The following is a 72,089-nucleotide window of genomic DNA, read 5'->3' on the forward strand; positions in this document are numbered from 1 at the left end:
GCACACGGGCATGTGAGACTTTCACATGATCGTGTCTGCCCTACACCTTAATTTTAGCCAAATTAGACAGAGAGTTACACGGGTCTATCACACGACCATTTTTCTGGGTCACATGGGCGTATGCCTCCTTTCACACGGGCGTGTGCCTCCTTTACATGAGCGTGTTGACCCCCACACAGCCTAGGCACTTCCACACTATCAAGGCACACGGTCGTGTGGCCCTATTTCACCATTTTTCATTCTGTGTCGATTTTTTACACAATTGAGTTTCTGTGTGTACTGACTCTAAGTTATGCCTTAGTAAAGTTGATAGAGACTTTGATTGGCTCAGATTTGTATGTCTGCATGTAATTAGAGCGTGAATTTATCAGATAGTTTATGTGATGTTATTGGCAAAACAACAATGAACATTCTTGATTTCGAATCTGGTCGAATGAATAAATGCACCTTTAATTCTGTTTGACTGATGTATGTCTATCTGTAAGTTTATTACATTATCTCTATAAGTCTGTTAGTGATCTATTTGCATACATGCATTTGCATGAAATTCTGGATTTGGTTGCAAAGAGAAGGAAGTCTGATCTATTTTGGCAATTTCAACTGCAATACGTTTGTATAACAGCTTACCACATAGTACAACATATATGTGCTCTACTGCATATTAACATTTGAGTGGTTTGGTCCATATACGTGGTGTGTAGGGTTGGATGGGTCTTTTGAGGTCCTATGTGGTGTGCATGGTTGGATAGGCTTGCATAGCTCATATGTGGTGTGCATGGTGGTCGGAGAGGCGTTTCGTTGGATGGGTGGGTTTTTAATACTTGTTGCATTCATACACATCTAATTAGTTGACTGAACATTTATTTATATACATCTGATTATACGAGTACTGAGATATTTAAAAATAGGTGTCTGCTTCTATGGTTGTGTATGCTATTTACTTACTTGTGATTTGAAGTTTGAGCCGTGTCACTTTGATTTTTGTCTTTCAGTTGTGTTTCAGACTTACACTGAGCTTGTGTAGCTCACCCCTTAGTTTTCCCTTTTCAGGTATTTCCATTTTCTGTAGCTAGACTCGGTGATCGGAGACCTCAGACGAATGACATTTGATTTGGATAAATAAAGTATTTCGTATCAAATTTTTAGTTTCAACTTGTGTTGGACTGAACGTATTATAAAAGGATCGTGGTAAAATTCTATTGTGGATTTCCGTAAATTGCTTTTGGACTGATTTCTAGAAACCACAAAATTTTAATTCCGAATGATTATGACGTAACTTAAATTTTCTATTTTGAATCTTAAAAGGTTAAACAATTTAGTTCAAAATTAGCAAACTGCGTTTAGAACGAGGTTTTGACAAATTGTTTTGTAAAATTGTTTTCAATCCATTTCGGTGATCAAAGTGACCTCCGAGATTCGGTCTAAACTTCTAGGCTAGGTTGTGGGGCGTTACAGAAAAATTAATTTATCGGGTTTTTTCTTCATGTTCTTCTTTGTCAAGGCTAATGGCAAACTCTAATTCCAGATCAGGCATGTCTTAGAGTTGTGAAAATCATATTATTCTAAATATCCAATGTCACAACCCATGTAACGACCTGATAGTCAGGGGTGTCGAAAAGTGCATTCTCGGAATTCCATCTTCCAAAATTGGACTCATAAATATTTAATAAAAATATTTACGAAGTTAGTTGTGTAGGTAATTAGATTTTGGTTAAGTGAATTTGCATAATTTATAAGTTGTTAAGGTGAAGGGATCAAATTGCATAAGTATTAGAAGTAGAATTATAGATTCAAATAAATTAAAGAGACTAAAGAAGCAATTATGCCTTTATTTCATTAAGTGGACGGCATTAATGATGATTATATATTTATATATGTTAACTTATTATATATATGTTATAATATATAATAAGAAATATATATGTTATAATATTAATAAAATAAAAGTAAAATAAAACAAAATAATTAAGAAATAAAAGTGGATGCATGCAAAATTCATCAAAGAAAAGAAAGAAAAAGAAAGAGAGAAAAACCAAAGGAGAACGCACGGCTATTGGGGTTTTGAAGTTCAAATTCAAATTGGTTAGTGCAATTTAGTCTTTATACTTGAAATTTTTATGTTTTTGGAATCCTGGTACTTAGGGCTAGCCGACCCGTTTTGTAATTTTTGGTATTTCTTAGAATTTTGGATGTTATTGTTGTTAAATAGCTTGATTATTAGGGGCTAAATTGATAGATTTTTTAGTTAGAAATAGAAAAGGACTAAATTGTAAAATTTATTGTTAATTTTGAGTAATAGGGACTGAAGTTTGAAAATTCAAAATTTAAGGGTTTAATTAAAATTAGTGAGCTAAATTTAGCTAAAAGTGAAATTGGTATAAAAATATAGGATTAAATTTAGAAGTTAAAAATTAGTCTCGGTTTATGGACTAAATTGAAATTTAAGTAAATGTTGTGTAAAAATTGAAAAATTCAAGGTGGAATTGAATTGTGTAGTATTGATGTGTTTTAATTGTTTTAATTCTGTAGCTAACGTTGTACCGGAATCCTCGACTAAAAAGAGGAAGGATAAAATCGACATCGAATAGCTCGGAATCCATGATTTGTGTTTCTATAATCCAAACTAAGTTGTAAATTATTACATTTTGAATTATTGCATATGGTAAGCATTGGAGGTGAGAACTATTGTGCTTTAAAATTGAATTGAATTCATAGTTGATTGAATTGGATTAATTTAGTATATGTTATGAATGTATTGAGTATTTGGAAATTGAAATGAATATATGTTTATATGTGATAATGTGCAAATATGAGAATTGGATATTGGTTGTATTTGAAAAGTGAAATGGAACCCTATTAACTATATCAAGCTGAGTAGAATATAGATGGCACGCCAGAAGATAGGAAGAGTTCGGGGATTTCTTTGACCTTGAGTCGATGAGGCACTGGGTGCCAATTCACTTTGGTTTAATCGATGAGACACTAGGTGTCAATTTATATAGCGCTGGGCGCAGTTATTACTTCAGATTTATTCGATGAGGCATTGTGTGCCAAACTGGTGTGCTGGTTGGATTCGTGTACCCGTCCGAGTTCGAGTCGTGTTAATAGGGGTAAATAAATAATAAAGTTTTCTGATTGATATTTAATTGGCATGGTATGTGAAATGGAAATGAGATAGTGGATTGAAAATGAAATGTAAAATATGTTGTGAACAAATGAAATATATAAGTTATGTACTCATGAATTGATTATGGAATGGGTATGTCATTGTATAAATGAAATGTGGATTTATATGTGAAAAGCTATTTATATAGCAAGTGATGTTAATTGAGATATTTGTCAAACAAATTAAATATGACAGCATGTGAAAATTGAGTATAGTGCGAAATGATGTGGTAATATGCATGAATTTGAAATGATGGTATATGGTAATTGTAAGCTTAGACAATAGTATTTTCGTATAATTCAAATTATGTATTCTTGTATCATTATGTTCTTAATTTTTGAATTATAGGAATATCACTAAATTTTACTCAGCGTACGGTTTTATTTTCCGTGCGCAGGTTAGGTACTTCTCTTTTGATCATCGACTTAGCATACAACAACGATCCCGACCTCAAATGTGGTGATATTTACCTTTTTGTGATGGCATGTACCTAGGATGTCTTAGTTGATAGTTATTTTGTGAATGGATTGTAAATGGAGTTATAAGTATAATGTTGGTTTTAGTATATAAATATATGTTTGTGTTTGAAGCCATAATTGACATGTTATTTTGGAAACAATGCTTGTTAGGTGTATGTGAACTTAAGATTAATGTTTTAGGTAGTTATAATTTAGGTTAATTTGAATGAATTGGTATGCTTAAAATCTTGATTTGAATGATGCATTGATGATATGCTTTGATGAAATAAATTGTGGTACCAATGAGGGTACATTTTAGGCACCTAAGGTGATTGTTTTGGCATGTTTTGAGTATATTTGATCGTATTTTGAATAGATTAAATGATTGGTTTTTGAGTTGTTTAATGCCCAAGTAAGTAGGAATTGGTAAACTTGTTGTTTAAGGTACATTTTAGGTCCACACGGCCAGACACATGGGCATGAGACTTGGCCATGTGAGACACACGGCTAGGCGACACGGCCGCATGTTCTCTGTTGAGTGCTTAGGAAACAAGTCAACAAGCATACGGCCTAGCACACGGGCATGTGGCTACGCCGTGTGACCCAAGTCAGAGAGTTTCACGGGCACGGATATAGGGTGGGACACAATCGTGAGTCCCTATCTCGAATGTTACACAGCTTGAGATAAAGGCGTGTGTCTCAGTCGTGTAAGTCACACAACTGTGTGACCCCTGCAGTTTGAATTTTCTTACTTTTTCCTTAATGTTTCAAATGTTCCTGATTTAGTCCCAAATCGTTTCTAAAATTATTCTAAGGCCTCGAGGGCTCGAATAAGAGACAATATGCATGTATAATAATGGATTATGTTATTTTTATTGAAATGTTTAGAAATAAATGATTTAGGTTACATTTATTCAGTAATGCTCTGAAACTTTATTTCGACGACAAATATAGGTTAGGGGTGTTACATTTAATGGTATCAGAGCTTACAGGTTTAGCCGATTCTTGGACTAAATTGAGCTCAAAATCAAGACTAGAGGTACATGCCATAGTTGAGTCGAATTGATTTGGAATTTGGATGCTGATTATATTTGTTTTTTTTTCTCGTTGAAAATGTCGGATGACTATAATAATGATGTTAATCAAGAGATGTATACCAGAGATAATGTCTCCAATGAGTTAGACGGAACCGAATTAGTAACACCGGGTGTTAATCCAGTTAGTGCTCAACAACCTAATGTTGAGCGATGTAATGCTGAGGGGGGAGGTGACTTACAATTACTTCGAGCTATCGTTGATGTTCTTCAGCGTGTTGCGGGAACTACATCCGCTACAACATCTGCATCTACTGTTCTTAGGGCTCCGATAAAAGAGTTACGTAGATACAATGCGATCAAATTCTTAGGGTTGAAAGGTGTTGGTCCTTCCGCAACTGAAGTTTGGATTGAATCCACTAAATGCGTCTTGTAACAACTTGAATGCAACCCACGTGAAAGTGTAATTTATGTTGTTTCTCTACTGCAAGGAGAAGCATATACCCAGTGGTAGTTAGTGACACGCCACGTATCCGCAGATCAGGCTAATTGGGAATTCTTTCAAAAGGAAATTCAAAAGAAATATGTTGGCGAATTGTATTTTGAAGATAGAAGACAATAGTTTTTTATGCTGAAACAAAGTGGGATGTCTGTGACTGATTATGAACGGGAATTTACACAACTTAGTAGGTACGCCATTGAATTTTTGCCGACTGAAATTGAAAGTTGCAAGCAATTTTTACGTGGTTTACATGATGAACTTCGGATACAGTTGGTATCTCATAAAATTACTAAGTTTGCTGATTTAGTTGAACGGGCAAGAATGGTAGAATAAGCTCTAGGTCTTGATAAAAAGACTAAGACTACTTGTACTGCTGGAAAACGTCCTGGAGCTACTAGCTCAAATCCACAATCAAAATGAACTAAAGAATTTCGTGGTAGCTAGAGGTCGACTTTTAAGTCTGATAGGCCTGATAGAGCTCATGATCTACAACCGACAATGTCTACAGGTAATGTGCGAGGTCTGCCTAGGGATACTAATATTTTGAATTGTGAGCACTGTGGGAACAAGCACCAGTGGTGAACGTTGGAAGCTAATTTGAGCTTGTTTTCGCTACTCATCAATCGAAGGCCAGAGCGCCGACTCGAGCTTATGTTATACAGACTCGTGTGACAAGTATCTTTTTACTACATTTAGAACCTATTTATGCTTTAATAGATCCAGGATCTTCGCATTTGTATGTTAATACTGAATTAGTTAGATTGAGAAGTTTAAAATCTGAGACATCTAGAGTATCAATAGTTGTGTCAAGTCCGTTGAGACAATTGATATTAGTGGATCAGGTGTGTAAGAAATGTCCATTAGTGATACAGAATATAACCTTTCTTGTTGATTTGTTGATAATGTCGTTCAACGAATTTGATCTGATTTTGGGTATGGATTGGCTTACGGAACACGGAGTGATTTTGGATTACCGTAAAAAGAAGTTTGTAGTTCAGAGTGAAGACAGTGCTATGATTGAGGTGAATGTGTTCAAATGAGTGGTTCAACTTATATCATTTTAGCAATTCGAGCTGATAAACTTCTCAATCAAGGCTGTGAAGCTTTTCTAGCCTATGTTATCAATTCGAGTTCTGGTGATCGTCAGAGCAGTAAAATCCAAACTATTTGCAAATTCCTTGATGTATTTCCTGAATAATTACTAGGACTACCACCTGATCAGAGGCTTGAGTTCGCAATTGAAGTATTTCCTGGTATAGCTCCAGTGTCAATGTCACCTTATCATATGGCACCCATAGAATTAAAAGAATTGAATGTGCAATTGCAAGATTTACTGGATCATAGCTTTATGCGCCCTAGTATATCGCCTTGGTGAGCTCTAGTGCTTTTTGTCAAAAAGAAAGATGTCTCGATGCGACTCTGTATTGACTATCAGCAATTGAATAAATTGAAGATTAAGAATCGATACCCTCTACCTCGTATTGAAAACTGATTTGATCAACTAAAAGGAGCTTCTATCTTTTCAAAGATCAATTTGAGATCGGGTTACTGTCAATTGAAAGTGAAAGATAGTGATGTACCGAAGACGACATTTCGTACGTGTTATGGCCATTATGAATTCTTAGTGATGTCTTTTGGGATGATGAATGCTCCGGCGGCATTCATGGATCTCATGAACCGTATTTTCCAACCGTATTTGGATCAATTTATGGTAGTTTTTATTGATGACATCTTGATCTATTCAAAATCTGAATTTGAGCATGAGCAACACCTCATAATTGTTTTGCAAGTGTTACGAGAGAAACGATTATATGGAAAGTTTAGTAAGTGTGAATTCTGGTTACCATAGGTTGTGTTCTTGGGGCATTTTATATTGACAGAAGGGATTAGAGTTGATCCAAAAAAGATCGAGGCCGTTGTTCAATGGAAAGCACTTAGAAATGTGTCAGAGGTTTGCAGTTTTCTTAGCCTAGCTGGTTATTACCAAAGATTTGCAAATGGATTTTCGAAAATAGCTTTGCCGATGACCAAGCTGTTGCATAAGAATGTTCAATTCGTCTAAGACGATCAATGCCAAGAAAGTTTTGAGAAATTGAAACAAATGTTAACTGAAGCGCCGATTTTGACTTTACTAGAATCGAGAAAGGATTTTGTATTCTTTAGTGATGCTTCTTTGAGCAGTATCAGTTGTGTTTTAATGCAAGACGGGAAATTGATTGCTTATGCGTCTCGTCAGCTAAAAATGGCTGTGGTTTTTGCTTTAAAGATCTGGAGACACTACTTGTACAGTGAAAAGTGTCACATCTATACTGATCATAAGAGTCTCAAATACCTCTTATCTCAAAAGGATTTGAATTTGAGACAACATCATTGGGTCGAGATTCTGAAAGATTTTGATTGCGTTATTGATTACCATCCTGATAAAGCTAACGTTGTAGTTGATGCGTTGAGTAGAAAAACAACAGTTCAATTGCGAGCAATGTTTGCTCAGCTTAGTATCAATGACGATGGAAGCTTGTTAGCTAAATTAAAGATCAAACTGGTGATGTTTAATCGGATCAAGGCAGTGCAGTTAGATGATATCAAGTTGGTGAAGAAAAGAGAAATGGTTCAGAATGACATATTAGAAAATTTTAGCAATGATGATTGTTATTGCTGAGGTTTCATAACCGAATCTGTGTTCTGAATGTTTCATAACTAAAAGTGTTAATACTTCGCGAAGCTCATGATAGTCCTTTTGCTTTGCATCCTAGAGGAATGAAAATGTATCATGATCTATGAGAATCCTATTGGTGGCCAGGAATGAAAAGAAATATGGTCGAATATGTAGCTAAATGCTTAACTTGTATGTAGCTAAATGCTTAACTTGTCAGTGAGTTAAGGCAGAACATCAGGTTCCCACAAGATTACTTCAGCCTATTTCTATTCCTGAGTGGAAATGGGACTGTATCACGATAGATTCTGTAACGGGGTTACCTTTATCGTTAAGTAAGAAAAATGCTAAGTGGGTGATTTTTGATCAACTTTCGAAATCGGCTCATTTTATTGCAGTCAGGACTGATTGGTCACTCCAAAAGTTTGCTAAAGTTTATATTCAGGAAATTGTGAGTTCAAATAGTAAGTATTCGCCAGTGAGTAGTTTCTGTGAATGTCCATTTTGGAAAATGTCTGTATGAAGAGTAAATCCATATGAAGAAGGCTTGATAGAAATATTCTTTTAATAAGTATCTTTGTTGTTCAATGAGAAAGAATATAATAATATATTATCTAGTGATATCTAAAAGCAGCCAAGTAGTGAAAAGGAAAGTTGATATATTAAGCATGGTAGTTGGAGTATACGTGCAAGACTAATGTTATGGAAGTGTTTGCCCTAAAACATAAATGACAGGTTAAGTATGGAAATTGGCGTACGACATACATCCGAAAATATAAAAGTAACCGCCAAGGTTTTCTATATTAAAGCTCACTATGTTCTCTCGAACTTACGTGCGTTTATTCTTGCTTCAAGTGTTGATGAGTGCGCTAGGAGGGACAAGCCAGGAATACGCCAAGAAAGAGGCAATCTGGATTATTATGCATACAATGAACTATTTGAAAAAGTGGTATATAGTAGGATTACACCTTAAAGAGTCTATCTTTAGTAAAATTTTGTGTTGTAATATGTCATGAAAAGTCTGATGTATTATTTTTTTTTTCAAATACTTTTTTTTATTCCTTTAATAATGAGACCTTAGATAAAATAATAAGAAAAATATTTCAAGTCAAGTGAACGACTGTTTTGAAATTTTGTCTAAGTGTATTTTGTTGGTAATACTCAAGATCCGGACCCGGTGATTCGAGTTGGGTTGAAGTTATTACAAAATTAATGTTTATGCAATATTAGATATTCGATTTGCTTAATATTTAGATCTTAAAGATTTTACAATCCAAACATGAGAAAATATAATCTTTTCCAACAAGTCAATCCATTTTTCAAAAATTATTTTTCGAAAATTGTTTTCCATGAAACAAAAGCAATTCATTTTTATCTTCAAACTTACTTTTTCAAATCAAATAATAAAAAAAAGTTGGATTTAAGTGATTTTTACATTAAGGAAGCTAATTTTGATGTAAAATTATAAAATCATCCTCATTTATACTTGGTATACAACTATATTGAGTACACAAATCACTTTCAAATATTAAATATATGTATTTTCTGTAATAGCTATGTTGGATATATAATTATTTTATTATATATCATTATATATTTGAAGGGTAGACTACATTAATTGTCCTTAAATTTTGTTTAAAAATATATTTCATCCACCTAACTTTCAAAAGTTACATAATAGTCATTAACTTTATCAAATTGTTACATTTTTGTCACTTAGCTGTTAACTTCTGTTAAAAAAAATAATGTTGCACCTTAATTCAAAGGGTTAATAATTAATTTGGTCCCTGGGCTATAGAAAACAATAATTTGATATTTTTAAAATTTTCTTAAAAATAATTTTAAAAAGACAAAAATAAATATTAAAAATAAATAAAATTTTCATGTAAAAAATCAATTGCAACAAGCAAAATCCAAGAATTTTGTAATTAATTTTTTCATATACAATCTCATAAAAAATCAATCTTTGGGCTTTCACAAAAAAACATAAATAAATACTCATTCACTTTGATCCCACTCGTTTTTTCATTTGCTTTGTTGCTCTCTTTATTATCATTTTTCTTTGTCTTTTTTTTTTCTCTTTTTTCTTGCAAATTGGCATAGGCTCCACTCTTCCCCAATCATTAAAAATAAAATATATATTTTTTATTTATAGTTGAAAGCAAAATTTTGACTTGAAATTTGAGAGAAGAAAATTGTGGGTTTGGAGAAAAAGAAGAGCAGTTTGTATTATAAATTTTAAAAATAAAAAATTTCAAAACTGAAAGTTACACAAAAACCCAATTAATCTAGTAACTAGAGTTACAAAAAAAATGATGCGTTTAGAAAGGAAGTAGGGTATTTTGTATTATAAATTAAAAGGAAAAAATCTCAAATTTCAAAAAATTAAAACTTACCAAAAAAAACCCTAGACAATATAATAGAACATTTTGCATTTCTCTCTCTTCTTCTTTCTTAATTTTTTCTTTTTCTTTTTTCCCATAATGATCAAGAAAATCTTGCAAATAGGCCATTGATGGTAGAAGTTTTTACGATTCCCAAAAATGAAAGCAATGTTGTAAGCCTAGATTTTGTTTCTTGAAACCTCGAGCAACAACAATCAGTTTAATAGTGGAATCTGAGTCTTGTATTAAGATGTATTTTGCTAAGGCTTTTAGGGATTTGAGAAAAAAATAAAATAAAATAAATTTTATAAAGTAATTTTTGGGTAAAACAACATGAAGTTGTTGATGTGAATGAAGATGTTGATCAACGATGGAAAACAAATGAAATTTAGTTTGAAAATTTTAAGATTTTTCATATAATTAAAATTCGCAAGAAATGTTAGTTTAAAAAAATTAGTTTTAATTTTAAGAATTATTTAAATTTATACATTTTTATATATTTTTAAAATTATTATTTTTTAAAATTATTTTTATAGATTTTCTAATAATTTTTAGTCTATGATTATTTTTCTTTACCATTATTGTTAGGTGGCATTTGAGAATTAGAATTTGGATTTCAAAATTTTAGCTTTGAAATTTATTATTTATGATTTCATTATTTCCAAATCCTTTGTTTGGGAATTAATATTTGAAATTTAAGATTTTGAATTAATTCAAATTCATTGTCTGTATAATTAAAATTTAGATTTGGATTTCAACTAATTCTAAGTCTTAAAAATAATATTTTTAATTTAATTATTTAGGAGAATTTTGAACATTGTTGTTTGAACCAGACTAGACAGGTCAGTTGTACAGGGAACTTATTTGGAGAAAGGCATTAGATCGGTTGATTGGGTGGTTGAACCATTTTTTATGATTTTTAATAATTTATTTAATAGATCTGGACAGAACGATCAAACCAATTATACCAATCAAACTATTTGAATTGATTGGACCAACCAACCAATGGCCTAATCAATCGGCCAGCAGTTCGGTTCTGAAACCCAGATCAGACCAGTTAGTTAGACCAATTGCACTGGTCATAAGCAGACTTGCTTAGGTATAAATTAAAAATCAAGGGTTTAAATTTAAAATTGTGGAAATTATAATATAAATGAAATTTTTGAATATTTATATTGCATTATATTAAATGCATAAAGCGTTGTCATTGTTTTCAAACCAATTCGATCGTGAATCGACCAGGGTACTAGTCCGGAATAAAGGGTCGAATTGGTTGACTTGTTAAATGGTTCAACCAATCAAGCCAATTGAATCGACGGTCGAACTGGTAGAATCGATTTTATCTATTTTCAATTTTTTTTGTTTTGAAAAATTTATTCAATCAAACCGGTTGGATCAATCGAACTAAGAATCGGTGGTCTAATTGGTTCGCCTATCAGTCCAATTCTAAAAACCTTAAGCTTTTTTGATGATATAAGTAAAATTAATTATTTATTGTTTGGGTTTTGAAGGAAGTGTGAAAGAAGAGAGAACAAAAAAAGTTCTCATGTTTTTTAATCAATCATGTTTTTTAATCAATCTTGGATTTTGAAATTTTCAAATTTTAAAATGAATTTTGGAATCCAAAATTTAAGTCTTATGAAATTGGACTTGGGTTTGCCCAATTTCGAATCGAACTTTTTATTTATTTTCCAAATAAAGACGTTGGTTTTTCAAATCCAAATCCAAATCCAATTTTTTTTACCCAAATCATTGTTTCCAAATAGGTCATTAAGAAAATTTTAAAAATATCAAAATGATTTTTTAACCATAACTCAAGGATCAAATTAGCTATTAATCCTTTGAATTAAGGTGCAATTTCACTTTTTTAATAGAAGTTAATATTCGAATGATACAAATGTAACAATTTGATAATGTTAGTGATTATTACATAACTGTTAAAAGTTAAAATACTGAAATGTAATTTTAAACCAAAATAGAGAGAGTATAATTTATCCAAATATATAGTTAAAAATTACTACATATAAATTTTTTATAATTAAAAATTCAAAGTTATAAGTAATTAAACCGTTTGATTGCCGGTAAAATGTTTTCCGTAAAATAATTTCTGAAAAATGTTTTACTTTTCTATAAAATGATTTACTGGAAAATATTTTCTGGTGTTTGATTGAATCTGTGTAAAATATTTTTTGCTGTTTGGCAGATTTCCTGAAAATATTTTCCGAAAAAATTATTTTTACATATATTAATATATATTAATAATTTTTTATATTTTAATATGTTTTTACATATATTGCAATGATTTATTTATAATTAAATAAATCAATTAAATATATAATAATATTCAATTATTAAGCTACAATATTAACCGTCATAAATTAAAAACAACCAAAGTCAAATAAATTATTTGTAATTGTGTTATAAAAATAAAAAACAAGGATTGAATAATTATAAATTAGCTTCCAAACTACAATTAAATACTAGAAATTAATAATATTATCCAAATGCATAATTAGTAGTACACCAGAGTTGAAGACATTGGATGAAACAGAAATTGATCCGGAGTGTTGGTTGAGGCCTGAATTATAGTTGAACCAGAGTTAGCATCCTTGGTTACGGAACCTGGACTAGCTACATAGATATCAGCATTGGCAACTGGAGTTTCCTTGACCACGAGCAAAACTTGATCTTCGTTGGAGAATGTCATCGTTGAAGCCTCAAAACACTCGCAAGAGGATGATTCCAAGTCAATAATACCAGTTTGATGTTTCAAGTTCTCAAAAACACTAGTTATTTATGGTTAGATGAGTAAGAATATCAAAAATAGTCCAAAAGCAAATGATAAAACAACAAAAATCTCCTCAAAATGATGCAGCCAATTTTTCTACACCGCGATGCACCAGTGAGATGGCACGCACAAGCATATAGTTTGCTACCATTACATTTCAGCTTCAAAGTACAGAATAGGTGTCAGTCATTACCCTGAATCTTTTGGTGAGTTGTATTTTAGATCAACACATTCAGTGCAGGTCTTCTCGTCCTTATCTGCTTGAACCACTTCAAACATTTTTTCGACCTATACTAAAGAGTACAATTACATGTCAAGGATGAGCTGAAAGGGATAGGCGATTTTCCTGCCATACTATATAAAAATATTTTCACCTCTAAAATGCTTCAGTGTCTATTACAGACGGGTTTAACCTAAAAAATCAATGGCCATTATGGCCTGGAGTCTTTTATCATCAAACCCTTTCGAGAAAAACCTTATCATGTAATGGTTCTCTCTCTTGAATCAATAATCACTCTCCAAAACAATGCAAAACTTTAAGCAGGTATCTGGGTTATCCTTTTTCTTTGGGCACACAATGGCAGCACAAACCAACCTGTTAAAGCCTATGCATCCTTATTCTCAACCATTAAATTGAAGAAGCAACTTGAGACTAAGGCTGAAGCTGAAGAAGCAACCTGTTATAGACAATAATTCCCTATCAATATGCGATAGTACAAGAAGCAACCTGAGACTGAAGCTGGTTGGGATTCACACCAGAATCAATCAAACAAGGTCAGAAAACAATCATTGAAATTACAAATCAATAAGCATAAGAAAGAAGTATAAGAAATCTTGAGCCAACTCAAAATGTATAAACAAAAAATGCTCGTAACAGCTACACATCACAATCTTATGATCTTTTCATAGTTCAATTCATTGATTCTTGATTTATCTATGTTCTTCCACATACGAAAAACCTGTTCACAAATGCATAACCATTAAAAAATCAAAGAATAATCGAATAGAAAAACTAGAAAACATCCCATGTTTTGCAATATTCTGTATTTTCCCATCCATTTTCTATCCCTTTCTCAGTGACCAAACAGAGTGCCATTTCCATTCGGTTCAAATAAAGCATCAAAATAATCATTACAACCATAGAACCCAACTTCAAAACTCAATAAAAATCTAAATTTTAAGGACTATCTATATTTCCTATATTTTTCCCATCCATTTTTTAACCCAAATTTCTCATTTTCCATTCCTTTCTCAGAGACCAAACAAACTTTCCTTTTCATTCAGTTCAGATAAAGCATAATAATAAATCATTATATACTTATAACCCAACTTTCGTATGTAGTAAAAATTTGAACTGTAAAGACTAAATTCACTGTATTTTCCCATCCATTTTCTAACCAAACTTTTCCTTTTTCCATCCTTTCTCAGAGACCAAACAAGGTCCCATTTTCATTAAGCATCATAATACATCATTACATCCTTAAAACCCAACTTCCAAATTTAGTAAAAATCTGAACTTTAAGATCACAAAATTATTAAAACACAGAGAAAGAGCAAAAAGAAAGGAACCTGGAGGATTTCATTGGATCTGAAGGCATGCTTGAGAAATTTAACTGTAGCCCAGAAATCATTTTTGGTCCAATCTCCATCATCTCCAAGTATTTGCATAGGGCAAGAGCCCTCATTCTCTGGCTTTTCAATTAAAGCCATGAGCCTCCGGTGTTGATGGTAAGTCTCAACAAGAAGCATGGTATGGCTTTTGGAAGAGCAACCATCCGGCGATCGCCGCGGCATTGATGGTGATGAGCGAAGAGAGGAACAATGCCCGGTTGATTTTGGGAAGTGGGTTTGGATGAGAATCGATGGAGGAAATGAAATGAGAAGGAAATGAGAGGCTGACCCAAGAAAATGAATGGAAAATGTCTTACAGAAATAAAATCTGTAAATAGAAAATATTTTTCGCCAATCAAACGTCGGAAAAGTTGGAAATAATTTTTCAAAAAATTAATTCCACCGATCAAACAGACCTTAAAAGTTTTTTTAGTCACTCGCATCTTCAACCACTGCCAATATTTCTTATTTCATTTACTATAAACATGAAACCTAAGCGATTGAAAAATAAAACAAAGAAAAAAAAGTGAGGAAACCTAAGAGAAGAAAGATGAGATTGGGCCCTTTTGTTCTGTACGGTAAGTGGGGTCAGTCAAACTGGTAGATTTGATTGGGCTACAAGGCTTTCAATAAAAGTGAAAACTAATCTAGCATTGGGTCTACACATTTTGATGGGGTTTCATTTACTAATTTGGATAATGTACCTATACATGTCTTCATTAAGAGGCAATCACATTAAGGTCAAGGCTACATTAAGAACGTGATAGTGTACCCTTGTATACCCACTAAATGACGCAAGCCACACGCTACATTCAACCGAGACTATAAATTTTTTAAAAAAACATTATAAATTTTACCAAAAAAATTTATAAATAGAAAGAAAAAATCTCAAAACTTTTCATTAATTTTGATAAATCCATAATCCTATACATAAATTTTGATTTTGTCTAAGTTTATAATAAAATTTATTATTCATATTTCACAATACAAACATAATTATCAATATAAAACCATTTTACATTTACATACCGCTTAAATGAATAATTATTTTTATCTAATATATAAAAATAAATTGATTGTGGAATATGTCTCGCATTTTGGTCAAATTAAGACACAAACAGACAGCGGCATCGTGACAAGGAGCCATGCGATGTCACGAGAACGCAATGAAAAAACAAGGAGAAGTAGAAATGATGTCACGACAACACAATAAAGGACGTGGAGACGTGGCGACTTGTCATGTAATTTTCTCAATTTTCTTCTTCAACTCAAATTTCGATTATTTGTCTTAATCTAACTCTGATTAGTGTAGATTATTTTAAGATAATTTAACCTACGAATTTAGCCTATAAATAGGTCATTTTCTACCCTAGAAAGATTAACCCATAACATATTTAAGTATTAACTTTTACAAGCTTTCAAGGAACGGGTCATCCAGTAAGACAATCGGTGTAGGTACCGCTCAGATCAGGATGCATAACAAGACAAATAGGACACTATTAGATGTCAAACATGTACCTGATTTAAGGAAGAATCTCATCTCCTTGAGTATGCTAGACTCGAAGGGTTGTAGAATTAACATCAAGTCAAACGACATTAAAGTTTCTCATGGAGCTTTCATTCTGATGAATGGTCAAAAGACAGACAATCTTTATGTTTTGCAAGGTTCAACGGTGACTAGTAAAACAACAAATCCCTTGTCTGTTAATGAGTCAGAGTCGACTGGTTTGAAGTAAAGGCAATTTGGTCATAGAAGAGAAAAAGGTATGACTATTTTGAATAAGTTCGCTTTGGGTACAAGATTTGAAAAGACAGAGCACTACATTCGTGCAAAGCAGGCCTGAGTCAATTTTGATTTGATAGTCCACAAGTCAAAGACTAGAAGTCTTTCGATTTCAAAGTTCAAGCATGGCTTGGACTTAGTTAATATCTTGCAAAGTTCAAGATAGGCCCGTGGCGGGATCGATAAAGAAAGCATTATGGAAATACGAGTCAAGGTGGAGAATTGTGGAGTATGCCTTGCATTTCAATCAAATTAAGACATAAACAGAGAGCAACGTCACGACAAGGAGCCATGCAACGTCACAATGATGCAACGATGAGACAGGGGAAAGAATAAACGGCGTTGTGACGACACAATAGGAGACGTCATGATGTAGCGATGTGTCATGCAATTTTCTCAGTTTTTTTCTTCCAGTCAAATTCCGATTATTTGTCCTAGTCGAACTTTGATTAGTGTAGATTATTTTAAGATTATTTTACTTATAAATTTTGCCCATAAATAAGCTCCTTTCTACCTTAGAAAGATTAACCCATAAAACATTTAAGTATTAGCTTTTACAAGCTTTCAGAGAATTGTGTGTTTATATTTTTAGGGTTCTTATTTTTGAGTTTCGGGGTTTAGTTTTTATCTCCATATTTGTGCTCTTCGTTTTTGTCGATTTAATGAAATTATATTTTCCTGTGGTTTTTTATCCTCATCGAAGGGGTTCTTTCACGTAAAATTTGTGAATTTGATCTTTTCAATTTCTTCGTTCTTTTACTTATTCATTGTTTATACAAGTCGATCCTTAACATAGATTTATTTATTTCTTGAAATGTGTATGGTTGAACCAAAATCAAAATCAAAGTTTCATATATACATTTGAATCACAATCAAGTTTCATGTGTATGATTACACCAAATCAAAGTTCATATATCAAATTGTACATTGGATCAAAGTTTATATATAGTTTTGAAATTTATTCCTAAATAATATTTATGTATTGTTTAATAATTTAAAAAATAAAAAAATAATTTTATAAGTATTAAATTTATATTATAAAATTATTTGATATATTAACAAAAATTAAGTAAATAATATAATAATACATAACATTATTATATTATTTGATAAAAATAAATCATAGATTTCAACATTTATTTTTTTTCCTAATTCTAATCTTATAAAGTATAATATTTTATGTTATTTAAATAAATTTTAAATATAATAATCTAAATAAATATTTTAAAAATACATAATTTCACTCAAATATTTTTTTAAAATATAAATTTTAAATATAATAATCTAAATAAATTTTTTGCATGGCATGAAAAAACAAGAGAAAGGAATGCAATTTTTTTTTCAAAATTTTAGAATCCCTAAAAGAAGCTTTTTATTTACTGGGTCGATATACATCGATGGGATGGGAAAATAATAAATTTAATAATATTTAAATAAACTTGATAGCATTTATCTACTTATCTACATCAAATATTATCCGGTTTAGGGAAAATGAAGGTTCCTTTTTAATGCATGAAATGGGATGAAAGGGAGGTTTTTATATAGTGGTTGGGGAAGGGGTTGAGGAAGGGTTTTGGCCAATGAAGAGGGAACCATTGGGATGACAATTAGGATTGACCTCTAAACCGAACACTATTTAGTGCAAAACAAAACAACACCAAAAACGATGATTTCTTTCGTTATATTTTGGTAAATAATTGAAAAACATAGTATTTTGGTGATTTATTTATTTTTGTTTTAATTATCTAAAAAATATACAATGCTACTTAGGCCTTAGATCCTTCTATTATTTGCTATTGCAATCAGATTACGAAATCAATATTTAATCTAAAACCTAAAAAACAACGGGAGTTGTAAATGTGACCCATGGCTACTTTAAAAGGTTAAACCAGGATTTATAATTAAATTTAGCTCTCAACATTCAAATTTACTAAATATGACTGGTTTGGTCCAAAGATGCTTCTAAATTCTAAAAGCAGAGCGGATTTTGAATCAAAGTATCAGGCATCTTTCTTACTTCCATAAAACTGCCCTGGTATCTATTTAAAAATCTTTTAAACAATCTATCAAGCTTCAGGTCACTCATACACATGATTTTCAAACGACTATAAACTCTTATTTTCACCCTTTAACCACCATCATTAATTTTAAAAAAGTTTTTACACAAAATTCCACTATCATTGCCTGAATCCAAGATTTTATTTTCTTACTATGTTAAAAGGCCTTCGGGAACACGCTAATAAAATAAAAGAGACTAGTTTACTATAAATCGTACAGAAATAGATTACTACGACCCACAAATTATTGTCGCCCTAGCTTACCTTATCCACTGTTATTTCCCTCGCCTTCACGTGATTCTCAGCTTTCAGTCCGACACCCTGCTCCCCCGCAGCTATTACATGCTTTTGTCACCAACTGCCCCTGCTTTCTTCCACAAGCTTATTGCTTTTCTTCAATTCAAAAAGAAAGAGCTTAGAATTACTTCTCCAAGCAATAATGTCAATGCTGAACAGAAGACAACAACAACCCCCACTTCTACAAACCTTCTCCATTTTCTTTCTCTTATCATGTAGTTTACTTGTTTATCCGGAAGCTTCAAAACTGCATTTGGCTTCCCCTGAAGCTAAAGCTCTTCTGGGTTTTCAGTCTAAAGCTGATTTGACAAACCACCTTGGGTTCTCTCAAAACGCAACCCTTCACTTTTGTGAATGGAAAGGAGTCACTTGTTACCAGCAAACAGTGGTGCGTCTCATTATAGAAGATCTCCATCTTGGTGGCTTTTTTGCCCCCGATACATTGTCTCACCTTGACCAGCTCCGAGTCTTGAGTCTTCAAAACAACTCCCTCTCTGGCCCAATCCCTGATCTCTCTTCTCTCATCAACCTTAAAGCCCTCTTCCTTGATCATAACTTCTTCACAGGTTCTTTTCCTTCTTCAATCCTTTCCTTTCACAGAATTAGAACCCTTGATTTATCTTATAACAATCTCACTGGCTCTATACCAACCTCATTAGCTTCTCTAGATCGATTATACTATCTACGACTGGATTGGAACCGCTTTAATGGAACCATTCCTCCATTCAACCAGTCTTCCCTTGAAACCTTTAACATTTCAGGCAACAATCTTACTGGTGCCATCCCAGTGACCCCAACCTTGTTACGATTTGGTTTCTCTTCTTTTTCATGGAACCCTGGTCTTTGTGGGGAGATTATTCACAAAGAATGTCATCCAAGGCCCCCCTTATTTGCGCCGCCGCCTACTGTGACTCTTGTTCAAAGTGCACAAGTTCATGGGATGGAGTTGGCTGAACCCAGTTCAAAGAAGCACAGGAGAACTGCGGTGATAATAGGGTTTTCTACTGGGTTCTTTGTTCTCGTCGGTTCACTACTCTGTTTTGTGATGGCAGTACGGAAGCAGAAAGATGAAAAGCAATCAACGGCGGTGATTGAGTGTGATGATGCGGCGGCTGCGGCGGCGATTCAAATGGAGCAAGAGAATGAGTTGGAAGAGAAAGTGAAGAGAGTGCAAGGAATGCAAGTTGGGAAGAGCGGGAGCTTGGCATTCTGTGCGGGTGAGGCGCAGTTGTATACACTGGACCAGCTGATGAGAGCGTCGGCGGAGTTGCTTGGGAGGGGAACCATGGGGTCAACGTATAAAGCAGTGCTTGACAATCGTCTGATCGTGACGGTCAAGCGGCTTGATTATGTGAAATTAGCAGGCACAACCAACGAAGAAGCATTTGAACAACACATGGAATCAGTTGGTGGGTTAAGGCATCCCAATTTGGTGCCTTTGAGGGCTTATTTCCAGGCCAGAGAAGAAAGACTTCTTATCTATGATTATCAACCCAATGGCAGTCTTTTCTCCCTCATTCACGGTAATCCCTCCTGTTACAAACTGAGTTAAGCTGCGATTTAACTCGGTGTTAACTCGGGTTGCACATTAATTCCTTGGGTTTGCAGCAAAGCATATGATATATTAATTAGCGTTAATATAGTTTAATTATAAAGCACTTTCTTTAATGCATTTGCATGTGCAGGATCGAAATCAACAAGGGCTAAGCCACTCCACTGGACCTCGTGCTTGAAAATAGCAGAGGACGTTGCACAAGGTCTCGCCTACATCCACCAAGCATGGAGACTGGTCCATGGCAATCTCAAGTCCTCTAACGTTCTACTCGGCCCTGATTTCGAGGCCTGTTTAACGGACTACTCTCTGGCAGCCCTAATCACACCCACACACGATGAAGACCCCGACTCAATGGCGTGTAAGCCACCCGAAACACGGCATTCAACTCACCAGGCGACATCGAAATCCGACGTGTATGCATTTGGGGTTTTGTTGTTAGAGCTTCTGACAGGGAAACCTCCTTCAAAGCACCCCGTAGTGGCACCAAATGAGATGATGCATTGGCTTAGATCTTGTAGGGAAGGCGATGGAGGGGAGGGTGAGAGACTAGGGATGCTTCTTGAAGTGGCCATTGCTTGTTGTTCGAGTTGTAGTGAACAAAGGCCCACAATGTGGCAAGTTCTGAAGATGTTACAGGAGATTAAAGAAGCTGTATTAAAGGAGGATGGTGGATTGGACCCACTTTCTGGGATGTCTTAATTATTTCATGATGGTACCATTTGATTGTAGAACGTTAGTTTCAGTAATATCTTATGTATAGGAAAAAATAAAATAAAAATAAATTTATACTTAAGATGTAACAATGCAATGGCTGCTGTTTGCTACCTTTTGCCTTTATTTCCCGACATTATTATTTATGTTGTTTCATGTACTAGGCCCTACAAATACTTTGTCTGCGTCCATATATATTTAGAATTCGCCCTTATTTATACTGTTTATTAAACCCATCAGCAGGTTTCGATTCTTTTAGAGAATTATTAAAGATTCATTTTATTGCTTTAACAGTGTAAAAAATCTTTAATTTTTTTAAAAAGAGTAATTAAGTCTGTCTTTTTTTTTATTCAATTGGATATTTAAATTTTTAAAATGTATTCAAAAAATCTTTAAACTTTTTTAAGAAAAATAATTAAACCCCTGTTTTTTTTTGCACTCAATTAAATACTTAAACAATTTTTTTCAGTTAAAACCATCACATGTCATAATCACAACATGAAATGTAGGAAAAAAGTAATAAAAATAAAATTCAATAAAATTTATAAAATGATTAAATTTTAATAAAAATATAAAAATATTTAAAAATTAAAAAAATCATAAAAATTGTAAAAAAATTATAAGATTTTAAAAAGTCGTAAGAAAATTATAAAAAATGTAAAAAAATGTAAAATTCTTAAAAAAAATTATAAAAATTATTGTAATAAAAGAAACATTTTATAATTTTTCTATAACTTTTATTGATTTTTATTTTTTATAATTTTTCGCAACATGCCATGCTGTGTTACAACACATGATGACTTTAATTAAAAAAATCGGGGGTCATTAACTTTAACCGTCAACTGTTAAAGTTAATGGTTAAAAGGCATTTTTGATGCATTTTGTAATTTTTGTTATGATTTTTATAATAAATTTTAATAAATTTTTATATTTTTATTAAAATTTAATAATTTGTATAACTTTTATTAATTTTTATTTTTTATAATTTTGTTTGCCACATGTCGCGTCGTGGTTGTGACACAATGTGACTTTAACTGAAAAATGAGGGGCAATTAACTTTAACGGTGAACTGTTAAAGTTAACGGTCAAAGGACATTTTTTATACATTTGACAGTTCAAGTACCCAATTGAGTGCAAAAAAAATCAGGGGCTTAATTGCTTTTTCTTGAAAAAGTTTGAGGGTCTTTTTGATGTATTTTAAAAGTTCAAGTATTCAATTGAGTGCAAAAAAAAGAGTAAGGGCTTAATTACTTCTTTTTTTTTTAAGTTTGCGGACCTTTTTAATGCATTTTGAAAGTTTCAAATACCCAATTGGGTACAAAAGAAAAAAACACAGTGGCTTAATTTTTATTTTTTATTTTTTATTTAAGTTTAAGGGCTTTTTACACCCTTAAACCTATTTTATTTGTTAAGCAAGTTATATAATTATGTTGGTGTTTTTATTTTTTATATTTATAAATGAAAAATATTTGTCCAGATTTGCACTAAAGATACCGTTAATATAATTTTTTTTCATTTACCATTTGAATTAAAACAATTTATTATTTTTATATGAAACTTTAAAAAATACATTTGTTATATTCATTTTTTATATTTATATGGTATCACGAGTCAAGCGGATATCAACTCGATTAGAGAAATTACAAAATTATCCTTTCATATTTAAAATAAGATATATTATTCGAGGGCAGTTAATCTTTTTAAAAAATAAAAATAAAAATATAGAGAAATTTGAACTCATGTCAATTGCATTGATAAAACATTGAGCACGTTTGGTTCGCTGTATTGGATTAGAGGTGTATTGGATTAGATGTGTATTGGATTAGAGGTGTAATGGAATAGAGGTGTAATAGCAAATCAACTGTTTGGTTGAATGTAATGGAATAGAGGCGTAATAGTAAAACTGTGTTTGGTTGAATGTAATAGAGGTGTAATAGCATAATGAAAAAAACTAAAATGACCAGAATACCCTTAGCATAAATTTGTTTTGGTAAATGATTATTGTTATTGTTATTTAAATTTTAATAAGATTATTTATTATCAAAAATAAATAATTTAATCATATTTAAACATAATTATTATTTAATATATTTTAATTAAAATATATAATTTAATAAAATTCTTAATAATTAGCAGAAATTTGTTTTGGTAAATTATTTTATTTAAATTTTAATAAGATTATTAATATCAATAATAAATAATTTAATCATATTTAAACATAATTATTATTAAATATATTTTAATTAAAATATATAATTTAATAAAATTCTTAATAATTAATATTCTTATATGAATTTACTCAAACCATAATATATGATACTGTAAAATATAAAATAACATAATTATTATTAAATATAATATAATTAAAATATATAATTTAATAAAATTCTTAATAATTAATATTCTTATATGAATTTACTCAAATCATAATATATGATACTATAAAATAAAATTTTAAATAATTAATATTAAATATATTTTAATTTAAATATATGATTTAATAAAATTTAAAATAATTATAACTAATAAATTATATTTTATGAATTTGTATAATTTAAAATAATAATTATTACATATAATTTAATAATAATATAAAATTTCATAAAATTCTTGATAATAAATTTTCTTATATGAATTTATACAATTTAAAATAATGCCAATGCCAACACTACCACATTTGGGTTCAAATTATACTCATAGTAAGCTCAAACTTTTATTGATGCCAATGCCAACACTACCAAAACCTTTTGGACAATTATTTCGAAGATTTAAACCAACAAAAAGAAAATCAATAAGTAATAAAACCATAGAAAATAAAAGAAAAAATTTGCCTTTGAAGCACATTCAATTGTGCACTTGGTTCTCTTTGATATCTCCATGATTTCTTCATCTTTATTCATAATATCAAACATAGGCAAACAAAACGATAATTGTAACCCCCTACCCCTACCAACATTTTATTGTAAGTATAACTAACACAGGATAACTAGTTGGCCTCTTAAAACAGTCAAAGACCAGACCCCAAACCAAACCAAACTGCTAAACAACAAAGCAGACATCATTAAAAAGACCCCATCCCCAGATTGCATCATTTTCAATTCTTAGAAATGAGGAGCATAGAGCTGGAGAACCTTCTGCTAGGACGGTTTGCTACTAATATCATCCCACCAAGCACTCACATGCTTCCTGCTGGTTGTCATGTATTAGGGATCACTTCCAGAACCCTGTTTTCCCCTAGCAACATTTGCAAACTCACAAGCTCCAGACAACAAGGGACTGGAGATGTTACCGTTAGCATACTACACGCGAGATTACAAATTTATGAACATTCAACTACAAAAGTCCAGAACCTACCAAAATTTCTAAGCCAATACCTCAGAATCGATTTGCTGAATATTGGGGAAAATTTGTTTCAGGGTAGCATTGTAGTTAGGAGACTGCGCTTGCAATAAAACAGTACAGTTGATCACATATGAGAAAGGTTAGGAGAGAAGAATGACTACTAGGCCAGTATAGAAGATTGAGAAATGTCAAACGATAATCACCAATTGTGCAAATAACTCTATAGCTAAAATGAATGCAATATGCCAAGGGGAGGATGATGATATAGACTTAACTGAACTTAGCCCAGGAAGGTAGAAAACTACTTTAGATGGATGCCACTACTTTGGTGATCATATATTTAATCACCTATAGCTAGATTCAGATCATCCATAATTTCAACTATCAAACCATCACATTATGCGCAGATGAAAGTGACACAGCTTAATACTAGCTTGAGAAGCTGGTTCATTCATTATTTGCAAATTACTCAGAAGTGGTTCAATAGTTTAGTTTATATATAGATACGAGTCTCCACAGCATAAACAAGAATAATACCTAAAGTTGAAATGCAAATCTTAGCACAAACTCTTGGCCAACAGATCAAGAAAACATTTAACAAAAAAGTACCTGCTTTATTAGGCAAACAAAGACGAGAAAAACACATTGCAATGTTGGAATTGAAAGGAGAAATGAAACAAACATTGAGATTTCGAAAAAGTACTTTACTCCAGAGGTGTCAAGCAAATATACCAAAAAAAATATAAGCCAGAAAGTTTAGAAGATAATACTCAAGAGGTTTATATAAAAGTTAACAAGTGGAAAAAAACAGAAGGATTAAAATCATACCTGATGCCCCTACTACTACCTCCCCAATCACAATAGCTTACAATTAGCTTGCCATCTTCATTTTCTAAACATAAAAAAATTATTAACTAAGTATATGTTTTAACCCCCCTTTTTATTTTCTAAATAGCAATACATATAAAACAAATGAATTGCACCCTTTGTTTTTTCCAATTATTTCCATAAAATTCAGAATATAATGCTAACTTAAATACTATAATTCAACCATAAGACATTAATTTTTTCAGAAAATTCAAGAAAGTGAAAGCAAATAGTAAAACCATTTTGAACAATACGATTAAATAAATACTCAACACCTCCTACAACTTAGCATTTCAACTACACAAATTCACAATGTAACCTACTAATTACAACTTCGACCTACAAATTTATATTCTACAACAAAAATCCCGCTTCTAATCAACTATCCTTAATGTAACATATAATGAGGAAAAAGAAAACAATATTTCAAAGATTCTATCACAGGAAAAAAAATCAAATCAAAACAGAAAATTTGAACAGCATACATATAAATGGTCTTCTAAAATTGACCAAGAAAAAAGAAAACAACAACATTTTCAAACCCAATAACTTGAACCCAAAATCACCCCCCAAACAATAGTTTGCATGCAAAGAGATTATAAATAACAGCAGAAAAAACATAGATCTAGTAAAAAGAGACTCGAATTAGAAAAAAATTATAAAGAAAGAAAAATAGAACAGAGAAATCAACAGGCAAGAATGCAAATAAAGGGGAAAAAATAATAGGCAAAATATGGGAATTTTACCTGACAAATGAAATGGATTCTCAGAGAAGACGATGAGTGTCTAGACACGAATGAAAAGCATCCAACTTATATGATATTCCCGATTAGAAGTGTTTCGAAATTCGACAAAGATAAATAAAATCAAAATCAAAATCGATTCTACAGAAAAGAAAAGAAAAGAAAAACAGGGAAAAATTTGGAAGAAGAAGCAGAAATATGGAGAAAAGAAAATGGAGAAAAGAAAAGAAATGTGAGAAGAAAAGAAGCGTACCGTACCAGAAGAAGAAGTAGAAATCTGGAAAGGAAAAAATTGAGAAACGTCGGAAGAGGATGAGGGAAAAGAAATTACCTGTGCAAGGAAGCGTGGGAGAATCGGAGCGTTGAGGACGAGGGCAGAAAACGGAAGAGAAAAAAGGGAAAGACGCGGAATGGGTAATCGGCGCTGAGGGAGCGTAATGCCTATTACCCGCAGTCAATGTAATGGGGGAGTAACTGATTCGGCGCGGAATGAGAAAACAGCGAACCAAACGCCGGAATAGGTCGGTAATGTAATAGGCGCGTAATCGGGGAGTAATGGTATACCTATTACAGCGAACCAAACACGCTGTAAATTTACCACCCAACCAAAACTTTATTTTGAAAATTGTTAATATATTTTATGCACATTTTATTACCACCCTCTCTCTCTTTATACATATATTAATAATGTTGTTCAATAAGATAGTGTCACAAATTAATTCGACACTAATTTAGGATTTGATAACAACACCAGGATAAATATTGGTATTTATTTAGTATTTTTAATATGATGTATTCATGTATTTGAATTTCATTTTACTTATAATTTCATTTAATTTTTTATTTTAATATCGTACATAATTCACGTGTTATTATTAATCAATTTCAAACCATACATTTTTTATTTATTATATATTATTTTTAGACATAAATTTTTATTTTAAATACATAATTTGTATGCCCATATTGTTAGGATATTATTATAGGGATATTATCTTTAACAATTTGATTCTTACGTAACTACTATTATATAAATATATATGTCATTAGGGTTTATTAATAAATTTGAAGAAATTACCCTATTCTTGTCATGGCATCTGAGCAAGGTCTTTTACACAATTTTTTTTCTTTCATCATTTTAAATGGCTAACAGCAAGTCTTCTCCTCCTCCACCACCACCAGGAGGGCGACACTTCCTGGTTTTACTGTTGAGCAATGGCAGTCTCTTTTGGTGGTGTTTGGTAATAAACAATCAACTTCCACTTGGTTGAATGGTAAGTCCAAGAATAATTGGATTATTAATACGGGGTGTTCAAATCATGTTACGGGTGATCTTATGTGTTTGACGAATGTGAGAGATGTTCTAACATGTTCTTAGGATTCCCTAATGGTCAAACAGTGGTGGTTGCCCAAGAAGGTGAACTATAAAGCCCAGTGTATAACCAACATCAATTACAATTAACAAACATAGTATATAAATCGGAGTAACACAGAGAACTTAATAGCAAGTAGAAGACCAGAACAGAACATACCAGAGTATCACGGAGGTTGTCATCATGCTAATATAGCAGAACAACACAAACCTTCTAGAACAGGACAGAGCAGAACTTGACAGAATAGAACAGCACAGAGTATAATGGAACAGAGTAGAGTAGAATTGAATAGAACTACACAGAGAATATTTGTTTATGCTGATGTGGTATTTTTCAAAACAAATCAGAATACAGATTTATCAGAAAATATTCTACCCAACTCCGCTACACACCAAAATAAAGTTCCCCCTAGAACTTGTCCAGCCAAATCACACCAACAAATAACTATGGACAGTGCCACCAGAATTTTGCAATTAAAATTGCTAGATCGGATACATGTGGTCAAGCCACTATATTGCAGCCAAGCTGCCAGAATAGAAACATGGATAAACCACTAGGAGATAGTCAAACTGCCAGAAACTTCCTCATTTCACATCATTCAAGTCCCATGCAATATGTCATGGCATGTATATACAGAAGCAGGGTGATAAGCATGTAAGTCATGCTATTGTACAGTAACATAGTCAGTAGGCATGGGAGTCCATGCCTTATAAAGCAGATTTATCAAAACTTAAAAAATAATATTAGAATTTCCATAAAGTCACATGCATGGTTATAAATTAGAATCAGTACCAATCAATTCAACATATTTGGATGTCACATATTCTTAAGCAACGGAGTCACGTAAACGCATACCAGCAAACTTAACAAAATACAGATCATACCTGGATAGCTCGCACACATTAGACAATAGCACATTGCGTTCTGACATATCTTACTTACTTAGGTTCAAACATAGCAGACATACATACAGATCACAAGTTGTTCATCATCAGATCATCATATATTGAGTTATATCCCCTAATTTAGATCATAAGGACCCTATAGTAGGCATGTGTTCATTTTGAACAACGCTTATGGCCCCAGGGAAAAAATTCTAAATATTGGTCCACACATCTATGTGGTTTCATACGGCCTGGATATCTGGCTTGTGTGCCTTCACACAATCTAGCACAAGCCCGTGTGGTTACCCGTGTATCCCACACAACCTGACACACACCCATGTCACCTGCTCATGTGGTCCTAATCCGCAATTAGTGAGTTACTTGGCTTGGAAAAACGGCTTGGGCACACGTCGGTATGCCTCCAATTTTCATGAACAGTAAGTTACACGATCGTGTGGCATCGACAGTCAGTTTTCTAATGACTAAACTCAAAACAGAAGTTGGATTATCAGTACCTACCTGATACGGTTTTGATGCGAAAGTAGCAGAGATGATTCCTAGGCCTAAAACAACGTTACAGTAACCAAATCAGACAATCAAACCGAAACAGATTGCTTGAATAACATCCAACCAAATCTATGTCAAAGAACTTTTGACACAACACTCCAAATCAAAACTTACTGGCAATAGACAGCGGACACACGATTCCTACATCGCTAAAGGAACTCTAGACGCCTCTCGAACCTCTCCTGATTCAAACAATCAATTAACAAACTCTCAAGGTAGAATTGTCCCTTGCTATGAAACTCAAAAATCGACAGAAAACTACATACTAGCAACATAAGAAATTGACTCTTATCGACGCTAAGAATGGAACCACAAGAAAAGGTTGGGCCCCGTACAAAATCTAATTCACACCCAATAGCAAAACGAAGGTAATTTGGAAGCAAAGAAAAACCAAAACGAAAAAGAAGACAAAAGAATAGGGAGAATGTTTTATTTTTGTCCCAAAAAACAAATAGGAGGGAGTTACCAACCTCTTAATTAACTAAATAAATTAAAAAAAACTAAACTGATTTACGAATTAATATAAAAATATTCTCATTACGCACCCAAAGATTCGAACACAAGACTAACGGGTATACAGAAGCTTAACCAGGAACCAGTAGGCTCATTCTTGATAGCGGTTGACTGAATTTAACTTATAATCCACATGTCTAAAGATAGGGATTTAGTCAAAAGTAGTAAAAATTCAAGAGATAATATTCGAACCCAAAACCTCACATACATAATCAGAACACTTAACCACTAAACAAATCAATTTACTTATCAAAACTTTCCAAAATAAAAACTCAAAATCAAGAGATTTCCACTCTTGGTCTCAAAACTCAATTTCTTCTAACCCGATTTTTGGGATGTTACATGTGGTATCTTCTTCTTCCTCTAATGACACAATGGTTCAAAGGGCTTTGGGTAATGATGCGCCTAAATTGGGACGAGGGCATAGGGAGAAATTTCCCTCTATGAAGTTCGAAATTTTGTCACTCATACCGTCATAAAGAAAAAGTCCATCTCTCACCTCACCTGCTTCAATGCCTTTTTCAGGTACTCCTTTTCTTATAGCACATTACGTTAATTATGACAAATTTACTGCGAAACACCGAAATTTTCTTACAGCTATTACTATAATGGTTGAGCCACAGTCTTTTAAAGAGGATATGAATGATGCAGGATGGCATGATGCTATGCAAAAATATATTTGTGCTCTAGAGGATAATGACACTTGGTCTATGAAAACACTTCCTCTTGGAAAGAAAGCACAGGGTAGTCACTAGGTGTACAAGATTAAATATAACTATGATAGAAGTATTGAGAGACTTAAAGCTTGTCTTGTTGTTTTTGGTAATCACCAAGTAGAAGGTATTGACTATAATGAAACTTTCACACCTGTGGCAAAAATGGTGACTATTCGGGATTTCTTAGTTATTGTAGCTTTAAAAAATTGGGAGTTACATCATATGGATGTTCATAATGCCTTCCTACATGGTATCTTGATGAAGAGTTTTACGTGAAGCTTCCTCCAGGTTTTGCTCCTGATAAGCATGGAATGGTTTTTCGTTTGCGCAAGTATTTGTATGGGTTGAAACAAGCTCCTCAATATTGGTTTGCGAAGCTTGTTACTGCACTGAAAAGTTATAGATTTCTTCAATCATATTCTGATTATTCTCTCTTTACATACACTAAGGGATCTATGCGCATTAATGTGCTAGTTTATGTTGATGATTTGCTTATTTCTGGGAACGATTCTGTTGCTTTAAAAACTTTTAAAGGGTATCTCAATTATTGCTTCCATATGAAGGATCTTGGTGTTTTGAAATATTTTTTGGGGATAGAGGTACTTCGTAGCTCTTTGGGGTTATTTCTTTTTCAAAGGAAATATGTACTTGATATTAATTCGAAGGCAGGTCTTTTGGGAGAAAAGTCCACAGGATCTCCAATAAAGCAAAATCATAAATTAGCGCATGCTACAAGGACAATTTTGTCTAATCATGAGCCGTACAGATGGTTAATGGGTTGTTTGATTTATTTGGCAGTGACCAAACTTGATTTGGCATACTCGGTTCATGTCTTATCCTAGTTTATGCATGAGCCAAGGCTGGAGTATTAGGACGCGGCTCTGTGTGTTGTTCGGTACTTGAAAAGCTCTCCTAGCTAAGGGATTCTTTTGAGATCTAATAGTGATTTATCCTTGAAAGGGTGGTGTGATTCGGATTAGGCTGCTTGTCCGTTAACTCGAGGTTCCCTTACTAGCTAGCTTGTCTTTCTAAGGCAATCTCCTATTTCTTGAAAAATTAAGAAACAACATACTCTTTCCCGTTCTTTTGTTAAGCCTGAGTATAGGTCTATGGCTTCCGTCACTTGTGAGCTCAAATGGCTGAAGGTCTTACTATTCAGAGTTTAGGTGTTCATCATCCTAAAGTAATTCCTTTATATTGTGATAGTCAATCTGCGTTGCATATTGCCCATAATCCTGTATTTCACGAGTGTACTAAACATATTGAAATGGATTGTCACTTTGTTAAGGATGCAATTCAGGATGGGTTGATTGCACCTTCTTATGTTTCGACCTCCGTTCAGTTGGCTGACATTTTTACAAAGGCTCTTGGTAAACTGCAATTTGAATATATTCTCAGCAAGTTGGGCATTTATGATCTGCATGCGCCAACTTGAGGAGATGTTAGGATATTATTATGGGATATTATCTTTTAGCAATTTGATTCCTAATAGGATGTTATAGGTTATTATTTCTTAGCAATTTGATTCCTAATTGGATATTATAGGATATTATTATGGGATATTATCTGTTAGCAATTTGACTCCTTCGTAACTACTACTGTATAGATATATATATCTATCAATAAAATTGAAAAAATTATCCTATTTATATATCTGTGATAAAAAATCTAGTATTAATACATCTACGTTTCTTCTGTGTCAATTAGTATGCAATAACTTTATATCATAAGGAGAATTATGATTGGCAATGATTGCCAAAATTTTCAATTTAATGTTAGATGGTGGAAGTTTGAAGAACCTTAAAATTAAAAAAATCAAAGAGTCGAAGTGATAATTTAGCCGCTCGTTTTCTGCCTTAGCTGCCTTGTGGTTGCGTCGTCCATTGCAAGATTGTAACTTTGACTTAACTTAGGCTTAAGTCAACATTTAACTCTTTGAACAATACTTTTTTTTATTCTACTAGAAATATTATTTTATCTTAAAATTTTGTTTATAAGAACATTACATGTAACACCTTTTTATTGAACATTAGTAATTGTGGGGGTAAAATGATATGGGAGGGAGATCAAGATTCCACAGTTGCTGCGAACAGCTGCTAACAGCTAAATTTTTTATACCCGTGAACTTAGCCACTACCAACCTATAACCCGACCTTACGTCATAGGTGCCTGACTTTGATGCCAAATTAACTTATCTTCGGGTTTGCAATTGCTATTAGGAATGGACAGAATGCGATGAACATCGCAAAGCGCGCAGAATCCATGAGCCAAATTAACATCCCAAGAAAGACCATTACTCAAAAATAGCTCAGCAACCTTCAAATCTTCAAAGTCGACAATAGCATCCGAATCAATATAAAAATTTGACTCGTCCATAAGCCATGGGTCCTCAAAAAGCACGAATCAATGGGCCATTTCCTAACCTCCATCGAACCCCTTCTTGGAGCAACTTCTTAGCCATACAAATGCTCTTCCACGTTAAGCTTGGGTTAGACCCTTCTGAAGCTTGGAGAAAATCCTCATTAGAAAAATATCTAGCTTTGAGAATCCGAGAAGGAAGAGGATCAAGATTAGATAATAAGCAGCAACCCTGTTTCCACGGCATAGCAGGATTGAGACCATGAAGATTATGGAATCCCAACCCATCAAGCTTTTAGGAACACACAACTTTTCGGTTTGTCTAGTGAAAAGACTTACCATTATTAGAACTCGAACCCCACCAAAAGGAGTTCATCATCTTTTGGATTTCATCATAGAGACTTAATAGAGTTTGGAAAACGCTCATGCAAACAATAGGCACCGTTTGAGCTATAGTTTTAATAACAACCTCTCTTCCAACAAGAGAATGATATTTATTCTTCCTATTTCGAAGTCGTTTAGAAACTTGACCTTTAATAAAAGAGAACACATCCTTTTTTCTGCCTACTAATTAAAGAAGGAAGACTCAAATATCAATCAGGGTGGTAAAGTGAACTAACACCAATCATCGAACAAGCAATCTGGTGATGATCACTACTAGTATTCAAACTATTCCCACCTATGAAAATTAACAGATTGACCTGAAGAATTTACACGAGTATATTTTTCATCGTAGTACATTCATCAACATTTGCTCTAAAGAAAAATGTGTCTATTGCAAAAAGAATAAGAGAAACCGAAGGACAACCTTGAATGTTTCCTTTACTCTCTGCTTGCCGAAAAAGAGTTGATAAACCCTCAACAAAAAGAAGGAAAAAGTAGGGGGAGAGTGGATCCCTTGAACTGTTTATATGTCCACAAACGTTATTGGTTAACTGCTGACAATATATGGAAACATACTTGTATTTGACAGTTATATGACACTTGTCAAATCTGAGTAACTTTAATCTTAAGAGTTCAGGCTTTGGTATACTGAACCACAATCCAGAAAGAGGAAGAGCTTAAAAATTTCCTTGCATAATGACTGAAAATGTTACAAAGTCCAACAATAACAAGCTTACACACTGTGAAACGTACGTATGAAGTAAGAAAAAACAAATTTGGGTGAAAAATGAAAAGCAGAAACAGAAGAAATACAATTAGACTGCACCTTTAATTAAATTTATGTGACTTGGGAACAGTTTCTTCCCTCAAAGTGTGTTATTGATGGAAACTACAGCACAACCTTGGAGACAGCTCGTGTTGAGACCTGAACATACTTTCGCTAAAGCATCACCACTGAAACCCTCTCATGCTAATGTCTTCAATGTATTTGGCATGCCATCCGCGGCATTGCCACTTCTTTACAAGATGCTCTCCAACACAGTAATCAGAGCAAATTTTTTATGATTAAAAACCTATACTTTCTGATATTTTCGATATCAAACTAAACCGACGCAGCATAGGGAGGTTTCAACAGCCAGTTCCAGAAGACTGCATCAACTAAGAAAAAGGATAATGTAAGGTTCATTGATATAGGTCAAAGAAGGATTAGCCTAGTCAATTTCATTGTCAAAAAAATATGGTTCAACCAAGCAATTTAGTCCATGAAGGGCATTGTGTCAGAATAGCCGCAGAAAAAATTACCTGCACTCTTTTCTAGGCTCGACCGCACACCTTTGGCTAGGAACATGCATATAATCAAAGATTAACATGGCCAACGTAATCCAGTGACCATCCAATATCAGACTCTATGTGTCAGAACTTGTGAACGAGGCCTTGCCCTTATTATCGTTTCATCACTGTGTCTAATCCATTCTGAAAGTCTCCATGGCTTTTGCCATTTCCATTTGAATTGTACGAGCCATTGGTGATGGCTTCTTTTCCACCTCCACAGTTTGCCATTGCCAGCTTGTCCATTAGCTACTAACTTTTTCATTGGTAATTGTCCGAGCGGTATCATCTGCACAAGCAGTGAATCGAACTTTCTTAGTCAAGCATGAAAGCAGATTGGAACATTATGATTGAAGTTGGAGACTGAAGTTACCTTCCGTGTTTGACCTATGAATGCTGCTGACTCTCTGGCTGGACCATTAACAATACCTGGGCTATATTTCAGCTGTTTCTGTGCTGGCACAGACATTGGAGATGATGAACCTTTCACATCATCAGCTATGTGTTTCAATGAAATAGGTGAGTTCCCCTGCTCATTGACACTTTTGTCAAAACCGATGATAGGAGCAGCAATGATGTTGATAAGGAAAATTCACTTGACGGCCAAAAGAATTATAACAACAGTGGCTACAACTAGACGATCCTATACAAATGACCATACAATTCTATTTATCTTGCCAAAGAAAAACCTACTTTAGATGGAATTCTTTTCTAGAGATTCCTCGATAAATTACAGGTTGCATCACTCAGCTGAAAAGAGGTTTGCAAGGTTACAAGGATAAGAAGCGTGAATTCAACTGTAACCAAGGTAAGTGAGATCCTACTAAGAGAAGACTAGAAGAGAAAAGTTTTGTCGTTCAGCAAGCAGTAAGAGATTCTATATCCAGCTGTTGATGGACTTTAGGTCAAACAAGAAAAAGGCTGATGTAACCAATCCAAAAACAGCTTTAGAATCATGAGTTGATTACTCAAATACTCCTCAATAAGTTTAGACTGTTAGAGTATGCCTTACATGAAAACCTAAATAAAGCCACATATGTTTAAGGCCTTAATAGAGTTCACATAAAACTAACCGTAGCTGACGTAGCCAGTGCAATGGCTACAGCTTGTTCTCTTAATTTTAGCTCATTCTCCACTTCTTTCCTTTGTAACTCACTCTGCCGCAACAGACCTACAAGTTCTTTAAGTTGTTCTTTCATTTCCCTGATTTCTATGTCTTTTTCCCATAAATGGCACCTGTTGATAACATATAAGCATCATTTAAAGAACCTTTGAACCATATGAGCTTGCTTTTTTTCTAGTTAAACTTCAGCACCAGGCTGTTATATTTTGACACAAGTATCTGTACATATATCACTAGCTGAGAGAGAACACCTTGAGTCTCCAAGAGAATTGAACATATATTGAAGCAAGTTCTTTGCATCTCCCATGGAGCGCAACTGATTCCAACGTCCACGGTTAGTGAAGGCACGCTCCCGCTCTTCTGCCTCTGAAAGTTGTGAAGCCATTGCTACAAGTGAATTAGATGATATGCCAAGCATATGCTCAAGTGAAAATATTCGTGCCACTCTTGCATTTGGTGACAAGGAAGATCCCCTGTAGAGTAGTAAATACAGCAACAAATGTTAGAGATGTTGGAGCACTTCTAAGGAGGAAAAAGTACCATATCTACAGCAGCATGCTATGTGACTCAGACTCACGTGCAAGTGTCAAATAAGGGTATATATCCGACACGGGTATGGTTAGACTTTTCTAAAGTTTTCAATGTATTTGGAAAATCTTTGGAGATCATATCCCCATATCCATATGTCGGACATGAGCATCAAACACCAATACTTCAAAAAAAATGAAGAGTCCTAGCAAACATAGGCAACATGTAACTAATCTCTCAAACTCATTTTCGATCTCACCATGGATGATCTATATCTCATGTAGGAGAGGAAAAAGGCTACAAACATGCACACAAATATTGGCTACTTGCTAAATTTGCTTTCTTGTATCTACTTCACTGATTCTGGAGCATAGAAACCGTATGATGGAAAAGTAAGAAAGTAAAATGCTTTCAGAAAATTGATACCTAGCACATCCATTCTTTCCTCTTGAAGGGCTCGGCCCCTTTGAATCTAACTCATCTACTTGTTTCAAGACGGCCAACTCTTCAGCCAATGCAGCTCTCCTGGAGATTTTGCATATTTAGCGAACTGGATGTCAGAATAGTTTATATTATCCAGCATCCGTTTTATTATACAAAGAAGATTTGTTACATACACTTGGCTTTGCTTCTCATATTCAAAGCGAACTTCATGCACATTCACCATGACTTCTAACTCATGATCTAGCCAACGTTGTAATCCTTTCTCATTGATCTACGTAAGGACTTAATTAATATTAAAATATACCATCAGGGTATTAAAATGACAAAGAAATTAAAAACAGAGATCATTACCTGCCCATTTGTTCCATTCCCATTGGCAATAGCTGGAATATACCAAAAAATTAGAAAATTGGATAAACAAAAGGGCATAGACATGGATTGTCTGGAAACAGCAACCTAAAAAGAAAAGCATACCCAAGTTATCACGAGCAGCAGATTTACGAGCTTCAAGCAACTCTTTTAGCCTCTTGGTGGCCATTGCAGCCTCCTCTGTTTTTCTTTGGAGAACCTGAAATCAAGAATAACTCCAAATTATTTCCCTACAAACAGAGCAGTTGTAAGCCCTCATCTCCTATGAGAAAGAAAAATCTGCTTACCAGTTTCTGGCGTTGATTTAAAGCTTGCAACTTATGCCTTTTGTACTCATTTCTCCGACCCTCTTTCCGTAACTGATTGTGCACACAAAACATATGATAGATGCAAATGCAAGTGATTATCTTTGTTCCCATGTAATATGTAATACAAAAGCATAATAGTTAATAAAATGACAAGCTATCATAAAAAGCTTAAGGCACCTGCAACAGTTCCTTTTCTCGAGAGGCTTTCCACTGACGGAACTGTTCTGCCTCTTGTTTTATCCGATGTTGCAACTGAACCTACAACCATGGAATAGGCAGAGGAAGAGAAGATAGCAGGGGGGCATTGAAGTGAGAAGTTTTAGCAGAGAATACAATAGAATTGATAAGAAAGAAATGAAAGATATAAAGATCAAAATAAGATTTAACCTTTTGCGCCTTTATGTATTGAATTTCATCTTGTAATCGTTTTGCCGCTTCATCACTCTTCTGTTTCTTTTTTAAAAGTTGAACCTGGTTCTCTTGTTTTTTCTTAAGATCCATAATCTAGAGCAATTTTTTTTTTTAATAAATTAACCAAAATCATCATCAATTCATCATCCATTTTCTTCAATCTAATGATAAATGCAATTTCAGCTAAAACTTCTTGTCACCTGTGCTTCAAGGGATTTTAGTTTCTGAGCATGAATGTCATGCACTTTCAGTGCTTGTCCTTCAGAACCAGCAGAAAGATTTTCAATTTCAGCCAACAACTGATCCCTCTCTTGCTGCACCGAAAAAAGAAAAGGCTAAAAGATGTTAACAAGCACAACTTTTCCTTGAAAAAAACTGAGAGAATTTCAAGGGGGGGGGGGAGTGTTTTTACACCTGCACAGCTCTTTTCTCTTCCTCTAATTCCTGAATTTTCTTCCCAAAATGCTGCTTGAGTGCAACTGTGTGGCCCCCAAAAACTTTCATCTCGGACTGATCATATGTAAAAGATGAGCATACACATCAAATATAAGAATGGCAGAAAGTCTGTGATGGGCATACTATTTAATTACAAGGAAATAGACCCCTATGAATACAGATTCTGAATAAACAACTAATGAATAATATTGCAAAGCGTTGAAGACAAAAAATTATACCTCTTTCTCCTCTAACTGTCTATTTAACTCATGCAACTCTTTGTCCATAGTATTTTGTAGAAGCATGTGCTCCCACTCTTTAGCTGCTCCTTCATCAATTTCTCTGGAATCACCTCCTAAAATGACCATTATATTCAAGCCGAGAAAACACCATGAGAAGAATATAAATATAGAACGGATATTACTAATAAAGAAGAATGTCATGCATCTTGCAAACATCAGGTATGCCGGTACCTATCATGGTTTCAACAATTTGATAATCCCTTGATTCTCTGTTGTGCAAGTTCCTTTTCAGCCCATCACTTTCAACAGAACACGGACTACCATCCTGAAATAATAAGAGTTTTGCACTCATATACATTTGAAACCACAATATCCATGATAAAAACTTGGATGTAAATCAACTGAGAAATTTCAAAGTTCAGAAGAACTCAATAAGGGTTTCCTTAACATACTTGAGCATCCATTTCACGTTGCTCGACAATGGTGCATCTGCTATGGTACTCGTAAAGTTCTCGGCACAGATCCTCATTGGCAGCTTCAAGCCAAGCAATCCTTTCTTTGAGAACCTACACAATAAGTCTATTAAAAAACTCGTGGGACACTAATCCTATATAATAAGTTATCTCCAAGAAGAAGTCCAGGAATAAATGAGATATTGAAGAGTTAAGACATGTATAACATGTGTTACTAACTTAAGATCTCAATATTCCTGTCAATTATAAAGTTTAATAAAGTGGTTAAGAGCACTATGATACCTGTACTTCGCCAGAACCTCCCCGGGCACAAAGTTCTGCTTGCAGATACTCTAATTGTTGGCGCATCTTTAGTATCTCAGTGGACATAGGATCTCGGTTAACCTATATGAAAGTCAAAGCAAGAATGAAATTATGTATAGAAACAATATTGAATTTTGCCTATATCTGACTAGGCAAAGGGAAGAAAAGAAAGACGAAACTTTTGAAGTAAGGAAAATTATTCTCTCGAACTTACAACTGGCTTGTTCTGGATATTGCGAGCACGATTTGCGTACTTTAAAGTATTCAGGGTTTCCTCAGCATTGATGTCAGCAGGACTAATGCAAGCTGCTTGAAAGGAAATGATCAACACAAATTCAAAATAGACATTTAAAGAGCAAGGCAGGGACTAGGACATGAATGTATCAAATTATAAAAATGAAACAGCTTATTTAGAAGAAATGGCATTACCTATCATGACAGTTCTACTGTTGCCACCAAGTGAATCCTGCCATAAGAAATGGTCATGTTTCTATCACTTTATAAACAACAGACCTCTTAAACTAGTCATACCTGCAAAAGCCGAGTAAGTTTACTATCTCGATATGGAACATGGACACCTTCTTTGCGTTTTTTTTCATCACCAAGTGCACTGATGACATTACCAAGTGCAAGTAGGCCCTTATTGATATGAACTCCTGTTTAGATGATGACTACGGCAATTACCATGTTTGGGTGGGGAAGATTACTTTAATGGAACAAAATAAAAATGATAACTAACCTTCTTTAAAACGCATCCCATCGGAACCTGTTCTTTTTGCTCTCTCTGATCCAGCAAGATCTACTAAATGTAACTTGGCACAAAGATATTCTTCACTCATAGAATCATTAGGATTTCCATCTCCGGAAACAGGGTTGAGTTTACGCATTTGCTCTAAGGTGATTGTGAATATTGCATGTGAGCGACTATACAACCAAATAAGGAAAGCCAAAAAAATTTGTCATTATAGAAAATTATTACTGTGGCATATTACCTGAAATTTTGGTATATAAAAAAATTATCAAAATTTGCATTTAGCAAATCATATAAAACCAAGAAAAAGGTAAAACTAAAAGAAGTAATTACTAAATAATACTTAATTTAACAAGAACCGAGAATGAATAAACCTTGACTGATTGTTCATGTTTGTACTCCCTGTAGCCCTACTCAAAGATCCCTGTTCTAAGCACGCACCCATTTCTTTTAATGTACTGACACTAACTTCAGTAGATCCTGCCAGTGTAATAACACCATCTGATGATTCACGAATCTGTATTGGCGGTTTTCCAGGGACATTTACTTTCCCAGTATTCGCACTTGCAGTATCTGATTTGTTCAAAAAAGTAGGATCCAACAAATCTCGCACTTCTTCTTTCAGGATCTTTACATCAAAATTAGATAAAAATTATGCATGTCAGGTCTACAAAGTAGGAAGAGCTAGTCAAGCCAGTTGTGATACTTATAATGATGCAAACAAGAGTTCTCGATCACATAAACCAAAAGATATATTCATAAAATGGATATCTCATACATGAAGGGCGAAGCTTTTACAACAACAGGTATTACAGCAAAGTAGAAAAACAAAATGAAATGTTTGGTTCTTTAACAAACCTCAATGAAGGACACATGCAATTGAAATTCGATTTGATGTTTTAGATTTTCAATCTTGCTGAACAAAGCATTCATTACTTGAGGAATGATTCCTGTTTGAGAGCCATCTTTGAAGCCTGTGCCCATAGTATATGTTTTACCTGATCCAGTCTGAAATAATTTTTCAAACTTCAATTGGAAGGAAAACAAAAACAGCAATATTTAGGTGTGTGTTGTGAGAGATTCAGCTGTACCTGACCATAAGCAAGAACAGTAGCATTATATCCTAAGAATAAGCCATCAACAAGTGGCACAATGCATTCCTCAAACATCCAAGAAGGAGAACTGGTGCTCCCATACACATGATCAAATGTAAAGGAATGTGTCCCAATTTGTACCTGCAGCATAGCAAAATATCCATTAGTTAATTCTGATTGATCAATCATTCAAGCATCCAAAAGATCCAGATCTCCAAATACTTCAAATTAACCCCAAAATCATCCATTTGAAAGCACTTAAAAGAATTAAGGTCTGCATTAATAAGTGACAGTACCTGAGGTTTTCCTGGGATGACAGTAACGCAGTCTTTACAACCTTGAACCTTCTCATCACCGATAAGTGGTCTTACATGAACCGCAACCTTAACACAACATTCCTCTGAACCTCCACCAACTTCCATACGAAACAGCTAAAAGAAAATTCCACAAAGAGAGAGAAGAAGAAAACCCCAAAAAGTAAAATATTTATTTTCTTCTTTTCCTTGTAAAAAAACCCTTCTCATGGACAATGGGTTGCTGCTGCTGTTGTTCGGAAATGTAAGAAAAAATAAAGAAGAAACTGTAGAAGAGGGAAGGGTAGTTGAGGAATGAGAGGGAATGGGATAGCATAACCATAGAAGTATACAAAGCAGAAAGTTTAACTGCAGTGATAACAACTACTGTCATTTTCCCTAGCCTTCACATAAAAAATCGTCATGTAAAAGAAAAAGGAAAAGAACTTTCGTAACACTCTTCCCCTTTTTATCCTACTTTTTTGCTTACTGCAAATCTCAATTTCCCATGTTCCTCTGTTTCTTATTATGACCTTCATGGAGTTTCGTCTTTGTCCTTATCTTTACAGCTCTACCCCTTTTAGCTCCATTTTTTTCTGGGTTTTGGTTAAAAATTTAAAAAAAAAAAAGAAAGATAGATAAGTGCTCCTAAAACCACGTATTATGAGGATGAAAATTTCATGATTGTGCTCAGGATATGGTCGATAAACAGGGATGACCACGCCATCATCCTCTGTGGTAAGAGTATTATTTTATAAAGGTTCGATATAAGTAATTCCACTCCCCCACAGCACATAAGCCGCGTGATTGGAATCATATATGCCATTTCTAAAAGTAAAAACCACTTTGTTATTTGTATCCTACATTTTTTTTTGTTATCGTTCTCTGTTATCTGTAGAAGTTTACTAAAGTTATGTTTTAAATATATTATTATGAATAATATTATGTCAATTTATAAAATTTTAATTGTCAAAATTTAACATTTGGAAAATATAGAAGTTTGAAATAATCTAATTTGAATAAATATAATTATTTTTGGGACTAAAATTATGTACTGATTCGGACTAAAATAGATCAAATAAAAAATATAAAAATTAAATTCACAACTTTCATAAAGTAGAAGATCTAATAGCAAAAGTTAACCTATCTTTTTCTTACTAAATTCGTTTTGTTTTCCCATAATTTTAATTTTTAAAAGATGATGTTCTAATATTACTTCCCCAATAGTTTATAAATTGTATATAAAATCAAACAAGTTCTGAACCAAAAAAAAAAAAATCAATGAAACAAGCAATACATACTCATTTGTGATCACAGACCTCTATTATATGTTCTAATAAATTAAAGAAATAAAATTGACGAAAAGCTAACCCAGGAAAGAAGAAATGGCACAAAAAGAAGAAAAAGAACCCAGAAATGGGCCTCTCTGTATTCTTTTTTACTGATTCTGTGGCAGTTAATTAAATTCGTGTTTTTTGGGTTTCCTTTTGTTGTGATGTGCATGTTTGGAGCCACTAAATTGCACCATCAATACTCTTGTAAAAAATGCAATTTGGAAAAGAAGGCCCCACTTCCACTTCTTTTAATTTTATTATTTTTATGTTAGTATTTAATTGAAATATTTATTTTATTATATTCTTATAAAACAACTTATCAACATAAATATAAAAACTGAATCAAATATTTTTCACAAAATTCATACAATTAAATTTATATTATATTTAGACATGTGGATGGAGCTGTTTGCTTATATAAAAATGCTAAATTGGGTTTATATCCTTATGCACTTTTAATTTAAATAAATTATGTGCATCACAAGTAACTTCAAATTAAAAGCCTCATTAGGTTACCTAAACTTTGGATACCTTTTTCTTAACACCATTCATTATTAGTTTTAGGTTGGATCTTATTCAATTATTCTGATGGCATATTGATATTCATTTTTTTCATAAATTATTTTAAATTTATCGTTTTTCTAATATTTAATATATGCATATAAAAATTACCAGCAAATAAATGAGTTCAAAAGATTTTCAAATATAAAATAATTATCAATCTAATATACACATGCTCGTATAAATAGCTTGTGTCAACTCTCTTTAATTCACACATATTCAAAAACAAAACTAGAATGGTTAAAAATTTCATTGAAATTTTAGTTAAAAAGTTTATAGAAAAATTTATTTAAATATTTTTCTATAAAAATAATCAATGATTTAAAACGATTATGTAATTTTAGAGCCTAAAGAAGAACTAATAAGTTAATTGAGAGTACAGGGCGACACTTTAGGTCGATAAATCAGCGGACTGCTCCGGTTGTTGCAACATTTAGAGAGGATGTCGCGACAATGAAGTTCGAATCAAAAGGGGAATATACAACCATCGATGTTGCAACAACCACCACTTAATATCACGACACCCTACTTCAAACAAAGAGGGGGAGCATTCGGCGTGCAATGTCGCGACGCTAATCTGACGAAACCCAAAATTATTGCATGGGTGTTTTTGTTTGCACAACCTTAAATAACTTGTAACTCAACCTTTGTTTGACCTAATTTGGTCATAATACATGTAATATATAAATAATAGCTCAAAACAACATATTACAAGGGTTCAAAAAGTTTTTCATACCTTTGATTTAGGTTTTTAGTTTTCTTTTATGTTTGCTTAATCTGAAGATTTCTATTCCAAAGTTAGACAATTGTGAGTAGAGATTGTTCTAGATGCGAGCATTTCCATTAATAAATTTATGAGTATTCTTTTCCCTATTCTATTTGTTAGAATTAAGTGACTTGAATCATTATTTAAATAAAATACAGTGGTAAAATAAAATAAAAGTAAAAATCATATAGAACTACACTTCTTTTATTTTATTTTAGAATAAGATTTTTTAAACCTTATTAAACTCCATCTATTTGATATTGATTAGAATAAGGTGTTTCAATCTTACTACAATCCTATTAGAATATGATTTTACAAGCCTATAAATAGACATAGTCTACTCCTCTTGTAATCATTCGAATTCGACATAGTAAATTTTCTTCTCCTCTACCTGTGTTTTTTCCCGAAAGGGTTTCCACGTAAAATCTATATGTTCTTTATTTTTTATTTCTCTTTTTTCTTTGTGATATATTGTCATTACCGATATTCTATTTTTTTTACAAATTGGTGTCAGGGCTTCCCGATTGTTCATCTTAATCACGATAATGGCTTCTTTGAAATATGAAATTCTGCTATTGGACCGCAACACCAGATTCGCGTTGTGGCAAATAAAGATGCAGGCAATTCTTGCACAGATGGACTTAGAAGAAGCTCTGCTAGGGGTAGATAAGATGCCTTCGACATTGACGGATGAAGAGAAGAAACACAAGAATTGAAAGGCGTTAACACAGTTACATCTGCATTTGTCTAACAAAATTTTACAGGATGTAATGAATGAGAAGACTGCCACTGGATTATGGAAGAGGCTGGAACAAATATGTATGTTGAAAACTCTAACTAGCAAGCTACATATGAAGCAGCGTCTTTATGCTCATCGTTTGGAGGAAGGTGCATCTGTGCACGAACACTTAATAGTGTTTAAAGAAATTCTCTCAAACTTGGAGGCCATAGAGGTTCAGTATGATAAGGAAGATCTAGGGTTGATTCTACTTTGTTCTTTTCCCCCGTCTTATTCAACCTTTAGAGACATTATTCTATATAGCCGCGAGTCTCTCACAGTTGATGAGGTTTATGATTATTTGACCTCGTATGATAAGATGAAGCATCTTGTGGTTAAAATCGACTCTCAAGATAAAAGTCTCATTGTTCGTGGGAGACAAGATCGTAATACTGATAATGATCGTGGAAGGACACATGAACGGAATCCTCGCAATAAATCTAAGGGTAGATCGAAGTCTTCAAACAGAGGTAAAACTTGTAACTTCTGCAAGAAGAAAGGGCACATTAAATCTGAGTGTTATAAGCTACAGAATAAGATAAAAAAGGAGGCTGCGAATTAAAAGGGAAAACAACCAGAAAATTCTGGTGAAGCTGATGTTGTAAAAGACTACAGTGATTGTGAACTTCTAGTCACTTCTGTCAACAATTCTAGAATGAGCGAGGACTAGATCCTTAATTCGGGTTACACCCTTCACATGAGTCCCCAATCGGGATTGGTTTACAACTTACGAAACAATATCTGAAGGTGTTGTTTTGATGAGAAATAATGCTTCGTGTAAAATTGCAAGTGTCGGAACGATTAAAGTTAAGACGTTTGACGGAGTTGTTAGAGCACTTAGTGACGAGCGACATGTTCTAGAATTGAAGAGAAATTTAATTTCGTTGAGTACTCTTGATTCAAAAGGGTACAGATACACAACTGAAAGTGGGGTTTTGAATATTTCCAAAGGTTCCCTTGTTATGATGAGAGAGCAGAGAAAGACTGCCAAGTTATATGTTTTACATGGTTCTACTGTTACTGGTGATATAGTTGTCGCTTTCTCTTCCGTGTCAGATGATGATATTACTAAAATTTGGCATATGCGCCTAGGGCATATGAGTGATAATGGCATGGTCGAATTGAGAAAAAGAGGACTTTTTGATGGGCAAGAAATTTGCAAATTGAAGTTCTGTGAGCATTGCGTTTTTGGGAAGCAAAAGAGAGTTCGATTCACCAGAGGAATCCATAACACGAAGGGAACGTTGGAGTATATTCATTATGATCTGTGGGGGCCATTCAAAGTGCCTTCGAGAGGTAGAGTATGCTAACTTTTATTGATGATTTTTCTAGAAAAGTTTGGACGTTCTTCCTGAAGCAGAAAAACGATGTGCTTTCTGCATTTAAGTCTTGGAAAAATATGATTGAAAAAGAGATGGGAAAATAAATAAAATAACTCTGTACAAACAATGGCTTAGATTTCTGTACTGATGAGTTTAATAAACTGTGCAAGTCAGAAAGGATCATAAGACACTTGACAGTTCGTTATACTCCACAGCAAAACGGTGTTGCAGAACGAATGAACAAAACGATCATGGAAAATGTTCAATGTATGTTGTCAAATGCCAACTTACCAAAGTTATTTGGGGCCGAAGTATCCTCTATTGCATGTTTTTTGATCAACTGATCTTTATCCATTGCCATTGAGAAAAAGACTCCATAAGAGGTATGGTCTGGTAATCCTACTGACTATTCTGATTTAAAGATCTTTGGGTGTCTTGCGTATGTTCATGTTGATAATGGAAAATTGGAACCCAGATCTATTAAATGTGTTTTTCTTGGTTATAAAGCTATGTAAAAAGGTATAAGTTATGATTTCCTGAAAATAGAAAAGTTGTGATTAGTAGAGATGTTGTTTTTGATGAAACTGCTATGTTACCTAACTTATCTATTAAAGACTCTTCTAATAAAGAATCAAAAGTAGGTGGAGCATCAGATTAATTCAGAATCTACAACAGAGTTGACTCCTCAAGCCTGTACAAAAATCCAGAATAGAGTTGCTTCTTCACCACAATACTCTATCGCCAAAAACAAAATTAAAAGAGAAATTAAACATCCAAAGAAGTATGTCGAGGTTGATCTAGTTGTTTATGCTTTAAATGTGGCTGAAGATAAAGATGAAAACTAAGAGCCATCTAATTATTCTGAGGCGGTTAGCTTGAAGACTCAGAAAATTGGATGTTTGCTATGCAAGAGGAGATGAAATCACTCCACAAATATAGAACATAGGATCTTGTGAAACTTCCTAAAGGTAAAAAAACTGTTCGTTGTAAATGGGTGTTTAAAAAGAAATAAGGGAGTCTACGAGTTGAAGAACCCAGATATAAAACAAGACTTGTTGCAAAGGGTTAAAGTCAAATTCCAGGAGTGGACTTCACAGATGTGTTCTCCTCAGTTGTGAAGTATAGTTCGATTCGATCTTTGCTTGGTATTGTAGCTATGCATGATTTGGAGCTTGAACAGTTAGATGTAAAAATTGTATTTTTGCATGGAGAACTTGAGGATGATATTTACATGCAACAACCAGAGGGTTTTACAATCTCAGAAAAAGAGGACTATGTTTGCTTGCTGAAAAAATCCATTTACGGTTTGAAACAGTCACCAAGATAGTGGTATAAGAGGTTTGATTCCTTTATGACTTCTCATGATTTCAAAAGAAGTAGCTTTAACAGTTGTGTTTACTTTAAGAAAAATAGTGATGGTTCTTTTGTGTATTTACTCTTTTATATATTTACTCTTTTATGTTGATGACATATTGATAGCAGCAAAAGATAAATGAGAGATAAGAAACATTAAAGTCCAACTAAATGAAGAATTTGAGATGAAATATTTGGGACCAGCAAAGAAGATATTTGGTATAGAGATTCTCAGATATAGAAAAACAAGTAAATTGTACCTAAGTCAGAAGGGGTACATTGAGAAACTTTTTTGCATGTTCAATATGCAGAGTGCTAAGCCTGTTAGTACTCTTTTAGTAGCACATTTCAGACTTTCATCAGCTTTGTCTCAACAATCAGATAATGAGATTGAGTACATGTCACATGTTCTATACTCTAGTGCAGTGGGATCTCTCATGTATGCTATGGTTTGTTCACGTCCAGATTTATCATATGCAGTGAATGCGGTTAGCAGATACATGGTGAATCCCAGTAAAGAACATTGGAAAATAGTTCAGTGGATTTTAAGATACTTATGAAGTACTACTGATGCTTGTTTACAATTTAGAAGAACTAAAGATAGAGTCATTGGGTATGTTGATGCTGATTTTACTGGAGGCTTTGATAGAAAAAGATCTCTCGCAGGTTATGTCTTTACAATCGGAGGTTGTGCAATCAGTTGGAAAGCCACTTCGCAAACTACAGTCGCTTTTGTCTACCACTGAAGCTGAGTACATGGCGATTACTGAGGCTTGTAAAAAAGCTATTTGGTTGAAGGGACTCTTTAGTGAACTAAATGAAGACCTTCAAATCAGTATAGTATTTTGTGATAGTCAGAGTGCCATATTCCTTACAAAAGATCAAATGTTTCATGAGAAAACAAAACACATTGATGTTCGATATCATTTTGTTCGTGATATTATTGCTCGTGGTGATATTGTTGTGAGCAAAATTAGTATTCATGAAAATCCTGCAAATATGATGACTAAGTCACTTCCTATAACCAAGTTTGAGCATTGCTTAGACTTGGTTGGTGCTCATTGTTGAAGTTAAACCATTAAGGGGTTTTATGGAAGAGGTAGAGAACTTGTTTGTTGAGAGTTCACAATGAAGAACTTGTTAATTGAGAATTCGTGTCAAGGTGGAGATTATTAGAATTAAGTGACCCGAATCCTTATTTAAATAAAATAAAAGTAAAATCCACATAGAACTACACTTCTGTTATTTTATTTTAGAATAAGGTTTTTTAAAACCTTATTAAACTCCATCTATTTGATATTGATTAGAATAAGGTGTTTCAATCTTACTACACTCCTATTAGAATATGGTTTTAGAAGCCTATAAATAGACATAGTCTACTCCTCTTGTAATTATTTGAATTCGACATAGTAAATTTTCTTCTCCTCTGCCCGTGGTTTTTCCCCGACAAGGTTTACACGTAAAATTTGTGAGTTCTTTATTTTTTTATTTCTCTTTTTTTGCGATATATTGTCATTACTGACATTCTATTTTTTACACTATTTATTTGCATCTCTTTCATTAATTCAGTTAATTGAATGTTTGTGTAAATATTATAATAAACTTACACTTTTAGCAATGAAAATAATGTTTCATTAATAGTGTTATCTACAAATCTTCACTTTTAGCAATAGAAATAATGTTTCATCAATATCATCCAAATGCTAGTTACTAATATCATGATTTAAATAAACAAATAAATTCATATCTCAAATTAAATATATATCATAAAAAAGAAAGAATACTTTTGTACTAAAACTTTCGCTCACAAATTGAATAGACTGAGTTAAATTTCAATTCTCTGAACTTATTATTTATTTATAGTGCACTGATAGGTGCATAAGTGACTCTTTAAAATGACATCACTTTTCAAGTTTCACATTGTGGTTTCAAAAGATCATTTCAACCCAACCTTTTTGAAAGTAACTATTAGATTCAATAACACAACTTTTTGGCTTAGGAAGGTTTTCCCAAATGGTCATAATGCTTCTATTGGATAGAAGCATGTTCAACTAATGTTTGAACCATGTCATCACCATTCAAAACAAAATCCACTAATAGATCATTTCCCAACCATGCATTTTCATTCCATCCATCTTCTTTCTTTATTTTTTTTCTTCCTTTCTTGCATGATATATAATATATGTTATATAAATCTATACCAATCATAATCATGCATCTTAAAATGTCATGTATACAATGAACTAGCATTTGATTTTTGTCAAGTAATTGATGCATAAGACACCTACATCTTTTGCATAATACAGTTCAATAAACACATAAAAATTGAAATCTAAATCATGTAATAAGAGTAAAACAATAAATTTGACATACCTTTTCTTGCCATGAAAAGTTCATTTTTAATCAAAATTTGACAAAATCATTGATCTTGAAGCAACCACATTTACCAATATCCATCCTCATAGTACCATGCTTGTAGTGGCATGTGAATACGTGGTGAATAGACAAGTCTTCTTTAATTTCTCATAAATTGCGAAAAGGGAACCTTAAAGTTGTTGGTGTGTAGGGATAAAAATAATCTTATAAGAAATTAACGAAGGTTTCAAGGTGTATATCAATGCCACTTTCTTTAAAGTTTTATTCACCCCACCTATATTATATTGTGCAAAAGAGTTACTGATGAATGAACCTCAATGATACAATGAAGTCCAATGACTATCTACATTTTGCACTGATGGAAACAATCCACTGAGCACTAAGTGGGGCATAGCAAAGATATCAATTTCTATAAAGAATTTTTGCAGCAATTCTTTATAAAACATTCTAGGAATATAAAAGATGGTGGGAGAAATAGAAAGAAACTTTGTTTCTATATTTTTAGGTGTGTCATACAAATGAAAATTCATTCTTATCTTTAGGAGGTCTCATGTCTCTTCATAGGGACATAACTACCCAAAATGAATAGTCCTATCTTTAGTAATAGATATAATTATTCAATAGATATCTACTTTAATAATTATGACGATTTATTAATAAACAAGTGACATAACTTTTGAATTTAAGAGACATCACTCATTACTATAAATAGTGACAACTTTTGGTTAATAACTAAGTGACATAACTTTTGATTATTTATATATTTTCATTTACAACTATTAAAACACTATACATATTTTGAAATTGTTGAGCTGAAAATATATATCATATATTCGCTATTAGAAACTGATTCCATTGCCCTAATTCTTAAAGTGAAAATTGAGGAACATTTCCCAGCTATCAGTTACTGGTTGACAAAGATTTTTGGACGAGATTGAAGGTTTTTATTTTTATTTTTGAAGAATGGATAATGATTTTTAGTTGGAATTTTATTACATAAGTTAATTTAGGTCATAACAAATGACCCCATTTAGCTAACAATTGAGACGTTTATCATTATTCAAAAAAGGAAAAATTCAATACTTTTGGTTTGCTTGGCTTTTATTGATGTGGTAGATTGTAAGTTAAAGCAAACTTGTCATACATCCAGTCAATTCTCATCGTTCACAAGGAATAAACAATGGGAAAGCAAGAAAATATATATTAAAAAAAGACCAAGCAACTAAAGCAAGCCCCGTTGTTTTGTCCATTATCCCGGGAGGGGATTTATTTGATCATAAAAATATAATTATGACGTTGAGTAGAACATCCCCTCTAATTTATTTAAACTGATCACTCCATCTTACCAACCTTGAAAAAGGTTCAATAATACAAATTCCTTTTGTCACTGTTATTAATAATTTAAGATTTAGTTCTCTTTGCAATCTATTATTAGCTAGGATAGGATAGGCGGTACGTGTTAAATATGGATATAATATATTTTATGGTTATATATATGTATACATGTACCCAACGTATATCTTACAATACATGTGTTTTGAATCTTTAAGTTGAATCAAGTAGAAATGAAAACTTGAGTGTATTATTTCATGTATACATAATCGATGCAGTCACCCAAGTATAAACTTGAACCATATACTGAGATAGACTTGTTCATTTCAGCTCATTGATATTATCAAACAAGCATTTTATCCATGCTTTTAAGGGAATAAAATTTGCAATGATCAAAGCTAAGAGAGAACATCAAAACCACAGTGTTGATCCTCATCTTGCTGGTAGAATCGACATTCAACAGACACCCCTAAAGACATACATACATGCATGCATGCATGTTTTCTTTGTTTGCTTTTATCTACTTCATAATAATGCAGGTATAAAAGATAAAAGTCTTATATTCTAAGTTCGACTTTAAACTATACTTTTTTTTTTTGCAATTTATTTTTTCTAATTTAGTATGTAAACTATTGCTCTATCACACAATTTGACATCTTTTACTAATGGTGTTAGTCAGTGATGATGTGTCTCAATAAGTAAACTATTACTTTTAAATATAAAAAACTGTAAAAAATAAAAAAAAGAGAATTTTAATATATATTATAAAAATATATAATTCAAAAGAAATATGAAAGATTGAAAAACTTATAAAAAATATAAAATATAAAATTTTAGAAAATTAAAAAATTAAAATTCAAAAAATGTATAAATTTGAGAAAAATTCTAACAATACAAAATATATTTTAAAAGATTATATATATAATTCCTAATAAAATTATAAAAAAATTCAAAATTTAAAAATATATTGGATTTGACTGATGTTGATCGGCGTTGGTTGGCATTGACCGCACTGATTGATCGTCACACTTCAATATCAGACAATGTTGGTCAACACAAATCAACGCTCGCAGTCAAATTTTAATTTGGAAATTTTTAGAATTTTTATTCTTTTTAGTTTTCTAAAACGTTAACTTGGGCAAAATACCGAAATGGGCCCGGTATTTTATTATTTATCAGAATGGGCCCTTTTTCCCGAAAACGTGTCCCCGTCAGCGCGATGTCAGTGGACGTGTCAGCAAAACGTGTCCCTGGGGGCACGCTTTGCTTACGTGGACACAAAGTGCGCTTACGAGGACGGGCTTTGTTGCCAAGTAAGCAAAGCGCGCCCCCGGGGACGCGTTTTGTTGTCACGTAGCGCGCCCCTGGGACACGTTTTCCCCGCGTGTGAACAGTGCAACGGTCATTTTTTTGGTCGTTCCCCCCCAACGGTAAAAAAAAACCTATAAAACCCCCCCACCCTTTCATTTTTTTCACAAACTAATACTCTCTCAATTATTTTCTCAATTTGCTCTCAATTTCCTTCCAAATTTCTCTCAAATCCATATTTAATTTTATTTTGCTCTCAAGTTCCTCTTAAATTTCTCTTAGATCCCTATTTTTAATTATTTAAAAAAAATTTTAAATCATAAAAATTTGTACGAATTTAGCAATGGCCGGAGAATTGATTCGTCTTGATAACCAACACATATCCGTCGAACAAATGAAAATGGTAAGTGTTAAATTTATTTTTTTAAATATTATTTAAGATTTTTTTATTTATGCATTTTTAGATAATTATTAATTTATTATTTGTTATAAAAGTCTGTAGATCAGATATTGGAATGCTATATCCGGAATATGCATGGTCCTCCATCACCGTTGGTAGAGAATTACCTACGGGAAGCGAGTTTTTGGCACGTGGCGACGGTATGCCGGGGATGCAAGTTGGACCCGAAACTTATCAGTGCGTTGATCGAGAGGTGGAGACCCGAGACGCACACATTCCATCTTTTATGTGGAGAGTGCACTATCACTTTGGAAGATGTAAATCTGCAATTGAGATTGCTGGTGGATGGGTACCCAATCACCGGGTCTGTTCAATCTAGCGATTGGGGAGCGGTGTGCTACGAGCTTTTGGGCGCTATTCCGGAGAAAATTAACGGAGGTCGGATCGAGATGGGCTAGCTACGAGACACATTCCTAGAGCTGGATGATGATTCAACTGAAGTAGAAAGAATTCGATATGCTCGGGCATACATTATTCAGATAATTGGAGGTTATCTGATGCCGGACTTGTCACGGAACCTCGTACATCTAAGATGGTTGCTGAAACTCGTTGATTTTAGAGCAGCTGGTGAATTGAGTTAGGGATCTGTCGTAAACCTTAAACCTTAAACCCTAAACCCTAAACCTTAATCCCTTATTTATTTAATTTTTTTCTTTAAAACCCTAAAAACCTTAAACCCTAACCCTAAAAGCCCAAAACCTAACGGTGGAGAAAAGGCAAAAACGCGTCCCCAGGGGCGCACTATGTGGCAACAAAACGCGTCCCTGGGGGCGCGCTTTGCCTACGTGGCAGAAAAGTGCGTCCTCATAAGCGCGCTTTGTGTCCACGTAAGCAAAGCGCGCCCCCAGGGACATGTTTTGCTAACATGTCCCCTGACATCGCCCTGACGAGGACGCGTTCTCGGGGAAAATGGCCCATTCCAGTAAATAATAAAATATCAGGCCAATTTCGGTAAATTTAAAAAAAAAGGGCCTTTAATGGTATTTTGCCCACTAGATTAACCAATTTTTATGTTTTTTTTTAATTTTTACTTTTTTTAGAGTTCTTTTTCATTTTTAAATTTTAAGTAAAATGTTAGATTTTTATTAAAATTTTGATTTTTTATATATTTTTTAATTTTTATTATTTTCTTAATTTTGTAGAACTTTCTATATTCTTTAAAAATTTTAATTTCGTCATAAATTTTTTTGAAGTATTTATATTTATATTTTAATATAATTCATATATTAAAAAAATATTGATTAAAAATAATTTGTTTGAATTCTTATATATATTTTAGAAGTTTATTTTGAAATTTATACTCTTTCCATTTTCTTAATTTGTTTGGAATTACTTAGATATAATAAATGACAAGCTACGCATTGCTTTCTAATCATCTAACATTGTTAATTAAAAATACCAAATTATATAACCAAACAATAGTTTAAATATCAAAGTAAATAAAGTATCAAAATTAGAAAAATAAAATAAATTCAAGGGTTAAATTAATAATGATTACACCAACAATATATAGTTCATTAAGACAATTAGTTGGAGGGGTTTCCACTATCCATATCTTTAGAATAATATTTCAATTTCTAATAAGTTAGATGCTTAACTTAACAACTAAAATTAAATGAAAAGTTGAAATAAATTTTTTTCAAAGTTAACTAAATAAATTATTATGCGTTTTTATATTTTGGTTTTAAGAAAATCCTATCATGTTCTCGGTCTAATAGATTTTTAGATTCCATCCCAACCAAAACATGATGTAAGAGTGTGTTAAAAAGAGAATGGAATGATTGATATCGGATAAAAAGCAAGGGTGGGAATAAATTTCAGTGATGTTAAAAGGAACTGGGGAAGGCATGTGATGCAATGCTCCACATGCGGCTACAAAAGAAGCCACTGGTGAAAAAAGGAAGTGGACTTGAGAGATCGAAGAAAGTTAAAACTTGGAAGAATGGGAGAATATAAATAATGGCACTATCTGCACAGTTACAGCTACCTCACTATTTTTATGCATAATAATTTATTTCATCTTAAAACTTATAAAAAAATATTTTAGTTTTTTTTATATTTTTCTTTTTAACTCTTAAACTTATATTATTTATTAAATTTTTTAAAATAGATAAAAAAAAGTTAACGTTTCTTAACTTTGTTAAGGTGACATATATATGGATTGTCACGTTAGTAATTAATTAATTTAAAAAAAATTAAAAATATTTTTTTTATAATTTTTATACTTTTTAACAATTTTAACAATTTTTTAAATAAATTTTTTAATTTTTTTAAATTAAAAAAAAATTAATTATTGATGTGGCATCTATGAGACAATTCATGTATTAAATCAACAAAGTTAACAAACATTAATTTTCCGTCCATTTTAAGTGATTTAACAAACAAAACATAAATGATAATCAATTCATTTATTTGGTTGAACGTAATACTTATTCAATAGAATGACTATTATTTTCTTATTACTTGTCTTTCCGTAATAGCTATTCTTTGATATCACCAAAGAATAACTATAAAAAAAATCCAGATTAGTCCTTTAAAACTTGGACTTAGAAAATATAAAAATAAAATATTTGAAATATTTGAATATAATTTAATATAAAATAATTAATTTCAAAATACAATTTAAAGTAAAACTAAAAAATATTTTAATATAATTTAAAATAAAAATAATTATATTAAAAATATTATTAAATTATATATTTTTATTAAATTATATTTAATAATAATCATATTAAAATATGATTAAATTATTTATTATTTTTTATTAAATTATTTTTAATAATAATCCATTTAAAATTTAATAACAATAACAATAATTATCTACCTAAAATAATTCTGCTAAGGGTATTCTAGTCATTTTAATTTTTTCCTTATGCTATTACAACATCATTCCGTTCAACCAAACATAATATATTATTATAGTTCTATTTCATTCTATTCAACCAAACTGTTAAATTATTAATTATAACTTTATTCCATTACAGCAAACCAATCGTGTTAATTTCTTCATAATTCAAATAATTTATGCATCTACTTTTATAAAATGGTATTAATATTTTTAAGATTAGAATCCTTCGGAAAACACATTTAAAAAAAATTTGAGTGCCAATTTGCACATCTTAGTTGCACCTTACTTGAATTATTGTGTAACTTGACATATTTATTGGTATTTTTATTGAAAAATCTTTAACTTTTTCATACATCATCTTGAGAATTTTTAGCAGCAATATAGTAGTTTGAATCATAAAAAAAATCAATTAAGTAAAGATTCCTAAAAGATTTTAGGTGCGATTAAATTTCTTTAAATGAAGAGATCTTGTTTCTTTTTATTGAAGGTCTACTCAAACACAATTCAAGGAGATTGAAATTCACACTAATTGGACTTTTGTAAGCTGACAATGTTGTTTAAAGAATGCTTATTTAATTGATGAGAGAGAAAGAGTATTTGTCCATTGCGAAGAACTTATTTATAGTGCAAAATCATTGTAAGCAAACCGTTATTCATATTCAGTTTGCAACTGTAACTAAGATTTTAAGCTTTCAAGAGGAAAATCTTAGTGGGGAGAGTGATCTAGTTCATGCAACGAGGTTGCAACTTGGAGAGTGAATTGAACCTAAATTACATATTGTACAACAAGTTAATATTGAACCTACATTCATTTTCAAATTATTCCATTTTTCCATTTCAAAGAAAACTATAATCATTTCTGAATGTTTCTCATTTCTTTTTTTTTTCTATTCATTCTATTTATTTTTATTCAAATACACAATTCATTTTTGGTTTTAACGATCTAGCTAAGGGACTAATTGGACATAAGTGGTTGAAGCTCAAATGATTTATAATTAAGTTCTGACTTTTAACTTATTAATTATAAATTCATTTAGTCACGAAGTCGTTCCACTATAGTATCGTACTAAGCTTTCCCCAACGACATACCATTACGAAAGCAACTAATCAGTGCTCATCCAATGATCTTGTGATAAGTGTGTTACCCTCATAGGATATTATTGATCTCTTTGGGATAATATCCATTCTCCCAATATGATCCTATTTTATCTCATGGTAATTATTACATCTTCTTTCATGAAAAGTCAATCACTATCAAATAGTGATCAAGTCATCCATTACAAAGTAGAATCACTCGTTGCCATATTTACTTTTCATCAACCATGTAATGTCAATGAGAGGATATCGTTTAGCCATGTTTTGGGCTATGAATTCCACTGTTGTGAACGACACTACATACTATAGAAGTCGTACACCCAACCCACCAGCTTTCAGTTCCTTATCTATTTGAACTCAGACTTTTACTTATATCAAAGTGTATGAATCAAGCATACATAGTTCGTCATCCATTCAGGATTTAGGTATGCCACATTGTGAACGTTACAAGTGAATAAATTCATAAACAGATTCAAGATCTATTCTGTTTGGGTATTCTCCGATATACTGTGTTAAACTAAGATTTATTTGATAATATGTTTTGATATAACAAATTAAAGTGTTTTTGAATAAAAGTTAAAGTTGAACAAAATTGGGTAAAATTGATAAAATCATGTTAAAATGGTTTCAATTGAGTTAAATATTTTCAATCATGTTAAAAATGTATTTAAACAAGTCAGTATTGCTCCAAGCCAAAAAGTATTGATACTTTTTGGCCAAGTATTGATAGTTTTCAAGATATTGATACCCATTCTAAAATAGATACCAAATTGACATTCTATTTTCAATTTTCACAAAAAAGTATTGATACATTTACAAAAAGTATTGATACCTTTACAAAAAGTATCGATACCTTCTACCAAATATCGATAAATTGCCTTTGGTGTCGTTGTAAACTAAATTTAACAATCACTGAATCATACATTAAATGCTAATAGTATTGATACTCGTAGAAAAAGTATCAATACCTTTTGTTGTAGGTGAATTTAATGATCTGGTATTTTCATCCCTAACGACTCTATTCATATTTCCAACAACCCCAATGGTTAGAAATGTATTAGAGGGTATAAATAATATCTTCCAAAGGTCCTACAATAGCAAGAGAGATTAACAAGCTTAAATATCAATAAATACAACCTTAGTGCTTAATTCTTTCATACTTTTCTTGTACACACTTGAGAACTTTCATTGTTATTCTTTAGCTCAAGTGTTTTTGTAACACCCTTAACCCCTCCCCGTCATTGAATTAGGGTCATAAGCATTACTAACAAATCAAAAAATTTAATTACATCATAAGCAATGGTGTAAGCTAACTATTATCGTTTATTATACAGGAGCAGATCATAACAATCTAATACTTTCATACTAGAGTCTTATACAATCGAATAATGAATCGTGCTATGCAATGCTAAACTTGGTATTCCACTGTTTACACTCTTATCACTATTTATCCCCTCTTGAAAGCTAGAAGTTTGACACATAACAAGACTATTCTAATTATTAGTATCAGAGTATTGGATCATACTCCGACTACTACCTTCGATGATATTAGTAGAATGACCTACTTCACCTAGCTTAAGTTTGTTATATCATTCCAAATCAGAGTAAAAATTACTATTAGTCCTTAATACGAGTCTACGGGACCCTAAAAATAGTCTAAAAATAAACAGGGACTAATTTGAAATAATTTTGAAAGTCTAGGGAAAATTTCAAAAAATACCTAAAAATAGGGGTCACACGACCGTGTGGAATGCCCTGGATCGTGTGACATTTGGAGTTGGGACACACGGCTGTGTCCTAGCCCGTGTTTCTACCCTTGTAACTCACTGACTTGAGACACGGTCGTGTCCCAGCCCGTGTCTCCCCCTGTGTAACTCACTGACTTGGGTCACACGGCCATGTCACAGGCTGTGCGTACCTAAATGCACCTTAAAACTCGAGTTTACCAAATCATGCTTACTTGGACACTAAGCAACCCAATTACCAACCATTTAACCTATTCAAAATACAATTAAACATGCTTAAAACGTGCCTAAACATCATCTTAAGTGTCTAACCAATGTACCTTCATTGGTACCACATTTTATCTCTTCAAACATATTAACAAAGAATCAACCATTCAAAACATTCATTCATACCAAATTTGCCATAATTAGACTAAGATTTAGCTACTTAGGTTACCAAACTTTAAGCTAAATGCATACCAAACTTTAAGCTAAACACATACCAAACTTTAAGCTAAGCTATCATACCAAACATAACCTCAACCACAACCATATATACAAATAACCATCATTTCACTTGAAAACCAAAATATCATCACATTATAAACAACATCAAATAAATGACCTCCTAGGCACATAAAGTACCTAACCTATGCGCGGGAAACAAAATCGTACGCTAAGTATAACTCAGTGATATTTCTATAATCCAAACAATTTAAACTTGATATGAGTAATTAAAATGTAAGAATGCAACAAGTAATGTTATGAACATATGTTTCAATTAAATAATATAAATTTGCTCATTCTTTATTCACATCCACTAGATTCCACATGCTCTAGTACATTACAATGACATTTCATATAGCATTTGATAATTTCAACTCATGCAATGGCATAATTCATCTCTTTTTTCAATACATGAATTCATTTCAATATTCATATCCCATTTTATCATTTCATATTCCATTTCCCATCTCACATCCATTTCTTATCATTGCCATTTCAATATCAACACAGAAATTTTATCATTGAATTTCCCCTATTAACACGACTCAAACTCGGACGGATACAAGGATTCAACCAACACAACAGTTTGGCACCCAATGTCTCATCAGATAAATTTGAAGTAATAACTGCATCCAACGCTATATAAGTTGACATCTAGTGTCTCATCGGTTAAACCGAAACAAATTGGCACCCAGTGCCTCATTGACTCGAGGTCGAAGAAATCCCTGAACTCTTCCTATCCTATGACATGCCATCTATATCTGACTTAGCCCGAAATAGTTAATAGAGTTTTATTTCACTTTCAATACATTCAATGTTCCAATGTCACATATTTACATCATCACACATATATATATTAAATTTGCTAACAACTATTATTTCTCAATACACATATTCATAAGAATACCACATTTCTCGATACACATAATTTGTTCATTGTAATCATCAATTGATTCAATTTGGCCCAAAGTACAAGAGTTCTCACCTCAATTACTTACCATATGCAAACAATTGAAAATGCAATAATTTATAATTTAATTCAGATTATAGAAACACAAACCATATATTTTGAGCTACTCGACGTTGATTGTGTCTTTCCTTTTCTTACTCGAGTATTTTGGAATGATGTTCATTGCAGAATAAAATAATTAAAACAGATTAATAATACACAACTCAACTTTTATTAAATTTTAAATTTTATACCATATTTTGCTTAATCTTCAATTTAGTCCCTAAATCGAGACTAATTTTAATCTCCATATTTAACCTCAAATTTTTATACTAATTTCACTCTAAGCTAACTTCAGCTCTCTATTTTTAATTTTACCCCTTAATTTTGAAAATTTCATAATTTAGTCCCTACTACGCAAAATCAACAATTATCTTCACTATTTAGTCCTTTTCCACTTCTAACTTTAAAATCTATCGATTTAATCCCAAAAACTCTAATTAACCAACAATGGTAACATCTTCAATCTTGAACAATACTAAAAATTGTAACATGGGTCAGCTAGGTCTAGGTACTGAGATTCAAAAAACATAAAAATTACAAGAAAAGAACTAAATTGACTAACCAATTGAAGTTTGAATGCTTGAAAACCCCTAGTTGCCGTTGGTGTTCTTCTCCCCACCTTACCATCGGTTTTGCATGTAAAAGAGAATAAAAATTTTCTCTTTCTTTAAATTTTGTTTCAGTATTACTATTATTGTTATCATTATTATTATAAACTATTTATTAATTTTAACTTTTAACATTAATGCATATTAAGTCTCCACCAACTTCCACTTAAAAGAAACAAGGGTATAATTGCAATTTTAGTCCCTTTAATTAATTTCAATCTATAATTCAACATATCACCCTTACGCAATTTAGTCACTTTACCTTAATAGCTCTTAATTCATGAAAATTACTAATCCAAAATTTAATTCACCTCCATTATAGTAGTTCCATAAATATTTTATGAAAATATTCATGGGCCTAATTTACGGAAATGGAGTCTTGAAATAATACTATCCATTGCTCCTAACTATCGGGTTGTTACAATTCTCCCCCTTAAATAAATTTTGTCCCCAAAATTTACATGAAAAAAGATGGGGATATTGGGATCTCATTGTCCCTTCTGGCTCCTAAGTCACTTCCTCGACATTATGACTACACCACAGAACTTTTACTAATGAAACGCGCTTATTACACATTCTTTCACCTCACGATCTAAGATTTCAATCGATTCCTCTTAGGACAAATCAAGTTGAATTTCTATGTCTTCTGCCGAAATAATGTGAGACGGATCTGATCGATACCTCCTAAGCATTGACACATGAAAGACATCGTGAACTTTTTGTAATTCTGTACGTAATGCCAACCGATATGCAACGGGTCCAACTCTTTCTGTGATTTCATATGGCCTAATAAAACGAGGACTCAACTTTCCTTTTCGACCAAATTGTAGGACTTTCTTCCAAGGTGAAACCTATAGAAATACTTTGTCACCAACAGAAAACTCAATATCTCAACGTTTCAAATCTGCGTACGATTTTTTCCTATCAAAGTTTGTTTTCAATCTATCTCAGATTATCTTAACAATATCTTCCGTTTCTTAAATCAATTCTGGGCCAACAACTTTTTGTTCACACAATTCCATCCAATCAACAACCTACAACCATATAAGGCTTCGTACAGAGCCATTTGAATACTTGATTGGAAAATATTATTGTATACGAATTCGACTAAATGCAAATAACGTTCCCAACCTGATTCAAAATCAATTACACAAGTGTGAAACATATCTTCCAAAATCTGGATAACACGTTAAGATTGTTCGTCTATTTACGAGTGAAAGGCTATGCTAAAATTGAGTCTCGTACCAAGAGATTCATGCAATTGTTTGTAAAATCTCAAAGTGAATTGCGGATCTCGATCAGAGATAATCGAGATAGGAACACCGTGCAATCTAACAATTTCCTGAATGTAAACTTTAGCAAGCTTTTAAAGTGACCAATTAGTTCTGACTGCAACAAAATAAACTGATTTCATAAGTCGATCAATGATCACCCACACAACATTTTTCTTACTTGAAGATAAAGGTAACCCCGTTACAAAATCTATCGTTATGCGTTCCCATTTCCACTAAAGAATAGAATTAGGCTGAAGTAATCTTATAGAAACCTGATGCTTGGCCTTAACTCGCTTACAAGTTAAACATTTAGCTATGTACTCAACTACTTTTCTTTTCATTTAGGGCCACCAATACAATTCTCGCAGATCGCGATACATTTTCATTCCTCTAGGATGTAAGGCAAAAGGGCTATTGTGAGCTTTGCGAAGTATCAACTCTTTTAATTCTGCAACATTTGGTACACAAGTTTGATCATGAAACCTTAAACAATCGCAATCGTCAATGCTAAAATTTTCTATTATGCCACTTTGAACCATGTCTCTTTTCTTCACTAACTTGGCATCATCTAATTACGCTAATTTGATCTGATCAAACAACACTGATTTGATTTTCAACTCAGCTATCAAGGTTCCATCATTATTGATACTAAGTTGAGCAAACATCGCTCGCAATTCAACTGCTGTCTTTCTACTCAATGCGTCAGCTACGACATGGGATTTACTAGGATGGTAATCAATAACACAATTATAATCTTTTAGAAGCTCAACCCAATGACGCTATCTCAAATTCAAATATTTTTGAGTTAGGAGATATTTAAGACTCCTATGATCGGTATAAATGTGACATTTTTTACAGTACAGATAGTGTCTCAAAATCTTCAAAGCAAAGGCTACATCAGCTAACTCTAATTCGTGCGTTGTATAATTATGTTTATGCATTTTTAGTTGACAAGACGCATACGCGATCACTTTCCCGTCGTGCATCAAAACACACCCAATACCATTCACTAAAGCATCACTATAGACCACAAAATCCTTTCTAATTTTAGTAAAGTTAAAACCGACACTTCAATCTGTTGGATCGCCGGCACCCCTACGACGTAGCGAAAAAAAAATCGGTGACCCTAACCATGGATCCATGTGTTAGGAAAGAATCGGGGTGATCAAGGTTACGAAATTACCTAATGTTTATTCAGAGTAGACAACAACACCTCAACAACGAGTAGTCTGATCTGCTGTCGAACCAAGCCGCAATCTATCGTGATCCTGGCCTCTAGGTAATCCACCCAGTTGACTATGAACGGAAGGAATCCCTAAAACAGTTTTGAGAGTTATTTTTCTTTGACGGCTGCTAGGCTCAAACAAAGAAAAACGAGATTATATATGTCCTTTTGTTTTAGGTTTTTTAGGAATTAAATAAATATAATAATATTTTTATACCAAAAATTATAATTACATTAATTATAATATAAGTTTGGTAAACCATATATTTATTTGAATTCTTATGCTAACCAAATTCATGTCGTCATTATACATACAACAACCTTGTACATAATGTGTTGGAAATTTGATTACCGAATTAAATTAATTCTATAATTAATTTAATTCAAGCGACCCCAAAAACAATACCAACTATGGTTTATTCCGTTCATTTCAACTATAGGGTGTGACCCTGTAGGTTCCTGTAACGTTAACAGTAACACTAGAATGATTCTAATGCTACAAACAATGAGTGGCATCTAGCAATGCATCATTGCTACCTAAGTCACAAGAGATCATGATTCGACATAACCTTTTTTTATGATTAACCTTTTATGCAATAATCCTTAAGTCCTTTATCTCTGGATTGGACACAAGTCATGGAATAGTCACACTTGCATTGTCCATTCCATGTTCCTTGATATCTTAAGCAGACTACGATATACAAATAAGTATGACATCTAATATCAACTTATTTGAGCATGGCCATGCATTTCTAGTCTCACTTAATCAAGTGGCCTAAGATATTACTCCTATTATGTAGGAGGGACTTATCCTATATCGACCAACCATATCCCTCTACATAGATTGTGATATATCCAACATCAGTCTTTATAGAACAACCAGTTACGGTGTACGTTTGATTGTATCAAAATATACAACTCACGATGTTGGGATTATGATGATCTCAAGTCTGAGGATCATATAAATATTAATCATTATGAGTAATGTCGTGACAATTACATAATAATCCAAGAAACATACTCATAACTGGTCAGTCTAATATGTTGTTCTCTAACACACATATTCATGTAATGATTCTGACATTCCATATCAATGACAACTCTTTATCATCAATCAACTACATGTTAGTCTTAATGCATTATCGTTGTCCTATCCAACAATAATACTTGACTAACGAACTTTTAAGAATAATCATATTATTCTCAGGACATTATTATAAAACAGTTTATTTATATACACAGAAAAGAAACTGAAATAATAATGGTAACGCATTATATTAATAAATATGATAAATCAAGTATGTTATTACAACCATCTCATGATTGATCTTTGGGCATACTCTAACACAATCAACATCTGTTTCAATTCCTCAAAACTTTCTTGGCATTGATCACTCCAAACGAACTGAATGTTCTTGCAATAGTTTTGTCACCGACAAAGCTATCTTCGAAAATCCATTTATGAATCTCCGATAATAACCAGCAAATCCAAGGAAACTACGAACCTCTGACACTTTTCTCATTGCTTTCCATTAAATAATGGTGTGACACCCCAAACCTGACCGAGACGGATCGTCCTGAATTCGAAGCGTTACATTAGCCACTTAAGTGACTCTCTGGCTAACGACCACCCAAGACACGCCCTAACCTTATAACACCTTAATCTTATTTGATTATTAGTTATTTATTAATGCGGAAGAAAATTATGAGCCAATTTTAAACTTTCCTAAGTAATTTAACCTAAGGGTAGTTTTGTCATTTAACCACTTATGGTAAAACTAACTCGATTTTTTAGATCTAAATGTTTACTAAAATTCTTTTAGTTATAATTATGCAAGTTTAAAAATTTTAGCTTAAATTGAGTTCGTTTGCTATGTCTAATTCAAGTTTTACTATTATGGACTAAATTGTAACAAGTACAAACTATCAGGATCTATTCCGAGTTACAAATTAAGTGTGTTTCTATCGAATTTTACCCATCACAAGACTAATCCTAAAATTTTACCAAGTTTCTTTATCATATAGGCCTATAATTAGACTAATCAATTTTCAAGATTAGATCATAACTTTAACATATTAGAATATCAATTTAAAAAGACAAAAAATAAAACCCCCAAAAAACCCACACGGTCGTGCCCCCCAGATTGTATGTCATTAAATTCCCATGTTTGTGTCGTGAAAAACTTTTAGGTAGATTGCACACGCCCATGTGGAAATTTCACAAGCCTATGTGTGATAGCTCTAGTTTCTATATGCTTGTGTCACATACCCACATGCCCGTGTCACGTACCCACACACCCATGTGAAAATCACTGCACCTATTTTTGTAAAAAGCTCATTTTAAAACACGAATTTGTATATTTTAATGACCAATTAAACCCGATTTAACTATGACTAATTAACATATATATACACAACTTCAATTGAATTTATTGACATTAATTAAGCCTTAATTTAATAGAATTAAGCAATTAATTTCATGCACATTAAACAACGAATAAATCAAACAAGTGGCGTACCTTAGTCGCTAGTAAACCACTCCATGGAAGCTTGGTTTAGACAATCGTTAGTATAAATATCATGCTTCACACACCGTGTTATCAAGCAACAATATATCATAAATCAATCAATAATTAAACTCAAACATGCCTCAAAATTATTATAAAACCATTCAAAATAAATGTCCAATGTCCAAAGTCCATTTACAACAAAAAAATGAAACTAATTCCCAGGAGTTCCACAATGCCCGAATATAGTCTCTAAAATGTGTAATAGAGTCTCTACCAAGCCTAAATCTCTTGGAACTCTCTTGCTTGGCTCTTCAGCTTTTTAATCTCGACGATTATCTGCACGAATGTGAGGGTGTGAGCTTTAAAAAGCTCAGTGAATGTTAATAAAAATGACAAGTAAATTAACATCCAATTCATGCTTAATTCACAACCAATCAATCACCAATTATCAGCCAAAATAATGAAACATATCAATTAAATTTCCATAAGCATTTATTCATGGCATTCAATCAACAATTGATATAGCAACAATGACAAAAAAAATTGGCATATACTACTCATGGCTTAATAGGGTGATCATACATCGGATAAACAGATCTTTGAACTCTCATAAATATCAAATACAGTTCACTGAGTTGAGCAGGCCGAAACATGCACTCCCTTATAGCACCTTAAATAACCCATTGAGTGGAGACTTATGCTCAACACTGCCTTATCTACTCCAACAAATCATTCCACTTAGAGCCATATGCTCACAATGTCACAAATAAAGGTGAGTACTCACAAATCCTATGGCATGCCAACTATATCCAATGGATCCACCATGCATGTTGCCAATATATTCAATCAAATGTAGCATATAAATTAGTCATTGATGTGTTCAATTTAATGTGACAAAATGATTTTGTATAACTTGTAACATAACCATTTAGCATCCACTTAAATCAAGCAATTCATTTGCCAATTTCCCATATTCAATTACGAATTGTAACACCAATATATCATGATAAAAAATTTTAGTACCCATGCTTTAAAATAATCCTTAAATTTAAGCTAATTAAATAGCACAACACCACCCAAAAACTCACTTACAATTTTTTAATACAAATTCAATTTTTGCACATTTAATACCAATCTTGCAACATCAACCATTCATCCATAATTAATTAATTGAAATCATTAAATAAGCTACTATAAACATAATTGAGGGTCAACTTACCAAATCGCCTTTAGAAACACTCACCACACAATTTTATTCTACCACAAAAAGTGATCAATTAGGCAATTTCAAGCTTCAATTCTGGTTATCTCAGTATTCTGCAAGATTCGGAGCTTTAACAGAGGTAAAGTAGACATTACCACCTTTCCAAAGCTATATTAAACACAAATTTTTAATTAACTATGCTAATCAAAATTCACTCTCAAAAATACCTTACCGGATTTGTAACATCAAGTTGAAAACTCAATTCCTCAGAAAATCGACCTCTCCAGCCCTCCTAATCACTTCCAAACATCAATACTAGACTAAATACACATAAAATAAGCATCAATTTCACATTTAAATCAAATTCACAAAAACTCAAAAAATTAATTAAAGAAGATGATGAAATTTGATTTTCTTCAAATTATCTCACAAATCATGTTTAATCTTGACAAATAAAACTAGAAAAATTTTAATAGATCTATTTTGAGTTGGAACATCCATTGATTTGTGGATTTCCTCTCAAAATTCAAGATCCACCATTAAAGCACCTTAAGCTTTTGAAGAAGATGACATTGATAAAAAATTCTTTAATTAACTCTCAAATTATGTAAAAATATTTCTACTCTTCATAAAAACAAATTGAAGATTGAAGATCACCTTTGATTCACTCTAAATCCTCTGATTGAATATCTTGATTCAAGAATCTAGAGAAATTGTAGAATATTTTTGGCTACTTTTGAAAATAATTTCGGGTGAACTAAGAGAGTATTTTGAGAAAGAAAATGGTTGGATCTATTTTCTGATGATAGATTTTTAAAACCATGCAACGAAAATGAAACTTATAGGTCTCTAATATGATGTAAATGGTGTGCAAAATAGGCTAGATGCATTGTTTTTAAATCTGAAACAACCCACCAAAATTTAAAAATTGGGGAATTTGCCTAATGGCCACTCTCACATTTCCCTTGTTTTACCACTTAATCCCTTCCCTCCAAAATTTCAAATTTTAAGGTTTATTTTCCAAATAAATGCTCTAAATTTTCCCTTGCTTTAAAATTAAACCCAATTTAATTAATAATTAAATTTAGCTCAAATTAACCCTCAATAAAAATTATTTTAAAATTCTTTTTTCAACCCAAATGAATTATTTTCACTTATAATTATTTAATTACTTTAAAATTAATTTTACAAAAATATTTATTTTTTTAGATTAGTGTTTAATCGATTTTAGATAAAATTAACCTCCTAAATTAAGTTAAAAATTACTAAAAACCTAATAAATTCCTAGTTTCACACTCGGAACCCGAAAAATATACTCAAAACTTCTAGACCCATTTTAGGGATATTACAAATGGCCTCAATCTTTTTCGAATCAACTCTAACTCCACCCGCATAGATAACATGCCCTAGAAACACAAATTCTGATAACCAAAATTCGCACTTTCTAAGCGTTCTGTATAACTGTTTCTCTCGTAACAATTGCAAAATGATTCTACAATGTTGCTCATGCTCGGATTCAGGTTTTGAGTAAATCAATATGTTATCAATGAAAACTACCACAAATTGATCCAAATAAGGTTGGAAGATATGGTTCATGAGATCCATGAATGCTGCAGGAGCGTTAGTCAACCCAAAAGGCATCACTAAGAGTTCATAATGGCATAACGCGCACGGAATGTCGTTTTAGGTATGTCACTATCTTTTACTTTTAGTTGATAGTAACCAGATCTCAAATCGATCTTAGAAAAGATAAAAGCCCCTTTTAGTTGATGAAACAAGTCACCGATACGAGGTAGGGGTACCAATTCTTAATTGTCAATGTATTCAATTGTCGATAATCTATACAAAGTCGCATCGAGCCATATTTCTTTTTAACGAATAACACTGGAGCTCCCCAAGGCGATATTCTAGGGCGTATAAAGCCACGATCTAGTAAATCTTGCAATTGCACTTTCAATTCCTTCAGCTCTATGAGTGTCATACGATAATGAGACATTGGTAACGAAGCCGTACCAGGAAACACTTCAATTGCGAATTCAACCTGCTGATCTGGTGGTAATCTCGGTAATTCTTTGGGAAACATATCAGGGAATTCACAAACATTACGAATGTTACTGCTCTGACTATCACTAGAATTCGAGTTAATGACATAAGCTAGAAAAGCTTCACAACCTTGATTGAGAAGTTTATTAACTCAAACTGCTGAAATGATAGAGTCGAACCACTCGTTTGGACACCATTCACCTCAATCATGTTACCGTCGTACTTTGAACCATAAATTTATTTTTACGATAATCTAGAATCGTTCTATGTTTAGTAAGCCAATCCATACCCAAAATTAGATCAAAATCGCCAAATGACATTATTAGATAGTCAACAAGGAAGGATATATTATGTATTTCTAACGGGCACCTCCTACACACTTGATCAACTAACATAGACTACCCTAAAGGACTTGACACTACCATAGATACTCTAGACATCTTAGACTTTAAACTTCCCAATTTGAGTAACTCAACATTAACATACGAGTGTGAAGATCCCGGATCTTCAAAGCGTAAACAGGTTCTAAAACAACATCACCTTCCTCACATATCCGTACAACATATACTCGAGCTGGTGCCCTGGCCTTTGAATGATGAGTAACAACATCACTTCCATTTTTAACACCACCTTTGGCAAAAGAACTACCATGACTTGATCCACGACCCATAGATGCAGGTATAGACCTCTGAGAAGAAATAGGGATAGCATTATCATTTTTCGAACACTCTCGAGTAAAATGCTCCATCGATCCACAGTGAAAACAAGCTTCAGTTAGCTTCCAACATTCACCCCGATGTTTTTTCTCATATTTTTCACAATTCGAAATGTCAGTATCCCTAGACGGACCTCACACACTACTCGTAAACACAGTCGGTTGTCGATCACGATTTCTATCAGATCGATTAAACTTAAAATTCAATTTCCAACTACCATGAAAATATTTAGTTTGTTTAGATTGTGGATGCGAACTAGCAGCTCCAAACCAGTTTCCAGCAGTGCAAGTAACCTCAGCCTTTTTATCAAGACTCAAAGCCTGTTCTACCATTTTTTCCCGTTCAACTAGATCGACAAACTCTATGATTCGATGCGATAGTAGCTGTACTCAAAGTTCATCATGTAGTCCATGCAGAAATCGTTTACAACTTTCAATTTCGGATGACACAAATTCAATAGCGTACTTACTGAGTCATAAAAATTCTTGTTCATAATCAACCACTAACATCCCACTCTGTTTTAACAACAAAAACTTGTCTCCTATCTTCAAGATGCAATTCTCTGACATATTTCTTTTGAAATTCTTTTTGGATGAACTCCCAATTGGCTCATTCAATGGGTACGTGCGTGTTACTAACTGCCACCAAGTATACGTTTCTCCTTGCAGTAGACAAATAACACAAATTACAGTTTAACGATGGTTACATTCAAGTTGTTGTAAGACACGTTTAGTAGATTCAATCCAACCTTTAGTTGTTGAGGGATCAACCCCTTTGAACCCTAAAAACTCAGTCACACTATATCTCTGCAATTCTTTTATTTGAGCCCGCTAGACAGTAGGTGCAGGTACTGTAATAGAAGTACTTCCCGCAACATGCTGAAGAGCATCAACGATTACTCGAAGTAAATTTGAATCACCTAATCCATCATTATTACCTTGCTCAACATTAGGTTGTTGAGCACCAACTGGGTTAGCATTCAGTGTTATCGACTTATTTTCTTCATAATCCTCAGTATACTAATCGCTAGAGTAAAACTCTTGTTCAACCTCATTATCTGATTCATTTACCATCTTTTAACTATAAAACATAAATAATTATATTCAACATCCAAATCCTGACTCATACTCTACTCAATGTTGGCATGTACCTCTAGACTCAATTCTAAGCTTGATTTAGTCTAATAATCGACTAAACTTGTAGCTTTGATACAACTAAATGGAACACCTCTAACCTCTCTTCTTCCTCAGATTAGGGTCACAGTCATTCCTAACAAATCAAAAACATTTAATTACATCATAAGCAATGGTTCAAGCTAACTATTATCGTTTATTATACATGAGTAGATCATAAAAATCTAATACTTTCATACTAGAGTCTTATACAATTGAATAATGAATCGTGCTATGCAATGCTAAACTTGGTTTTCCACTGTCTACATTCTTATCACTATTTATCCCATCTTGAAAGTTAGAAGTTTGATAGATAACAAGATTATTCCAATTTAGCATCAGAGTATTGGACCATATCTTGACTACTACCTTCGATGATATTAGTAGAATAACTTACTTTACCTAGCTTAAGTTTGCTATATCATTCCAAATGAAAGTAAAAATTACTATTATAGTCCTTAACACGAGTCTGTGGGACCTTAAAATAGTATAAAAATAAATAAGAACTAATTTGGTACAATTTAGAAAATTTAGGGAAAATTTGAAAAAATACCTAAAAATAGGAGTCACACTATAACAACCCGTTTTTCAGTGGTGTCGAGAACAGTGATTTCGCGGCCACAAATCTGACAAGTAAGTTTGTAAATGTTATTATTTAATATTTATGAGTCATATATGGTATTCAAATGAATTTTGAAATGGAAATTTGTGCTGTTTGAATGAGTAATTAGGTTCAAGTGGTATGACCCTAAAGTCAAGTGGTTTTAGAAAATAAGGTATCGAGACCTCATTTCTATAAACCAAGCTGTAAATATTTAATAAAATATTTACGTAGTGTTATTAAGGTCGTATTAAAATTTGATTAAGAAATTTTAATGTTTAGATAGTTAATGAAAGAAAAAGGATTAAATTGTATCGAATGCAAATTTAATCGTTATTTGTTATATGTGTTTAATAGCTAAAAAGTAATGATTAAAGGGCTTTGAATAGCACTTTTACCCTATACTTTTGAGTGGACATATATGTACATGCAACTTATATATGAAATAAGTTGAAAGTAAGGTTAAAATTGAAATTTAATAATAGTTAAAACATAAAAAAAGATAAAAAAAATGCTATCATGTTCTTTCTGAGGAGAAACAAACCAAAGCAAATAAATGAAGGAAGCCATTTTTTAGTTAAGGTTCGGCCAAGCTCCAATTCATGTAAGTCCATTTTGCATTCGTTTTTAATTATTTTTATGTTTTTGTCATTGTTTTAACTTAATCTAGCTAACCCAGGGGTCAATTTGTTAAATTCTTAAATGTTTAGAATTTTATCATGGATGAAATTGAAGTGTTCTTGATATTTTATGATAGATTAATAAGCTTGGGTGTTAAAAATAAGTATTTTGTTAAGTAATTTTTGGTGATTTTCAAGTTTAGGGATTTATTTATGAAAATGGTTAAATTAAAGGAAAATATTGCAAATTGATGATAAATATGGGATGTTATAAAACTAGATAAAAAATGGTTAGCATGAATTTTAATTAAAAATGATGAAATTAAAAGTTTCGAGTTTAAGGACTAAATTGCGAAAAGGGGTAAACTTTGAGGGTAATTTTGTAAATTTTAATTATTATGGGTTATAAGCTAAATTAATTATTTTAAATGCTGGAATGAGATTAATTGAATAAAAATATTTATCTAGATCAGGAAATGACTCAAATGGAC

General features: G+C 32.7%; 3 protein-coding genes and 1 long non-coding RNA gene across 6 annotated transcripts; 1 reads left to right on the plus strand and 3 right to left on the minus strand.

Annotated features, from left to right (window-relative positions):
• Positions 1–12,675: 12,675 nt before the first annotated feature.
• On the minus strand, positions 12,676–15,129 carry LOC107921006 (pentatricopeptide repeat-containing protein At4g14190, chloroplastic). The gene is made up of 2 exons (XM_016850858.2): positions 14,555–15,129; positions 12,676–13,662 (listed from the first exon to the last, which is right to left on the minus strand). The coding sequence occupies exons 1-2, from the start codon at positions 14,777–14,779 to the stop codon at positions 13,591–13,593; spliced, it is 297 nt and encodes a 98-aa protein (XP_016706347.1). The 5' UTR covers positions 14,780–15,129; the 3' UTR covers positions 12,676–13,590.
• A 3,300-nt stretch (positions 15,130–18,429) lies between these two features.
• Positions 18,430–21,213, plus strand: LOC107922487 (probable inactive receptor kinase At5g67200). Its single transcript, XM_016852553.2, has 2 exons — positions 18,430–20,256; positions 20,419–21,213. Exons 1-2 carry the CDS (start codon positions 18,876–18,878, stop codon positions 20,985–20,987), a joined length of 1,950 nt encoding a protein of 649 aa, XP_016708042.2. The 5' UTR covers positions 18,430–18,875; the 3' UTR covers positions 20,988–21,213.
• Positions 21,214–23,813: 2,600 nt separating this feature from the next.
• Positions 23,814–25,213, minus strand: LOC107921059 (uncharacterized). The gene is made up of 2 exons (XR_001690917.2): positions 24,354–25,213; positions 23,814–24,275 (listed from the first exon to the last, which is right to left on the minus strand). It is a non-coding gene; the product is annotated as an uncharacterized lncRNA (long non-coding RNA).
• An 8,210-nt stretch (positions 25,214–33,423) lies between these two features.
• Positions 33,424–41,670, minus strand: LOC107922148 (kinesin-like protein KIN-4A). 3 transcript variants are annotated; one of them, XM_016852020.2, is made up of 26 exons: positions 40,853–41,670; positions 40,554–40,697; positions 40,321–40,470; positions 39,837–40,090; positions 39,451–39,635; positions 39,243–39,367; positions 39,141–39,177; positions 38,926–39,017; positions 38,691–38,792; positions 38,388–38,501; positions 38,167–38,260; positions 37,933–38,048; positions 37,673–37,768; positions 37,459–37,572; positions 37,235–37,351; positions 37,025–37,105; positions 36,827–36,898; positions 36,645–36,738; positions 36,522–36,553; positions 36,344–36,441; positions 36,153–36,251; positions 35,450–35,671; positions 35,149–35,311; positions 34,449–34,604; positions 34,049–34,364; positions 33,424–33,895 (listed from the first exon to the last, which is right to left on the minus strand). In XM_016852020.2, exons 1-25 carry the CDS (start codon positions 40,976–40,978, stop codon positions 34,146–34,148), a joined length of 3,102 nt encoding a protein of 1,033 aa, XP_016707509.2. In that variant the 5' UTR covers positions 40,979–41,670; the 3' UTR covers positions 33,424–33,895; positions 34,049–34,145. The 3 variants fall into 3 exon arrangements, with proteins under 3 accessions (XP_016707509.2, XP_016707510.2, XP_016707511.1); XM_016852021.2 differs by having other exon boundaries at positions 33,424–33,904; XM_016852022.2 differs by lacking the exon at positions 40,853–41,670 and having other exon boundaries at positions 33,424–33,904; positions 40,559–40,694.
• Between the last annotated feature and the right edge of the window lie 30,419 nt (positions 41,671–72,089).

The sequence above is a fragment of the Gossypium hirsutum genome, chromosome D01 (genome assembly GCF_007990345.1).
Source record: "Gossypium hirsutum isolate 1008001.06 chromosome D01, Gossypium_hirsutum_v2.1, whole genome shotgun sequence".
NCBI lineage: Eukaryota > Viridiplantae > Streptophyta > Magnoliopsida > Malvales > Malvaceae > Gossypium > Gossypium hirsutum.

What these genes read in the sequence shown, in the direction of transcription:
- LOC107922148 (XM_016852020.2), bottom strand. Translation starts at nt 40,978, where the DNA reads ATGGAAGTTGGTGGAGGTTCAGAGGAATGTTGTGTTAAGGTTGCGGTT. An exon ending in GGAAAGAATGGATGTGCTAG is followed by an intron (nt 35,672 to 36,152) that starts GTATCAATTTTC and finishes ACTACTCTACAG; the next exon opens with GGGATCTTCCTTGTCACCAA. An exon ending in TCATAGGTCAAACACGGAAG is followed by an intron (nt 34,365 to 34,448) that starts GTAACTTCAGTC and finishes CTGCTTGTGCAG; the next exon opens with ATGATACCGCTCGGACAATT.
- LOC107922487 (XM_016852553.2), top strand. Translation starts at nt 18,876, where the DNA reads ATGTCAATGCTGAACAGAAGACAACAACAACCCCCACTTCTACAAACC. An exon ending in TCTTTTCTCCCTCATTCACG is followed by an intron (nt 20,257 to 20,418) that starts GTAATCCCTCCT and finishes TTGCATGTGCAG; the next exon opens with GATCGAAATCAACAAGGGCT.
- LOC107921006 (XM_016850858.2), bottom strand. Translation starts at nt 14,779, where the DNA reads ATGCCGCGGCGATCGCCGGATGGTTGCTCTTCCAAAAGCCATACCATG. An exon ending in GATCCAATGAAATCCTCCAG is followed by an intron (nt 13,663 to 14,554) that starts GTTCCTTTCTTT and finishes TGTCTATAACAG; the next exon opens with GTTGCTTCTTCAGCTTCAGC.